Source organism: Phocoena sinus, chromosome 3 (genome assembly GCF_008692025.1).
Source record: "Phocoena sinus isolate mPhoSin1 chromosome 3, mPhoSin1.pri, whole genome shotgun sequence".
Classification (NCBI taxonomy): Eukaryota; Metazoa; Chordata; class Mammalia; order Artiodactyla; family Phocoenidae; genus Phocoena; species Phocoena sinus.
In genome coordinates, this window is record NC_045765.1 from 79,788,929 (window position 1) to 79,861,017 (window position 72,089).

Consider the following 72,089-nt stretch of genomic DNA (forward strand, 5'->3'; position numbering starts at 1 on the left):
TCTTCGTCTTCAAAATCAGCAGGGTCACATATTTAAATCTCTCTCTGCTTCTGCCATAACTCTGCTCCTCTCTGTCCCTCCTCTTATAAGAATTCTGTGATTTTATTGGGTCCACCTGAATCCTCCAAGAAACCTCATCTCAAGATCCTTAATCACATTTACAAAGTCGTTTTTACCATGTAAAGTAACATATTCACAGGTTCTGGAGATTCCCTAATGGAGAATCTATCTTTTTCATTTCTATAACCTCATAACATTGTGGTTTGAGTATCTGTAATTCAGAGTTCATCAGAGACTGTATCCTTATAGCAGGATAAATGTTTTTTTTTTTTAATTCCAATAAAAGTTTATTTTGGACACTGGTATTTGAATTTCATATTATTTTCACATGTCACAAAGATTATTTTTTCTTTTCTTTTTGTATTGAAGTACAGTTGATATATATTACATTAGTTTCACATAGTAAAAATCACATAGTGATTCAACATTTATGTACATTATGAGTTGAATCACCATGATAAGCCTAGTAGATATCTTCCACCATACAAAGTTATTCCAACATTACTGACTATAGTCCCTGTGCTGCACACTACATCCCATGACATATATTTTAATTGGAAGTTTGTACCTCTTAATCCCCTTCACCTGTCATGCCCATCCATACCCCCACTCCCATCTGGTAATCACTAGTTTGTTCTCTGTATCTGTGAGCCTGTTTCTGTTCTGTTATGTGTTGGTTTGCTTTGTTCTTTATATTCCACATATGAGTGAAATCATACAGTATTTTTCTTTCTCTGACTTATTTCACTTAGCATAATTCCCTCTAGGCCCATCCGTGTTGTCACAAATGGCAAGATTTCATTCTTTTTTATGGCTGAATAATATTCCATTATATATATTTCTCATGACAACTTCATTTCTTGGAACAGTCTAACCTCCCTTCCCTACTGCAATGTCCACCTATAGGCACAAAGATAATTTACATAAGTATGATCACTGCAGAAATATCTATAGTAATGAATAATTGGAAACAACTTAAAAGTCTATCAGTATGGTACTAGTTAATTAAATTGTGATGTAGTAAAAAAACAGAATATTAAGCAGACATTCAAAACAAGACGAAGATGCTAAACTGGCATGGAAAAATGTTCACAATATGTTGTTACGTGAAAAAAAAAGCAAGTTGTATGCAGTACATCTAAAACAATTTGGCTTTTGAAAGCAAATCATAACGTGTAATAAGTTATATATGCAAACAAAAGGATCTAGAAAATAAGAGGTTATCACTTGTCTATGTGATTTTGGAACATTTTCACCCTCTTTGAACATTTGAACTTGATTTTACAGTTATGTTTTGCTTTCATAATTGGAAGAAGGGAAAGAAACCTATTCTGAAAATACAGCAACAGATGTTATAATGAATTCTGGAAACAAGGGAGGTCAGTAATGGGCATTTGGTAAGAGACTAAAACAGAAGACATTCTTCTTTCACAGGAACTGAAAGCTAACAAGGAGGTCCTACCCTCTTGTTAACCTTTTTGAAATTAACTGCTTTGCATTCACTTTCTTTCCCACAAAGTGACAGCACTCACATAAAAATGTCTCTCAATGACATTAGGATGTCATGATTCCACGGCTCTCTACATCTGACTCTTCCAGTGCTTCTGCAGCTTGACAATAAGCTTAAGGAAATCTCCCAGAATTCCCAGGGTGAAGAGTGAGAAAAAAGCACCCCTTTGTTATTGAATTGGATACAGGATTCCAGGCAATATTAACAAAGGAATATTTTTAAAGTGGATTTAATTAGACTGTTCATGGTATAAATTTCTTTTTATATCACTCCATTTGTGAATTGAGGAAGACTTTTAAATGTCATCTCTTTTTCCTTACATTTCTGTGTCACTGTATGTATTTTTTTTCTCCTATACTCCAGAATCTAATCAATTTAGAATCCTTTACATGTGACAATTCTTTGAATTGAGTTTGGCCACCAAAATAGCAGGACGCTATCAAACTTATTTTTGTATATATGATTCCATATGTTTAAAATTCAACATGCAAATAAATGCAAAAATTCTAGAATTAAAAAAAAAAAAAAAAAAAAAAAAAACTCCCTGAACTTAAAACCAGGCCTTACGGGTGGTTCCAGGTGTTTTCGAAATCGGTGCCTTGCATGTGTGGGTGGGTGGTGGATGGTGAACACCAACCTTACTTTCTTCCTTGAAGTTGCTAATATGAAATTCTCCAGGAGACAAAGGAGATGCATTCAGTGAGTGTTCAACGATGATTTTCTAATTGACAGTTTTTTTGTAGATACTTTTAAATGAACATAATTCCATTTACGTTAGTCAACGACACTGCCACTGTTATCCTGGAATGAGAACCACAAGATTATGCCTTTATACTCTGTCTAGTACCATGATTCCTCTATTACAGAATAATAAATCCAGTTATCTGTTTATTCAAAATTTCAACTTAACTCAATAGTATTCAAAAACACAGCAATTATTTTTCTGAGTCTCATTTCCATTATTGGCAATCTTCTCTGCATAAAATGTCTTCTGCTATGATGAGGCTAGAATTTCAAAACCTTGAAAAATGCCTTGCTTAGTGTCAAAATAAGAATTACGAATTTACAAAAACTTGGCGCTGTTTATTTCTACTTAGAATCACCTCCTTCTCCTCTGGAATCATAGAACTCTTATGAGGAATCTGTGTAGCAAAGATTGCAAGCACATGGAAGAAAAGAAAGAAGAAAGGAATTCAAGTGGTTGGGTTATAAGATATAATGGACAAGAGAATTCTAAGAGGTTTGGAGTGCTGCAAATATCTTCCCAGCTCTAGGCAAGCCCAAGCTTGCAGAGTACCACCCACACTCCACCTCCTAGTCTCCAGCCTCCCACTTCCTATCCACGTACTCTCCTTCCCCCGACCCAGGACCTTCCCTCCTCCTGCCCACTCACCCTCTTACCACTATCTGGATACTCACCTATAAAGGTGAGCTGATGACATATAATTCAGGATATGATGAACATGTTTTGGGGATAAATCTCAACCCATTCTTAATTTCTTGGCGCATTCTAAGATACAAAGTGACCTTCCCCAGGATGGAACACAAGTGTGCCCTGTTCATCCCTGGCAGTGCATCAAGTAATTGTGTTTCTGAGGATTAAAATTGCCTTACATTGGGGAAGTAAAGCCAGTTTTTTTGATGTTGAAGATTGGGCTCATGTTTAAAGTAGAGTCAAGTTTCTTACTGATTGGGCCATTAAAGTCTTTTGTGAGAGGAAATAAAGAAATCTGAGCTTTTGGATAAAGCAGAAGTTGGCATGAAGTTAAGGAGGTTGGGAAGAAAGGGGAGGGAGGGGAGAATGGAGCCCTGAGCCAGGAGGATGTTCCACCATCGCCAAGGCCATACTAGGAAAGGGACCAAGAAAAAGCCCTCCATGAGGAGGTTATCATAGGCATGTTAGCAAATATTTTTCCCAGCTGGAATAAGAGATTTTCAAGGTAGATGTTGGCCAGGGAGATTTAGAGATGCACACTTCAGACTGGTCAGTCACAGTCACAGTGGGGATTGGAAAGGATATTCACACAAGAGGTCATGTTCTAGTGACATATATTTTTCCATAAGATAAAATGCATTTCTATTATGAATGTTAGAATAACTAGAAAAAAATGGATAGTGAGAGTAGATAGTGGCAGGATGGGGCAGAGGGGTGGGGTAGCAGTTGTGGGAAAGGGCCAGGCTTTTGGGAATACCAGAAAATAAGAACACAAAGAGAACAGTAAAATCAACAAAGTTATTTTCAACCATAAGTGCAGAAGATCATTTGCCAAAGTGCAATTCAGATAAAAACCAGACAAGTTAATTTTAAGTATCAAGGCAACTAGAGTCATTGTTCTAGAGCCTATTTTTTATGTCTTCATCCTGGAATTCTTTTTGGTATGTTTTATTTTTAAAATATATAGCTAGGCCTTCCCTGGTGGCACAGTGGTTGAGAATTTGCCTGCTAATGCAGGGGACATGGTTCGAGCCCTGGTGTGGGAAGATCCCACATGCCGTGGAGCAACTAGGCTCGGCCTGTGAGCCACAACTACTGAGCCTGCATGTCTGGAGCCTTGTGCTCCACACAAGAGGGGCCACGATAGTGAGAGGCCCGCGCACCGCGATGAAGAGTGGCCCCCGCTCAATGCAACTAGAGAAAGCCCTCGCACAGAAACGAAGACCCAACACAGCCAAAACTAAATAAATAAAGCTTATATATATATAGTTTCTTCAGACCTGGAAAACTTACACTCGTGGGTAAAAGAAAGATGACAATAATGTCAGTGATTCATCACAGATAAATATTGAGAAACTAACAATGTAGACCAAGGACAGGGCTGGAGGATTTGGTGGGCGGGGGGGTGGGGCGTGCGTGGTACAGAGAGGGGAAAATGACCTAACTTTTTAAAAGGGAGAATAAGGTAGATGCTGAAGACTATTAAATTTAACACCATTCTCGGGATTTTTCCTGAGCACACGATGATGTTGGAGTTAATCTTTTAGAGCCAATCTGTGTTACAAAGGAAAAGTCATGCCAGGCTATGGTTTCCTTGATGGCTACGATTACTCTACAGGTAAGATGGGGGTGCTTTAAATTGAGTGAGTCTAGACTTAAGCAAGTCACTTGACAAAGCCTAAGTTCTGTCCTTGTAATCAAGTCAGGGAAAAAAGAGGCAGCAGTGATGAAAGCTAACCCTTGGACTACTGCCAAAAACAGTTGCTTAAGAGTAGCCTGGGGAGCTTGTTAAATGGTCCAAGAGAGTCGACTGTGCCATAGCTCTTTAGGCTCTGGAGTGAATTCCAGAAGTCAGGTTTTGGTAATCTCCCCAGATGACTCTCATGAGCAGACAGGCATGACATCTCTGAAGGAAGCTGACTTACAGACCAAAGACAAGCTGAAGGGAGACACCCCAAAATGCCATGCGGTGTTCCGTTCCAGTCAACACTTCCTCAGCGTCTCAGATAAGGAGGAGAAGTTTATCACGTTCAAGGATGACATGAAACTGGACAAGATGGCAGAGTAGCATCTGAAATGATCTCAGCCTAAGTCTGACCAGATAAAAACCAAGATTAGGTAAAAAAAAAAAGCCTGTCAGTAAAATTTTCACATCACCTATGACTTCAAGTCACAGGGGAGACATCTAATATTCATTTTATAATTTGTATATTAGAAAGTCAATGAAAAAGAATGCAGGGATCTGGCCATGGTCAAAGGTCTTTCGGCCTGGGCAGGAAGATGATTATGTATAGACCTTGCAAGACAAAGAAATCAATCATGTGGTCACTTTGGCACACGAATGGGGAGTTACAGATTTCTGTGAGTAGACTTCAGGAAAAAATAGATAATGTGTATGTCTTGAATCCAAAAATGTAGATCACATGGCATACCTTTCTTAAAGTTATGGAATCAAGTATTAAAAAAGTGTACTGCATCTCATCAAGGTCCAGGCCAAAACGCTAGTCATCAGTTAACAACAATGGTACTTGCCCTCCTTGAAAGGTAAGCATTTTTCAATCTCAGAATTGAAAATTGAGTAGAGGAATATCTTAGAAAATTAAAACCCAATAATATCAACATTTTGCATCAAGGAAACTTAAAATTCATATTTTGCATACTTGTAATGTTTGAGAATTGCATTTGAATGACAGCTTTGTAACTTCAATGTAAAATATTTAAGTAACTGATTCAGACTTCTGGTTTGCAGTGGAATTCTTACTAACTATATGATACAACAGTACCACTTAAGCTAACTCAGGGTTCACAATATTTATAAACTTAATTTATTAGATTTATATGAATTACTTAGTACTTGGGAAAGTTTGCCAATCAGGCAAACAAATTACTCTAAATGGAAATAAAATATATTAAAATTATTAATGCAATGTAAAATATGTGAAAGTGTTTAATTAACTAGTTTTAAATGTGATCAAATGTTGTTCAAAGGCCATTAGAGTGATTGCTAAAATTGCTAAGCATAACTAGAATAACAGGATTTATACATTGAATTTACAGCCTAAGGAAGAATGAGGTTATTAAAAAGCAGTGACTTTAAGTAAGTGAGTATCGATTTTTGAGAACAAAATCAACACCTGAATAGTCTTTTCTACATAGACAAGCTATCCTTGAGTGAATCAAAACCTCACGTTAGCTTGTCCAAAGTTGGGATGGACAGCAGCAAGTGTGAAAAATGACGAAGGCTGGAGTTTGAGTCCTTAAAGCTCCTGTGGAGGTCTCGTGATGTTGAACCCTGCCAAGAGCCGCCACGATCTTGGACTGAGCAGAGAGGTCAGTGTCCAGAGAGAGGGAGCCCATCACCTCTCTCCACTCTACACTGATCAGATCCCTTGACATACCATGCTCACGTCCTGGAAAACCTGTCTTTAAGACCAATTGTTGCTAACTGTCCTGAGCCAGTTTGATCATTCACTGAGCTTCTTTTTAGTTTGTTTTTGTGAATAATGGCAGATGTTTTAGTAGATAATAGAAATGGGTGAGATTAGTTACCTCCCCACAAAGTCACTACCAAGTTATAATGAAAGCAGGCAGGTCTCCAAACAAATTCTGCCACACGTCTATCAGACGTTTATTAAGCAAACATCTATTAATAAATAGGCACAAGGGGCTTCCCTGGTGGCACAGTGGTTGAGAGTCCGCCTGCCGATGCAGGGGACATGGGTTCATGCCCTGGTCCGGGAAGATCCCACATGCCGCGGAGCGGCTGGGCCCGTGAGCCATGGCCACTGAGCCTGTGCGTCCTGAGCCTGTACTCCGCGAAGGGAGAGGCCACAACAGTGAGAGGCCCACGTACCGCAAAAAAAAAAAATAAATAAATAGGCACAAAACAGTTCATACAATCTGAAATGCCAGTTCTCTGTCCTTTTATGTCATCTGACCATACTTTTCATGGAGATGTTTCTAGAAGCAGATGCAACAATATTTTGATGGCAGAAATCTGTACCTCTTATGGAGGAGCTGGTTTCCAAAACTTAACAGGGCTCTCACGAGGGCACAGGCTTAGATCTGTAAGGCAGCTTAGCAGAACCTAAAAAAATACTTTAGAAAAAAAGCCTGAATTCAAATATTGGCTGTTCTCATACATCAACTTGGGAATTTTACATAATCTCTTTTGCCTTCCATTTCTTCATCTGTAAGGCAGGTATGATAAAAATTACCTATTTTTAAGGTTGTTGTGGGAACTAAAGGAAAGAATGCATGTAATGTACATAGTGTCAAATAGCCAGCGCTCAGTAAATATAAACTGTTATTGTCATTGTTTTGTGTGATTCCAGAGAGAGAACTACAGTTTATGGGTGAGAGAAATGGGAAAATAGTGAGTCAACTCAAAGAAGTAATCTTCTGGCAATTAGAGCATTACAAAAATAGATGAAGGTATCTTTTGATGAAATAAATTCCTAGCAAGGTCGGTATCCAAGATGAAACTGTCCTTGGTCTTACCAGGAGTTTATCTAAGGTTTCAGAGATTCCTGCTGAGGGTAGAAGATTAGATGTAGAGAGGTCTCTTTACTTCTCTCCAGCACAGATTCTACAATATTGGCCCCTTTTCTTTCCTGGCAGGTGTAATTTAGTGTGTGATTATCCATGTGTGGTCACAGGAGGGTCCACTAGTCTTGTACTTTTACAGATTGAGAAGGTTGGTCTAGAGAGATCACTGTTTTCTTCATTTCTAAGTCTGTGTCCTTTTCCTGGAAAACAGTCACAAGGTCTCTGCTACCTCTTTATTCCTGTTATAAGCAGTGTAGATGATTTTCTGCTTTCACGTTTTTTTCAGGTGAGTCCACGATCACCAATCTGACATTTCCCATTCCCCACTTTACATGCACAGTCACACACATCTTCAAGCAACCCTCACCCCATATTTGTTTTAAAGAATAGACTAGGACCTTGTTTCTGGGATTAAAATTGTACCCTGGGCTACCTCTCTAGCTTTCTGCCATTTGTATTTCTATGCCATTTGATTCTTGCACAATTTTTGTATATTTACCCACCTTTGTGCTCCTTTTCTCCACCAGGAAAGGCTACAAGCAACTCTTTATCTGTGAAGTTCTTGATGTAATACCTCTATCTATACAGAAATCACCTCCTGACTTCTCCTAGGCTTAAATGATGTCTAGACCCCAACTCTGACCTTGCCCTGGTTACGTCTGCTCATCTCCCCATTTCTTGGTTATATTTCACCTGAGGATTTCCTTAACACCCAAACCTGTTACTTTTACTGTATCTTTTAATAAATGGCAATCAATTTTTAACCAGCTCATAATGTTTTCCTGTGCCCATTGCTTCATGCATGAAGAGTCAGAGGAATCCCTTGGTCCTTGATGAACAGACTAATCATAAAATGATATAAATGATTTATAAACATTTAAAAATGTTCATCCTCACTAATATGAAAAAAGAAAAGAGACCCAAATAGGAGCAATGAGGTACTATTTTACTCTTACAAAATTAGCAGATTGGAAACCAGGTGAGTACTGCAAGTCTGGTGAGGATGTCGGAGGACAGGTATCTGTGCCTACCCTGTGGATAAGAGTGTAAGTTGGTACAAGCTCTTGGGAAAGCAGTTTGGCAAAATATAATAAGGAAACATGACAGATACATATATAGCCTTGGCGGCAAAGAGTTTCATCATAGATAAGGTAATAGGTAAGAAAGTTTGCCATAATTGAATATTTGGCAGCCATTCAATGTTTTTTTCTTCCTCTATTTTAAAAATTAAACTTTCTATTTTGAGATCATTGTAATCTCACATGCAGTTGTAAGAACTAATGCAGAGGGATCTCATGTACTCTTTACGCAGTTTTCCCGGTCATAACATCTTGCAAAACTGTACCACAGTATCACAATCAGAACGCTGACACTGAGACTGTTAAGATGCAGAACGTTTCCATCACTACAAGGATCCTTCATGTTGTGCTTTTTTTTTTCTTGTAATAAACTTATTTATTTATTTATGGCTATGGTGGGTCTCTGTTGCCGCGCGTGGGCTTTCTCTAGTTGCAGCGAGCGGGGCCTACTCTTCGTTGCGGTGTGTGTGCGGGCTTCTCATTGTGGTGGCTTCTCTTGTTGTGGAGCATGGGCTCTAGGCATCCGGGCTTCAGTAGTTGTGGCACACAGGCTTAGCTGCTCCGCAGCATATAGGATCTTCCTGCGTCAGGGCTTGAACCCGTGTCTCCTACATAGGCAGGCAGATTCTTAACCACTGTGCCACCAGGGAAGTGCCATGTTGTGCTTTTAATCACTTGATCCTGCCCACACCCTCTCTTTGGCCCCTAATCTGTTATTTGTACACTTTTGTCATTTAAAAAAAGTTATATAAATGGAATCATACAGTATGTAAGCATTTGGGGATTGGCTTTTTCTCACTCAGCCTAATTCTCTGGAGATTCATCCAGGTTGTTGCATGTATCGATAATTCATTTCTTTTTATTGCTGAGTAGTATTCCATGATATGGGTGTACAGAGTTTGTTTAACCAGCCCATTGAAAGACATCTGGGTTGTTTCCAGTTTGAGGGTATTATGAATAAAGCTGCCACATTCAGGCCTAGGCTTTTCCATGAACAGAACTTTTCATTTCTCAGGGATAAATGGCCAGATGTGCCATAGCTGGGTCATACGTTAGTTGCATGTTGAATTTTTAAAGAAACTACTGAACTGTTTTCCAAAGGGGCTGAACTTTTTACCTTCCAGCAATGTATGAGCAATGCAGTCTTTCCTCATCCACAGCAGCCCTTGGTGTTGGCGCTATTTTTATTCTAGTTACTCTGATAGGTGTGTAGTAGTATCTCTTTGTGGTTTTCATTTGCATTTCTCTAATGGCTAATGATGTTGAACAATCTTCAGATCTTACTTGCCACATCTGTATATTCTCTAGGTTGAAATGTCTTTTCATGTCTTTTGCCATTTTCTGATTGGATTGGCTTTTTACTGTTGAATTTTTAAAAATTGGGACATAATTAATATATCATAAAACTCATCCTTTTAAGATGTACAATTCAGTAGTTTTAAGTATATTCAAAAGATTGTGTAACCATGACATTTTATGTAGATCCAGAACATGGTAATCACCCATATTCGTTAGCAGTCACTCTCCATTCTCTCCTTCCTCAGCCCCCGGCAACTTCTAATCTACTCTCCACTTCTATGGATTTGCCTATTTTGGACATTTACTATAAATAAGATCAGGCGATATACAACTTTATGTGACTGGCTTCTTTCCCTAGGCATAAGGTTTTCAAGGTTCATCCACGCTGCGATGGCCAGCGAGCCATATAATGTGTCCCTGGTGTAAGCCTCCGCCCTTGATCCTTCCCAGACCTCGGCTATCATTTTTAAAAAAGAGCTGGGTCAGCCACAAACAAGGGTTCTTGTAAAAGGGCAATAGGGGGTTGAAAGCTCCAGAAAACAGATCACAGGGGAACTGGCTAAAGGAACTAAGGCAGTTCTGCCTGGAGGAGAAAAAGGTGAGGGAGCAGGACACGAAAGGCTGTTGTGTGGAAGAAAGAGCCCACTTAACCTCTGTAGCTCTGAGAACTCAGCTAGGACCAAAGGGTGGGTGGAAAGTAATACAAGCGTTAGGCTCATAAAGGTTCCAAGTAATAATTAAAGCTGCCTAACTTGAAGGATCAGCAAATTAATGCATTCTTAAGATTCTCTGTTCCATGAGGCTTTCACGTTAGCTGCATGGGTCTCCCAGGGAAATAGCTAAGCTATGTGTTAATGGCACTGTGTACTGTGAGAGGGAATAGATCAATTTCACATTATTTCTATGTAGTTATGCTCAGAGGTAAGCCTAATGGACACACACACAATAAAAGAAGATGACCCCCTTTTTCTGCCCTGATGCCCATGCTGCCTGCCGCTCTATGGGCTTTTCTTCAGCAGTGCTGGGGTCCCAAGGACTCAAGGATTGGGAGCCTGCTGTATAACCCCACCTCTCACTGACCTGGGCCCCCTTCTCCTGTGACCACTGACCACCACCCCCGCCTTTTGGATATGCTAGATAGAGCTATAACAAAGTGTTTAAAAGAATTTGGAAGAAAAGGATTAGCAGTAAAGAGATTTGACCTTGTAAGGAAATGAAGTAAAGGCTCTGAGAAGAATTACCGACTTACTGAATTCGAAGCCCAGGAACACTGATCTCTGAGATCTTCCTCCTGCCATTTCCCTGTGCAGTAGGGCCTCGGTGGACCATGCACTGACAGGTAGTCTGGATGTTTCTTTCCCTTTGCCATCAAAATTCATTCCTGCTGTGTTCCCTGGGAGTCTTGTTCCCTGCAGTGCACTAAGTTCACGGCCAGCAAACTTCAAGGCTTCTTCATTCGGAAGACTAATGGGGGAATTCAGGCACTGGGGCTGGGTGAGAAGTATTTCTGGCCAAGAGTGAGTTCCTCAAAGCCCAGTGGATAGGTGGTTATCTAGCTCAGAGATCTTAAAACATTTTTATTCTAAAAATAGAGAATCTTAATAGAGTATTTCCATCATGCAATTTTTAAGTTAATAGTAAAGTTTTTCATCGTAAATTTAAATACTTTCAAAGGTTATAATTTGGAGTATATTGTAAATGTTTCTGTTTTAACATAAAAGTTGAATTTCTTTCATAAATGTATACAATAAAATCCAAGCACCGTGCAATTGATAATCCATAATTTTATTTTTAAAAACAAACAATTCTTTAACTTGCAGAAATTTGACGTTTTCTTTCATGAACTTAAATTTCTATTCCAGTTCCCTCTAAGAATCTTATATTAATAAATATTGATCACCCTATCACATTTATCTGCAATAAAAAATGTATCTAAATTTTAAAACTTTTATCTTCTGTGACCATAAAACTGTAAGCATTAAAGAAATCTGTGTGGATGAATTAGCATTATTAGCAATTCACTACTAATTAAAACTACATGCATATATTATATTAATTATTAAACACAAAAATTGAAATTATAATGAAAATGCACCTCAATGAGACGATGAATTTTTTCGGTTAGTTCTAGTATCCGTGGATGAATATTACTTATTGCTAAAATGAGACAGGGGTTGTCATCAATTCTATTTCTTTTGTTTGTTTGTTTTTAAGCTATGAACTGTAGGAATTGAAAGTGTTTTATTATAGCAATGTAATTCAACTCTTTGATCTCCTTCCATGTTATATGCCAAAATACATATAATGATCTATTATAAAAAAGTATTTCTAATCTCCTGTCACCTGACAACTTGATTAGGTCCTTCTGCATTTTTCTTACAAGCAACGAATTGGAAAGCACCCTGACTTGCAAAGAGATTTCTTCTCGTCATTAGAATCTAATTCACTTTCTCAATTTCTGGGAAGAAAGATCTTTGCTACGATTTACCAAATGATTGTTAATTATGCTGTAACGCTTTCACCTAGACCCACCTTTTTAAATCCCATGTCTTCAGAAATGAAAGGAAAACCAGATATATTACTAATTTCATTATACTTTTGGAAAATAATGCTTTTGGATAAACTATTTTGATCTTATTTCTTCCCTTAACCATATTACTGTTACCTTAGAGTTGCAGATTCAGCCCATTTACGGAACATGTCCATCACAAACCTCATTGGCAGAGCCAGTCTTCACTGTTAAACCAATTAGTCAAATCAGATTCACTTTCTGTCAGAAAAAACACCTGTGACTTCATTTTTCAATTCAAATAGCTATTTTGGGGATTATTATAAAAATCAATGAGAATTAAAAGCATATCTTGTGAAACTGATCACTAAAACCAATCAGAATGAAAATGATATAGAGCTAATATAATTTATTGCATGCTTAAATAAGTTATAAAAACAAAATGATCCATACACTTTCTCAGTCAAGAAGAATGATGAAAGGCATGATGTCTCTCTAGTAAAGCTGTGTGAGGTTACTGAATGCTGCTGACTGACTTTGGAGAATAAGTAAGAACTAGTGTAAAAATCAGAAACACCACAAATAATAGAAAGGTTCTAGGCTGCTAAGCAGTCTAGCAGCACGTAATATTTTTTGTTGTTATGAAAAAGATAGTAAACATTTTATAAGACAGGAAATGATGAGAATTGACTATAATTGAAACCAATATTTCATGCTATGCTTTGATACCACAGATTTTTGATAATTTTATTAACTAATGCACATCAAGTCTGAAAGAATCCATATGAAAAGTTTTTATTCTTGAGTTTTATCCATTTTATCGTGTAAAAATGGAGTATTTTCAAAAGGCATCCTAATTGCATTGAAAATAATCAGCATTGCAAACCTATACTGCTTTAGCCGTTCTAAGTTACTTTCCTCCCAGGTAAGAAATATCCTAGGGATAAGTATGGAGAATAGTGGAAAAAAATTGCTTACAATTACATGAACAAGCCATTTTGGGTAGTTGATGTCTCCTACTGATTTTCTCTTTGCTTCACTCTCTCAGGACTCTCCCTCAAGTGCAAGGCATTCTTTGACAAGAGTCAGGAGGAGAAAGAGGAAAAAGCATTAAATAAAAATTGTCATTATTTCCATTACGCCACTTTACCAGTATTATCTGAGTTCTGAAAATCCAAATGAGTCCAAACACCTCACTTCCATATTTTCTAATCTATCAGTTTGTGTGTATAAGAAGGGAAAGCCCAGAGCACTATGGATTTATGATTAATCATTAAAGGAACCTTTCTCTTTGTTTGCCACATCTGGGGTTTTTGTGTCATATTAAGGCAATCTGTTATATTAAGAGTTGGGATGTATGAGAGCTGTATCTTTTTTTATATAATGTGGGGAGAGGACTATTGTGAATACAGACTCATTCTCAGCAGAACAATCTTAGGAACACGTCTAGTTTGCCTAGAGGATCTAGAAATGAGTTCCTTAAAACTATCCATAAGCATGTATGTACTCCCTGGAAAGACTTCACATACTCTGAGTTACACATACCCCGGCTTGAAAACCATGCATTTATCAGACCCGTATGTAGCCTAACCTAACCCAGTCCAAGATGTTATAGCCTGGGGATCTCAGTGACTGGAGGAGAGTAACTGAAAAGTTGAAAAGAGGGCCCAGAGGTGCAGAGGGAACTGCAGCAGCCCCTGTTTGGGGACCAGTAATGAGGAGCCTCTGTTTCCAGTCTGGTGTTCACAGACATGCATGTGCTCCAGCTATCAAACAAAAATTAGAAGATCCCCTGGCTCTTTGTTGGTGCAAATAAGCACATCACCATCTTCTGAAACTAGAAGTTTCATGTTGCAAACTCACAGGCCAACAGAGGGAGGCAGGTGATGTAAATGAACAAAGCAGATGGGGTCTGAGATTAGCGGTGTGAGACTGGATAATGGAGGAGCCAGGCCTCACCAGAGATGGAGGCTGCTACTCAGCTTCCATTTTTCAAGGGAAGCCAAAAACCTGAATTTTCATGTGAAATCTTCCAATTTGTAAATGTTGGCAATTAAATCAACATTTTTATAAAACACATTGCAGGCCAAACAGAACAAGTCTACAGGTCATATCTAGTCCGTGGTTGTTAGTTACCAATCTCTGTCCGCCCAAAGGCAACTGGGTGATATTTTTACCTCTAGAGAGAGAACAAAGCAGTCTTTAACTAAAGTTTGGGTCTCCCGCTCTGACTCCAGCTACTGCTCCAGTTTCTTAGCTCCAGATCCGCTTCAGCAGTTTATTAACCCTGAACAAGTCGTAGCTGATTCACACGTGGGTCCTGCAAGTTCAGAGTGAAGTGCATGGTCAATTATCTAGTATTTCAAGCTTCATGGGGACAGAGGGGGTTGTCATCATCAAACCCAAGCCATTTAGTTGGATGGACTTTTAAACATCATTTATTTCAGCTTCCCTGTTTTTACAGCTTCCATTAACATTTTCTATATATTCCTTTCAGGTCTGATAGCACTTGTATTAGTAAATAGTATTATAGTTCCTGGATGCTCTCCTCATTTGCCTTCAGTCTCTGGAGCTTCAAGGACTGTAAAACCTTCTTCAATCAAAGAAATAGCTATAGGTCTGCTCTCATCCGTTCTCACTTCCAGCCCCTGGCCTACAATTACCCTGAGGCTTTAACTTCAGATAGTGTGCTGGTTTTCCAATGTGTCCACAAATTCTTTGATACTCCTCCCTTCAGGAGGTAGAGCTTAATTCCCTCCCTGTGAATGTGAGCTATACTTAGTGACTTGTTTCTAATGAATAGAATATGATGGATGATAGTGATTCTGAGAATAGGTCACAGGCATTATGGCTTGCTCCCAGCTCTCTCTTGAATTACTCACTGCGGGGGAAGCCAGAGGTCATAAGGACACTTAAGTGGCCCTGTGGAGAAGCCCATGCATGGGGGAACTGAGTTCTCCTGCCAAGAGCCATGTGAGCAAGCCATACTGGGAGCAGATTCTCCAGCCCTGTTTAAGCCTTCAGATGACTGCAGCCTGCTCACCTCTTGACTGCAAACCCAGGACAGATCCTGTGCCATAAACACCAGCTCAACTGCTCCTGAATTCCTGACCAATGGAATCTGTGAGACAAGCAAATTTTGTTGTTCCAAGATGTCAAGTATGGCTGTAATTCGCTATGTGGCATAAAGCAACCCAGCCTACCGTCCTCCTGGCCTGGCCTCATCACCTTTCCTGTTCCAGTTTAACCAGGGCAAGAAGACAAGATGTAACTCCTCCCAGCTGTGATGTTAGCTTATCATTTGCTAGATTCCAGGTAGCTGGCTATATATGAATTCATAATTTAAAATCCTATCTCAAATTTTTATCCACTTACAAGTGGATAAAGCCTTTTGTCTTATACATTTGTACACTTTTGTGTGTGTGTATAAATATTCCATGAAGCAGCAAGGTCAGGTATCTTTTGAGATGGGTAAAGAATACCACAGAGTAGGTCTTTATGGCAAGGGGTAAAAAAGAATGTTTTGAGGTGTGTGGGAGTGCCCTGAAAGAGAAAAAATATAGAAATAAAAGGGTCTCGGTTTAATTCTCCTTTGTACCCAGAGGCAGCTCTGCAAATACCATCCTAATGAGCCACTGCCTAGCCCCTAATCTCATAAAACCCTCAGAAGGGAAAATGCATGAAAGGCAGAGCTGATTCTATCTCTTTTGATATTTGTCCTTGGGTCTACTTTTGGGGCTCTGAGAGCACATGAATTAACATGAACAAGTGAAAGCATTCAAAAGTAGGCCTTTCCAATGACGAGCCAAGCCAGTTACCATACAGCTTGCATATTTATTGAATACTACTAAAATAGCTAAAATACATTGGGTACTTGTTGTGAGTGCATCAGTAAAGATCACATTGCTACAAAAGCCTGCATATTCAGCAGTACACAACTGCAACTCTACGGAAATGCCACAGATGCAAAATACTGTTTTCTTGCTCTATTTACACAGCGGATATACCTATTCTAACAAAGGAGGGTGGGGGGTAAATGCACAGGAAACTCAGGCCAATGGGGGAGCGAGAAGAGAACGAAGAAGTGCAGTGCATGCGTCGGTTGATGTGTAACAGTCAGAAGCGGGACAGTTCAGAACAAAGCCTGCCCTGTCAAAGGAAGAGCTAAAAGACAGTTATATAAAAATTAAGGTGGGCTTTCAGACTGGCTAACACAACAACATTCCATGAGTGGATGGTATTGTCTGATTGTATTTTTGTTTATCCATTTCATTGGGAGCAAGGACAAAAATGTAAAATCTACACCTTGCTTATCAGAACTGCCGAAAGAGAATGCTCTGCCTTTAAAAAAAAAAAAAAATTTTGTAAAAACATTTTTTTCCAACCTAATTTTTGGGAAAGGTCTAATTTTCATGTTCCTACTGAGATGTCAGTTTTTTAGATTTTTTTCAGAGGGCATTTGTTAAAAAAAAAAGTTTGCCCTTTCTTCCCCAAATATTCTTTCAAATGAAAAGAACCAAAAGAGACACCTAAAAATGCCTGTCAAATTATTGCTTTTCGTTCTCTAAGTGAGGCAGGCGAGGCTATGGAAAGGAAGAGATTTGGTAAGGAAATTACAGTTTTGTGATTGCTCCCGCTACAGTGACTGCGTGTCCAGGAGTGCCAGCCCATGAGACATGGGTCTCTACCGCTCTGTGGTGGCACTCACTCAACCTACAACGCTGAAGAAGAAAGCCACACTGAAGACACAAGGAGAACAAGTCAATCCAGTCTAGAGAACAACATTCGGGGAAACAGAGTACCAACACCTTCTTAGAACATGAAAATAAAAAATAACTCCATCAGAGCTACCTTGCCAAGGAGCATGTTGAAAGTCCAAAATAGCACCATTCATCAGTGTCTCAGGTCCTGTGGCAGCATCTCGGTCACTTACCACAAGGAAACAATGAGTTTCAAACTACTTCTATACATCGAAAGAGTACATGGATAAAATATAGAGATATACAGACAATTGATGAACATAAACTACTAGGCTTGTTACATCTAAATGAAAAAAAAAAAAATGGGGACTCTCAGCCTCTGCAAGAAGCAGTCGGGAGCTGTGTGAGTGAAAAGGCAGAAGTGGACCGGTTGTGTGAGAGCAGAGGGGGTTTGAGTTGTGGAAGACATCGTCGTAGCAAACCAGGCCTGAAGGCCCACCTGTAAGGGCTGTAAACGTGGATTCACAGTGTGAAATTCTGAGCGTTTTCACTTGAGTCAGAATGATTAAAAACTGGTTTGATGATACCTATTTGTCCACTGTAAATTCTCTAAAGCAAGGCTCAGAGTCCCATAGTTTCTTCTTATACTTGATGATTTACACAGAAAAAAATCCCATATATGATACCATGACCTCATCAATACCCATACACCATGTGTAATACAAATGGAGGTGATTAAAAAGAGAGGAGGTAACTGATTCCCGGGGAGTGGAGCTCACTGCTGCCAAGTGGATGCAGGGAGGCAGCCTCGGTCTGGCCATCCTTCTTGCGGCTCACTTCCTTTGGGACAGGAAGTCTTCCCTGAAGAGCACACAGACAGACACACACAGAAAAGAGACACACTGAGTCACGCTCCTAAAACCATTTGAAAACTTTTGCTTCTCTCTCCTGCCTTTTACCCCTGAACTCCTGGTGTTTTGCAGAGTTTACATATTAAGCACAGTTCACCTGAATGTAAATATTAGGTCTGTCGGGGCATGAAGTAATTAAACACTAGCTGCCGTGGCTGCAGTGCCATCAAGTGCGTCCCTAATGGCTGGGCCCAGCCATGTAGGAGACAGCATTCCCCAGAGTCAGGTTCCTGAAGACAGTTTCCAGGATCCGATAGGACCCCCGACAAAAGACTGGGTGAGAGGTGTTCCTAGGAGTGCTAACACTTTTTTTAAAAAGAGTTCAGCGGCTGTGGTGGGGATATTTGTTTTCTAATACATAATAAAAATATTTAAATCATGCCACAACTGCAATTTATGTACAGTTTATTCTAGAAGCAACTGGGACAGTCCCTATGGGCCTTACAGTAAGAACCAGAAGTGGGTACCAAAGGCAGGGGAATGTTTGGGAGGGAAATCATGTGGGCTGGGGGTGGGAAGGTGGCGGCTGCAGAAAAGAGGAGACTAGTGGGAAACCAAGGCCAGAAGAGAGTGAGATTCAGCTAGATTGGACTGCCTGGGTCTTTTCTAGTCTCTCCTCACGATCCTGATGAGTGAGGGTTTCGTGTTTCTGACTAGGAGAATCCAAACGCACTGTGACTGATGATCCTTTGAGTACCCACAGGGAGAAGCTCCCTATCACAACCAAACAGCAAGAGGACAGGACAATGAAGCCCATTTGCCCAAACGATGATGCAAAATAAAGGTCTTATCACAACTAGACTTTATGCCTCATTCAGAAATGAATACAGTGAACATTTGACAAGAGTCTCTTTTAGCCTAACACTTAATTACTGGAGTTGTCTTAAAAAAAATTATCCACTATGGTTTTAAAAGATCTGTTTTTTGTTTTCTTTTCCTTTTTGTTCAGGTCGCATGTTCTAACAGGATCGTTATAATAAGCCAATTTGACTGGATATAAGTACTTGGGTTAAAGTGATAAACTTGCTTTGTGATCTGCAAATTACTTTATTCGAATTTTTTAAATTCGGAAGTCAGGGCCTTCCAAGCCAACTTGAAACCAAATAAATGTTTTCAGCAGCCGCCAGAGTGAACTAAATGTAACAGATAATTCAACTTTAAGAAGTCTTATTTACTGTATAGGGTTCCCATATTAAACATCTGTTATACCTAAATATGCTTTAAAAATCTCAGACTTTGAGAGCATGTGACATTTTTAGAATGTATATGAAATCCAGTCAGTACGTACTTTAATGCTCCAGTCTCAGTTTGTGATTTAGAGGTTGTTTTGGTATTATTAAATACCAACAGGACCAAACCAGAAAATTAAATTAAAATATAATTCATCATTTGCACACACTTAAGGATCTAGATAAATATCCAAAAGCATTGTATTGGGCAGTTCCCTTCACTTGTGAAAATAATTTCAATCCTGAAATGTTGGCATGCAATCCCACTACTTAAAAAAAGAAATCCACTGTAATCCTGATGTCTTTAATGTCTGTTTCTCCTCCCCTATCAACCAGTTAGCATCATGGTTCAGGATATGACAAGCTTAAGTTTTGGACAAATGAAGAATTCAATGGCTGTTAACTGTCATAGGCCTAGAAAGGGAAATCAAAAGTTCATAACACATTTCACTCAACAGCTATACTCTTTGCATGGCTGGCCTTAACACTGCCTCCTTCAGACTTACTGTGAAGTGAATATATAGAACATCAGTTGGTCCTTATATAAGTCTCAGTTTTACTAATCTCTTATCTCCACAAAAAATATACAACAAAATGAAATAAAGAGCTGGGTGGGATCTGGGTAATGGGTAATTGGGAAAGAAGTCCTTTCAGGAAAAAAAATGTGAAGGAGATTATTTCAGATTTGAATTTATCATGTTTACTATTTTTTTCTCTTTCAAGGACCCAAAATGTTCACGCATGTCTTCCCTTCATTATTCATGTTTTGTGTGCCTACTATATGGATTGAGCACTCTATTGGATTTTAAGTCAACGGAGACAAAAGCAGTCCCTCCAGCCTGCCCTTAATTAACTTGCTGTATGGGAGACACCTAAATAACTGGAGGATAACAAGGCAGTGGTGGTAAACCATGCAGGGAGTTCTGCTATGAGGCACCCTGGGGAGCTCCTGGGGAGATAAAGTTCTGTGTATACTCTCTTTGGAGGCTGGAATTTACTAGATTTCAGTCCCTACCTCCTGTCCTTCATTAACAACAAAAAAAGATATTTCTGCCCCCATTAAAGGAATTTCAAGCTTCTGCAGCAAGGGGAGGAGGTATTTTGAAGAGGAGACACAAAGATGTCTTACTCCCCACAAGTAAGGCCCTGTAAGAATTCATACACACAGTGTCATATCTTCTTCCTCTATCATCCACCATATAATGGTCCCTACAGGACTGAGGAACTTGAGTAATCCAGAAGGCTGGAGGAGGGGGTGTGCTCCTAGACGTCCCTTCGCTGATATACTTCAGGTAGGATGGCCCTCTCTGCTGATGACTGTTAGTACATGAATCCCCCAGTTACTCAATAATATGCTTTGGGCCAAGTAAGCCAAGATTGTTTTCCATATGATTATGCAAAGACGTGCTTTTCCAGAAGGCAACAGCTAGGAAAAGGACAAATATATTATGCTTGAAATACTATTCATATATTTAGAGAGGAAAGAACTCAAAATAACAGAAGACCTGAATTCCAGGATCCACTATGCCAGCCCCCTGGAGCATACCTCAATGCAGGGAAGGCCTAGGACACAGACTGGCCTTCCAAGAGGAAAGGGAGGCACTGTTGACCTCACTGAGGAACTTGCCCAGTCTTGCCCCTCTGGTTGATGCCACCAGTATCAAAGAGAGGACCTCTGGATGCCTCAATGGGGCAGGAACTAATGAAAAGACTATACTCTCCCCCTGCTCTTCCATAATCACATCTTCCCCTCAGCTACTCAGGGGAATTATGCCTTGAGGTGGCCCAGTAAAGAATGTCTAGACTATACAGCACCCCCGGTGGTGTGGTCCTGCTGAGGAGGTGGGGTGTGGGTGTGTTTTAAGTAAAGCTCCAGTATTTTAGCACAGCTCCACCCCAACTCTACAAGATCAGAACAACTCTAGGTCAGGCAGGGCCCAAATCATTTGGTTCACCTACTTTGCTGCCAATGATTTCGACCTTGACCTTCAGAAATTCTCTGGAAGATTAAAAGTGATTTAGAATTGTTTTCTTCCAGTGCAAACTGCCAGTAGACATAATCTCTTTAACTAATGTCTGCCTGTTAATAAAAGATAAGAAATTGCTGAAACCATTAAGGGTAAGTAAGATAGTTTCCCAAAGTTGAAATGACAGTAGTAGCTGGGGAGTCCTCTCCATTGGTCAATTACACTTAAGAAATTTTTAAATGGAAATTTTATTTTCAATGGACTCTATTTTTTTTTTTTTAATTGCAAAATCAATAGGTCAGTGGTAAAAAGTACAGTCCTCCTTGCTTAAGGTCAAATTGATATTTACCCTAACAGGAAAGTCCAAAGGTATCTACAGTAAAAACTGGTAAATGTTTTTTGTTGTTGTTGTTGCTGTTCTGAAATGTTGCTAAAATCTAAAATGTAAATTTTACAAATTTTCTTAAGGCAGAGAATTGTCATGCCTTAAGATGTCTGAACGATGAAAGCATGTTTATAGAAAATATTTTTAGGCTAAAAATTAGAAGAAAAAATATAACATCTTTTTTATATTCTTTCTGTTTTGTTTCATGGGTAATCTTATCAGATAGTCAGGTATTATTACCAGACAAAACTATCACCATCTTATACTCTTAAGATATCTTTTAGTTAGATATCTTCATATTTGAGTTTATCCACCCAGGAATGGAACGAACAAATTAAAAACCTGTAAAAGGTACATTTGACAAATTGGTTCCATGATTCTTAAATGAAAATTTGCTTTGGACTTTGGACTTGTCAAGAAAGAAAGATACTATGAACTGTAAGAGTCACAGGACTTTAGGATATTCTTTTTCTTTTTGTAGTATATGTTATTTCCAAGGTCATAATAGTATCAGGTTAATGGATTATTATAGTAGACAATAATGAGTATTAAAATTAGAAATAATTGGGTTTTGAAATTGTTTCTAAATGGAAAAAAACCAAAAACCAAAAACCAAAAAAATCTTAACAAAATGTCAGCTAGAAATCTTACCTTAGGAAGCCTTCCCTCCATTTCCTTGTTTGGAAATGGTTCTTGACTGACCCAGACAGAAAGCTCTGGGTAATAAACCTAGAGAGACATAAAAGTACACACATTCAGATTAAAAACTGGATCCACTCTGAAACCACTTGGGAACAGCTTAATGAGCTCAATTTTCCTCAATGGTCACTTATTTGCCAATTGCAACTTAGAGTGCTGGGGAAGCCTGTCAGTTCTTCAGACTGTCAGTGTGCTTCTGAATGTACACTGCACTCAGGAGAGTTTTAGCTCAATGTCTTCCAAGACCAAGTCCAGCAGAGCAGAGATATCAATCAGTGCTATCTTTTAGCATGCAAAGTGGTAGCTTCATGGCTTACTGCCTGAGCAAACTAAGGCACTGGGGAGGCCTAATTTTCAAAGCAACCTGTGATAAGCATCCTTGCAAAACTCCATGTTTATGAGATAAATGTGTCGTGTACCCACCAAACACTGTTAAATTCTGATTCATTTATTAGAAGGCTCAATTATGCACAAAACATATGGAGGAAAGGAAGAAGCAGCCTGTATCTTCCCCAGATCCACACATCCGCTGACAACATACTCTGCCCAGCTGCCTGAAAGTAGCCAAGTGTCTCAGAGGGGCAGGGCAGGGGACTGGTGGCATCGCCATGAATGATTCAGAGAACGCTAGCTGTTGCATATGGGGGTGGGGCAGGGGTGGGACGAGGTGGAGAGAGTGAGTCCCACTGAGCAACTCTTCTTTTAATATTAAAAAGGGTTATGACCATCCTAAGAAGGTTGCTGACTAGCTGTTCTCCATCTCTGGTAAAGGCAGGAGAGGGGATAAGGACTTAAATTACAACTACAGATTTAGGTCAGCTGTAAGGAAGAACTTGGCATAAGAATTGTTAAATTACTAAAAGAATTTAGAGAGGAAAACTGTGAAATCTTCTTTAAGAAATTTAGAAACCGAATCCAACAACCATCTGTCAGGGCTAATTTACATTTGATACAGCCCTGCTTGAAGGGAGGGGAGAAAATTAGGTAAGATTCCCTCCAGATCTGATTCTCTAGATGCTGTAAATGAGCTTCACATTTAATAAATAATATTAAGAATTACACCTCATTAATTGGTTAACAGACTTGTATGTCTTTTTTTGTTTATTTTTGAAAGCACTAGATGTGGTAGCCTAATCATCAGGCTGACTGCAATGTTTTCAATGTCCCCATCAGTCACTTTGGTCAGGGGGTCTGAGGCACAAAATGTGATGGCTGTGCCTATTTTGTGGGAGAGTCTAACAGAAACTATCTTTGCTCAATCCCAGGGACGTTTATGGCACATCCCACTGTACGAAGCAATCTTACATGCATTACCTAATTTATCCTGAAGATAGGTTGCAAATAGGTCTTATCATTACACAGAAGAGGAAACTGAAACTCAGAAAGGTCACATGACTTGCCCAAAGTCACACAGTGTAGGATAGGACTCAAACTCAAGCCAGGCTCCCAGGTTCTGAAGCTGGGTTCTTTCCGCCATCCTGATGCCCTCGAATTATCCCAGAATGCAAATTGCCTACCACCTCTCTTTCAAAATTACACCAGTCCACAGCCACCACACACATTTAGGTCTTAAATATTTGAGAGCTCATGCTGCAAGAACTGGGCCTGTTTTCTGACTTTGGACTGGGTCTGCTTTCTGGGCCATGCGGTTCCCCCAACCCCAAACTCCTGCCTCTTGCTCAGCTTTCCCTGCTCTGCTCAGCTCCTTCTAGGAGAACACCACCATCTGCCTTGTCTGGGACAAACAGCCACCACTGACATTCCCCTGAACCAGGAATGGGTGAAAAGAACAAAATTGCAATCTTAGATACACAAGCTTTGTTTAAGGCTTGAAAGAAAGTCACAGCACACAGAATCCCACTTTGGGAAATTATAGGAGATCTCAAATTGGGACCTACTGTAAATTCACTCAAATAAATAGATAAAAGACGATGACATCTCTACATTACTGCTTTTCAAGGCATGCTTTAAGTATAATTAAAAACATGACACGTATCAGCAAGAAATAATATTCTACTGTAAACCAAAAACATTGATAGAAATACACGTAGAAACATAGTAGGCACATGGATGCAATGAAAAGCAAAATCAAGTAAATGTTGTATCTGTTTTCTTATGCTTTTTTATGATATTCTACTTTAACAAAATGACACTACATTAGCATTTAACTTCTAGGTCTAAAACATGAATACTGAAGCCACCCAAGTCTGATCTGTAGGGAAAAATAGCTTACCCCTCAGAAATTATTATACTTACTGTTACAATACTTATTACAAGTTTTTTTCCAAGAACTTTCCTTTTTTTAAAGAAAAACAGCCAGCGACTGTATGCCAATGAGTATCTGCCGGCAAATCCATGACTAAGGAAACTTCCTTCCCTACTTCAAATTTGTTCTTTTGAAACATATTAATTCAGCTACAGATTGACCAAGGGCATTTCTAATTAGGCATTTTCTTAGTGTGTGAATCATAAAGTAATCAGTGTATATGTTAGGAAAAATAAATGTCACTTTGGCCTTGTGGTAAATTCATCTTGTCTCCTTCTGAGTCAGAATTTTAAGCCAAAAATGGCAGGGACATATAAGAATCTCAATTACATTCTTAACACCTGTCTGGCTGGTCTCTAAGAACTCAGTATACCCCTGGACACAGAATCTAAAGGGGAGTAGTTAAACTTTTATTTTTTGGTTTGGGGAAAAGGTGGTAGATTATTAGAAATATATGCTACCTACATTACAGCTTTGTTCATTCCTATACCTGTGGTGTTTTGAAGACTCTTAACATGAAGGACTTAAGAGGAAAAAAATCAATGACAATCATTATTCTTACTCTCAAATAACTTAGAATACCTTTGTCCATGTGGGTATTCACCATGAGTTTGTGAAATACCCACAGCGTGCTGCACACAGATAGACTCTGGATATCACAAGAAGAGAAATACAGTTCCTGACTCCTAGGAACTCAAATCAAGGGGCAGGGGAGGCAAACAGCAGGGGCGATAGATCCTCTAAAAGATCATTTTAAAGCATGTGCTATGGGCTGAACTGTGTTTCCCCCCAAATCCATACGTTGAAGTCTTAACCCCCAATACTTCAGAATGTAACTGTATTTGGAGATAGGGTAATAAGGAGGTAATTAAGTTAAAATGTGGTCATATGGGTGGGCCCTAATCCATTATGACTGGTGTACCTATAAAAGGAGGAAATCAGGACACATCTACACAGAGGGAAGACCATGTGAAGACACAGGGAGAAGACAGCCATCTACAAGTCAAGGTGAGAGGCCTCAGAAGAAACCAACCCTGCTGACACCTTGACCTCAGATCTTGAGACTCCAGAATTGTGAGAAAACAAATTTCTGTTGTTTAAGCCACCTAGTCTGGGGTACTCTGTTTTGACAGCCCTAGGAAACTAACACAGTGTGTTTTAAGTGCAATTTTTAAAAATGCATAGGTTATGTCAACTGTAATAGTGGTTGGAATATCCATCAACAGATTTAAAAAAACAAACAAAACCAACATTTAGCAAGACATCCACTAGTGCTGTCAAGAGAGGAAGTATGGGTGGCAGTGAGGGATCTCGGAGGGTATGTGATGGCTGCCAGATGCAAGCCAAGGAAGACAGAAGGCTGAGGGGTAAGGATGTAATGAACTCTGTGGGGGGAGGCGCCTCCACGGCCAGATCTCGCTACAGCTCTCAGTGGCCACAATAGTAACGACACAGATGCAACCCCACAGGCTGCTTCTTACCTAGTTCAGAATATCAGAAGCTGACAATGATCCTGTGATAGAGGCTTCTGAGTGCTGATAATATGTGGGTCAGAAAAGAGGGTAAGTTGATCTATCTTTCCGGAGAGCATCTGTTCTTGCTGGACCCCAAAGCTGTTCATTCTTCTTGGTATTAGTCAACTGATGCTCCGAAAGTGGACACATGGTTTAAATTGTATCCCTTGCATTCAGGTTTCTGGATTCAAGTTTGTGTTTTTCATGAAGACCGGTTAAACTAACTTCTCCTCTCTTAAACTTCACCAAGTTCTCTCTTGGTGGTGGTGGTGTGAGCACCTCAGAAATGTAAGCACATGGGAATCCCTCACAACTGTTGTTTTATTAAACAAGTAAACCAAAGTTTGTCTCAGTCTTCACAAGAGAAGTGTGTTCTCTTAAAACTGTCTTCCATATATAAAATAAACAACGGTTTGTTTTTGCTCAAGTAAAATCCTCAAACCCTCTCGAATACTGCTCTTCCAGATGTCAGGAATCAGAGAAGCAAGCTATAGCCTCAGCAATTAAGAAAACATCAGTATTTGTGAAAATACAGAGGGGATGAAATATTTTAATGTTTTAAATTGGAGAACATGCAAAGGTTTTGCTTGAATTCGGGGGAAGGTTGAGTGTTTATGCTCATTGAATATGTTAGTCAATGCATTTTTTTTTATAATGCCACATTTATCTCATTGATGACTATGTTTAAAAACAACAGAACACGAAGAATCATGTTGGTTTAAATACACTAATCATGATAGATATGTATTTAGATATCCATGAGCAATTCTTAGTTAAAACCAATATTTTTTGCTTTCAAGTATACTTAATATATTTTAACCCACTAATATAGTTTTATGGAGAAAAGGTACTATGTCTTCCTGATTCCCTTAAATGTATTTGATGGTTGGGCATTTAAGTTTCAATTGTCTATCACTGCATACAAGTTTAGAAGAAAATGCTCATGGTTTTTGCCTTTTGTAATCTTTATTTCCTTCTTTCTTTCCAGGCTTGTTCTATTCTCAGGGCAATGCATAGTGAAAAATAACTTCATTTTTTAAAGTCTATAAGACAATTAGCTTGTGATGATTATTGCCAAATTAGAATTTGTCCAAATTAGAAAAATAAAATGTGGAGGAATCAGAGACCACTCAGGCAAGGTACCCCAGCCCCTCAAAATGCCAACTAGATTATCAATCAAATTATTTTTTCTAACCTCTCAAGCTTTTCATGGCAAAACTTGCTATTTATTTTCCAACAGTATAGTCCACATACAGAATCAATCTAATTGACATGCTTCCTATCACTTCTACCAAACTGCATGTAAATTTTGAAATATATCTATTTAGTACCTGTTTCTAAATTTGTATTTTCCTCTGCTCATTTACTGTCTTTATCAATATTTCTTTGGGGAGACTGTTATATGAGAACAATCTTCAAAGCAGGGTCATAGCTTTATTCGGAGCCTAAATATACCACAGACATACATGCTGCTTATTTCGCTGGTTAACGTAACTTCTCAGAAACCTGCTATGAAGATGTTGCATGGCTTGCTTGTTAATGACCATAATTATAATATTATTTTCTACCCTTAGTGGGATTCTATGTGCTTAAACAATGGCCTTTTTATGACTTACCAAGGATAGGTGCCCACCCCCAGCAATTAGGAGAGGGAACTAGAGCGGCAGATGTCCAACCTGCATAATTAATTCTTTGAGCAGCAAAGGAGTATATTTTATCATCTCTCTGCCAATGTGTGTGTGTGTGTGTGTGTGTGCGTGCGCGCGCGCACGCACGTGGAGCCATGTTCTATTCTGCCTAATTGGCTGGGAGGTTGTGAAACCCAGTACTGTAATACAAGGAGAATTTATGTGCACATACATGCTCTTCATTTCTGCAAATACCCTTTGAAGTGGTGCTATTAAGAATCTCCCTCAAAAGTCAGTCTTCTCCCAGGTGTTACTGGTCATGGGAGAGGGCAGAATGTAAACTGAAACCATAAATGAGTTACAAGGTCATTTTCTCTGAACAGCATTACATCAAAGATTAGATGGTGCCAAAAGATGATGCACTGAGCTGTCTCTCTAGAGACCTACTCTTAGAGATCTGCCTAACCCTGTGAATGCTGCTTGGAGATGGAGTACACAGTGGGGGAAATGACCTGCAATTAGAAGACCAAAAGATAAATATGCAGAACACTGGGTCATTCAGATAGTGTACGTCACCTCTGCAGATTCTGGAAAGTAAAATAAAAGTGTTAGTTGGTCCCTAAGTTGGCCAACATTCTGGTTCGAGAATTAAGTGAAACATCCAGCGACCTAACTTAAATACACACACACACACACACACACACACACACACACACACACAGGAGCTGGCTGTGGTAACAATGGGTAATCACAGAGAAAGACTTACAAACACCTGACTGTTGCACTCAACCACAAATGCCCTCCTGCTAGAAAGGAAGGCATGGCCTTTTAGGGCACTGCTGTATTACAACACTTGCTGACACTCCCGGTTTTTCCATGGCTTGGTAAGTTCTTAATCTGTAGAAATGAGGGTGGGAGAGACAACCGGGTTCATCGCTCACAAACTGGTTAAGCCCACTGGTATTAACTTTGCTTTGGGTGCATATGTTTACTATGGGCACAGAAAATGTCCACATTTTATTACTATCATGCAGCAGATTATGTTACTGCCCGTGATTACAGGCCAGGCAGGCAAAGGATTCATATCTCTTTACTTTGTGAGTTGCGGTGTTTGAAACAAGCTGTGTAGAGTTTAATAGTGGAATCCTCTCGATTCCCTCTGCTGGTTGTGAAGCCATCTTGAGAGGCCGCTGATGAATATGTGGGAGCCTGACAGCTGTGGAATTTCATTTCTAGATTTCAACTAGGCAGAGAAAGGAAAAGGAAGTCTCCTCACTGGCAACAAAATGAAAGTGTTTACATGTGAAATTAATCGTCAGCACAAAGAGCTTTCACAGTCACTCTGTTCCACAATATAATATTCTGCTTGTTTGGCTGCTGAGTCTTTTAAAATTTGATTTCTATGAATAAGAACAAAGACTTAGTTAGAGGAGCCAGGAATCAAGTCAGGAGCAAGTCACAAAAGGTTAACAACATTACCCAACTCTGCTCTGTCACCCTTCTCTGAAACCATGCGCTATGTGAGTTTGGGGGGTTTGGATGGTGTGTGGTTCAAGGCAGGGGTGAAGCAGTAGCTGGCGAACTCAGTGTGCTGAACCCGAGGTCAGTTGCAAACGTTTGTATTGTGCAAACTCCTCTCATCCCAGCCTCATTCCTTTCCAACAGGAACGTGCCTAACACAAAGCAATCCACCTAAAGGCTCCATAAATCCAAAAAAGGGAGTTACTGATCGAGGAATTCTCAGATTTCTGCCAAGGCACCCTCCCCTGGGCTGGAGGTCAGCCTGGTACAGGAATCAGAGCCAAAATGTGGACTGGACTCCGGGAATTAAGTTCAACACTTCAAATCTAGACTTTTAATGGGCGACTTTTCTTTTCAGTGATGAAGACAAAACAAAGTACAAAAAGCTGATAACAGCCCAAAGTAAACCAGGAGAAAAAGTACAAGAAGAAAGCTTGGAAACAAATCTCATAAGGGATATCTAAGAAGAGATTTTTTGAACAAAGGGAAAAAATAAAGCAGCTTTTAAAAACTCTAGTTTGAGATTAAGCAGTTTGTGAGTGAACAATAAGAAAGTGCAGGCCACAAAACAAGACATTTGCTCTTTTCAGCAGAAAAAAAATACTGGCCTTTGTTAACTAGCAAGAAAAAAAAAAGGCCCCTCAGGCATTTAAGCACAGCATAAGCTTCTCCTCGCCCCATGACCTCAACAAATATGTTAATAAAATCTTTACCTCCCTGGAGTGGAACCAGAATAAATATTTACTTAACACGTCTGAGTTCTAAGTCTGGACCACCTTATTCCCTTATATAAATTGGTTTTCATTTGTAACCAAGAAATCAGAAAAACACCACATCTTGCAATGTTTCTCCTACTTTTAAGGTGAAAGAAAAGAAGGAAGGATGAAAGGGAATGAAGGGAGGGAAGAGAGGAAGAAAGAAAGAGAGAGAGCAAAAGACTGAAAAACAGGAAAACAAAGGAAGGAAGGACGGAAGGAAGGAAAGAAAGAAAACCATATTGGGCCCCAGTGCACCAAACTGCACTTAGGAATTTTTGAACTGTATTCTCTACCACAAATGAGAGTTACGCTGTTGATATGCTTTCCAATACTAGACATCTGGAACTAGCAGGACTTTTTCCAAGCACATTCCAAAGTTAATAGGAAACATCTAGACTTGCTTTTATTAGCTGGTTTGAATAATTTTAGGTATGCTGGGTTTCAAACAACTATAAGAAGTCTGATTTCTACTCACCAAGAATACTGATTTTTCTTTCCTCTTGTCCTGAAGTTACTGCACCATCCACTAAAATCTTATAAAACTTTTCACCAACAACATGGAAGAATAAGTCCTCAAAACTCAGATTTCTTTCGCTAAAGCCCTCAATCAAAGGCTAGTGCAATAGGTATTTATTTATCTGGACATAAGGATTTGGGGTTCTTCTTGATCTGGATGAATGATGAGATAGCCAGTTGCTTTTGATGAGCTTGTGGACATTTCAAAGCATTCCTATTGATGACATGAGCAAGACTGACTTTTCCAGAAAGTGTGTATTTTCTCCCAAAGTGCTCATTCCGAAAGAAGTTATTCTTGCTTTCCATCAATGCACCCTCTTCTGCTGGCAGCTGCAAACCGCTCAGCATTTAGCAAAACACATTTCACACTTCAGTGCTTGTCTTGCACCGTCTTGGTCATTCAAAGACTGATAACTCTTTAACAGCAAACAGCATCATAACAGATCACCAAATTTGGAGGGAAAATGGTTTCTGTTGTGGAGAGGGTGTAATTAAAACTGGTTTAAATCAGAAGCTAGTTGATTATCTTATAAGAAGTTTGGCTTTAAAAAGGGGGAAAATATAGCCAGATCCGTATCTGCATGCTGTAAGTGTTTAGGTCACAAACAGGGCACTAAGAGGCTTCCAGTAACCTGTCCTCTATGAAAACTGGCAAAAAACTAAAAGTACAAGAGGAATAGAATAAGGTTAGGATGGATGTGCCCCTGTACACCACCTGGATTTTCAGCCCCACTGAGTACAGCTTGGTCTGATTCAGTAGAAGTCTTCTCCCTGACAAAGGCTCAGTCAGGCAGTACCATGGGAAGCAGAGAAGACCTATGGGGGCGGCCACCAACCCAAATAGACAAGGTGTTTCGGTACTGGGAGTCACCCCAAAAATACTTCAAGAGTTGTGAAGATAACTGCAAAAGGAATGCCAAATTAGGAGGCTAAATTCCCTGGGAAAGGGATCACATATTCCAACTGACGCAAAAAAGCCAGCTTTGGAAACTCAGAACTTCATTCCAAGTCCTGACTGCATTCTGCGACAACAGAATACATTGACATTGACATCTTCTGGGCTTTTCCCCCTGAGTCCTTCTTCCATTGCAAACCAATCAGCAAAACTATACTACTCCAAAGGAAGAGAACTGTGAGCAATGCATGAGGGTCGTTGGAACCCACACGGGCAGAGTATGTAAATTTGGAGACCCACAGTTTTCCATGGCAATGCATACTAGAGTTCATTGTAATTTTTTTTTTTTTTTAATTTTAGGCATGTTTTCCAGGCACACTCATTTAATCCTCAGGGTGCTGTTGCAAGGACGAAGTGCATCAATACCTGTAAAGCCCTGGCAACAGGGTCCAGCACACAAGGACTAAGTGGATCTGGGGTAGCTGTCATTATCATCACCCTCACAGTCTGACAGATGAGAATGCTGAGGGGGAGCAGTCAGGGAGCCTGCCCAAGATCACACACCCAAGAAATGGAAAAGACAGGATGCAAACCCAGTCTCTCTTCTCGGAGAACACAGTCTCTCAATATTGATCTTCTCTGCTATTTCCCCAGAGCTACCTGCAGTGGCGTCATGAGGCTCCTGAGAGCTGGGGCCTGTTTTCAACCCCCAAGTAGGTGCTGAGCACCTACACTTAGTGCCCTTGTGATGAAATTTAGATAGATTTCTGACACCTACTATCAAGAGTAGTTTTCTCAGAAATATCTGTTACTCTGCCAGCTGTGTTTCTGATAAATAGCTGCCCTCAAAAATAACTTACCTAAAAAAATCAGCACTGTCTGAGGGCACAGAGGGTGTGCTCGTCCACATGTCACTACAGTAGTTGGGGAAAGACTACTCTTAGAGCAGCAACTCTCGCTTGGCTACATGAGGGCTGCGGATCTAATTAAACCCCAGCAACACCTATCACCACAGTTTTGTCTTTTTCAGTTTTCCCTGGAAGGAAATGTTCAGCACAATATAAATATCTAGCAAACACTGCAGCTAATTACAAAGGGCATTTGCTGAGAAACCAAATGGTTTTCATATGACCCCTAAATGAACTCTCAAATGACTTCTCTGATGGCCTAGTAACGGACAGTCTAATCCAGAATATTTTTCTTTCATCAGATGCCTTTGAAATCATGTTCACTGTAACTTTGCTTTTCAAAATTTCAATTTCAGAACAAACTGTTTAGTCAAAGGAGAATTAAACTCTTATCTTTACCAATGATATACAGATATACAAGCCATACACTACATATAAAGTAATCCTAGTTGAAGAGGAAGAAAATAAACACTTATTAGACCAGAGAGGCAGTGTGGAAACTACTAAGAATAGTAATTCAGAAAGAAAAAAAAATTTAACCCGATTCCATTTGGAAACTTTTAATTAATGTAGTAGAAATGCAGTCAGTACTAAAGACAGAAAAATGGAAAAATAGAGATCAGGGAACAAGCCAATTATTAGTTATTTCTATCATGAAGGTAACAAATAGAAAATAACAAGGAAAGTAGTATCTGATCCTCAGACTACAGGCAGAGTACTGTATTCAATCAGTCAAAGACATAGTGCCCCTCTGGGTTTGTCTGAACAACGTAAGAATACTGATCAATTTGGTAAAAATTCACATTAACTATCAGATGAGTTGTTTATATGATGCCAAAGAAACAAATTTAATTGAATTTCTGATTGAATTGATTGTGACAGTGTAGACAATTAATCCTGTAAAAGAAAATTAAAGTTTCAAAAGGAGTCCTCATGAAAAAAAAGCATAGGCTTAATGAAGATGAAATGAAAAGATATGGAGACTTGACTCCCAGACCTTGATAACAAGATCAGAACAATTTGAGATTCTATTATCAAGAAATGAACAAAATATCCAAAGGCCAGAGGCATTCTGTGATGTATAATTAGACCTAAGTCTCCACAGGGCACATGAAATGGAGCCTTAGTTGCAGTCCAGAGCACCTAGGCTTTGGAAACAGTCAAATCCAGGTGACTAAGGATCAAAATTACAAAGATGAGAAGGGCTCCAAGAAGATGTAGGCAGAATTTTTGATGCTCTATTAACTGAATTGGTTGAGTAGATATATTAATTGATTATCCAATCAATAAATCAAGAACTAGTTACCAAGTACTTACTTTCTGTGAAGCATTTAATATTTAGTAGGTAGCTTTCAGCTCTAGAGAATGAACATATTATCAAAGAAAATGTCCCATGACCTTGGGCTGGAAGTGCCAAAGTAGCAAAGAAAACCCTTTTTTTTTTTTTTCTCAAAAAAGTTTTTCAGAGCTAAGCCACCAAATCCTGGATATCTATTCAGGAAAGGAGAGGGCTAGTTAATGAATTCATCTTTTCAAATTCTAATTCTCTTAGCCATGCAACCACAGAAAGTACATGAGATCGCATCTTTCAAACAGTGGGTCCGTTCCCTGCCCAGTATTCATTCTCTCAGCCAGTGTTAACTGAGTCCCTACAACGCAGCAGGCACTAGGCTAAATGTTCAACCATGTGCTGCCAACAGTGCACGCAGGTTCAGCAACCACCTGGCAAAGGTGCACAAGAACAGACTCTCCCCTCATGGTCTCAGTAAGCCTTTTGGTAACTTTCACTATGACGACAATGAAGGACAAGAAACAGTCCTTCTTAGTAAAGTGCTTGAAAACAATCCCTTACTTGGGTCATGTTTATAAGTATCTTAGTCAATAAGTTTTATTCATCTAACTACAGACGCTAGTTTTTCCTTGACAGTTCTTAACGCTGGCTGCCAAACACGCAGTATCTTCTAATTTCTACTTTCCTGTCCAAGAATGGGTTCTATATCTGACACTGACTTTATCCAATAAAAGTGACCTCAAAATGCCTGGACCCATTTTAAACACAACTTTTGTAGATTTCTCCCTGTTCAGCCACTGGACTGCAGTATTTTTCCCTGCTGGAATTGTATCAAATACAATTCAGACAGGAAGGCTGTTACCTGCCCCAGTAATCAAAGGACACTGGTGTGTGATGGTGATCTGAGTAAGGGCTGGAGTGGAGAAGGGAGAAGAGCTAGAACCGGGCAACGACACCAAAACTTCTGTGCACGTTATGAATCTCCCTCTTGTTTTAATTGCCTATTGGTATGAGTCTCTGGCTCATATTTTCACTGGCAACAACTATTCAGCCATTCTCCCTTTCTTTCCAGTCAATGGCTCTGGTTCCCAATTTCAGCTTAAAAGGGGCAAAGAGACCTTCCTTTCATCAAGCACATTCTCTTAAATATCTTCTCCTTCTCCTTTTCAAACACGAATTATGTTTGTATTTTAGTCTATGAAAGTGAGGATAAACAAGGATAGTGTAAAATCAAGGGTTTAAAAATACTTCCAGTGAGATAATCCTAACACTTTTCAGGCACAAAGCTTAGACTGGAAACCATTCTAAGGTAATAAGAGGCAATCATTTCACTTATGAAGATTTCATTACCTTGTGAAACCAGAGCAGATGATGCTCTACCGTCATGAATGCCTTAGTCAGACTGCTGAGAGGCAAACTGGGACCACTGGCAAAACACCACTGATAACCTGGAGCACAACGGCACCCCACAGCCAGTGTTCTGGATGGATGTGTGACTCCACCCTAAAGATGAGAGTCCTCTTCCAGCAGACCACACTGAACTAACCTTCTGGACACTCTCGGGGCCTCTTCTGTCTAAAGAAGTGTAGAGGAAGGGAGCACAGAACTACAGAACTGGTTTTGTATTGTGCTTAGACTTCACTTAACTCTCCCCTTTTACCTCCCTAACAAACACTGAGCCTTCTTTATTCAGCGAGAGGGGTTTTCAGCAGCAAATTCATCACCCGTCCATGGTGATCTCATTTCCTGGGTCATACATTCTACAATCTGCACTGTCGCGACCCTGCGAAGTGTTGGGCTATTACTAGTTGTAAATCTCAAGGTGAACCACCCGGTTCTGCCCAGAAATAACAGATCTCCACGTATCCCTGAGCTCTGACTCATTCATTTATTCCACAGACATGTATCGATCACTAAGAGTGTGCCAGTTCCTACACAGGTACTGGAGCAGTGGTCAGAGTGGTTCATGGAGGTGCAATCTATTCTAAGGTCCATGAAGGTTAGGGGTTCCTTCTACTTTGTAGGAAAAGAATGCCAATCAACTTCACTAGCTGTTCTAGAGTTCCCTCTAAATGATGAAACTTTCCCACATCTGAACTCACCATCCTGGTAGAGGAAAAGGAAAAAAATGAGGCATCACAGCCTCAACTGCTATCATAAAAAGAGGCCTGATGTTCACTTACTAGTGGTCAGTGTTCGTGTTTCAAGTTTACAATCTTGGAGGGTAGAAAAGCATGCAGAAAGAAGCCAGCTACAAGTAGACTGTTGTGTGATGAGTGTACAGAGGAGCATGAGATCATTCCTGCTGGATGTCCTGGGGTGAGTTTCATGGAGGAGTTGTCATTTAAATTCAGTCTGGAAGAAGAGCTTTATTTTGTCAGGAGGAGCATTCTTTCTAGGACTGAGTAAGCAAAGGCACAGAGGGAGGGCCTCCTGGGGCATGTTCAGAATAACAAGTGGCCTGGTCCCTCTAAGAAAATATATGCTATAGTAGCTAGAAATAAAAGATGAGTTCACATAGTTCCTGGCATGGCTGCCCAGCCACAGGAATTAAACTTATGAAGGTTTAAACACCGAAGTTGAAAAAAAATACTTGAAAGTATGAGGTGGGAGTAGGCTTAAGGAATTCAAGGAACAGTGCTTACCTATGTCACTTACTGAGAGACTTAAGGGATGAGTCCAAACTCATCTGAAGGGGCCAAAGGAGCCGGTAAAATCGTTTCATATTGAAAACCTTGCAGCTGATGCCTTCTGAGTCTGTGCTGTTTCCAGAAGAGGTTGCAGAAAAATCCTTCTTGGTCTTGGCTTTCCCCAACTTTTGTGTATCATGTGACAAGATTCCCTTATGATGGTCACTAGACTACTGACTAAATTAGTAACAGCCTGTAGGCCTCAAATTGTAAACAATTTTATTATGGTGATGTAAGTGTTGGCTTGAACTCTGAATACGTACATCTGGCTAATCAGGAAGAAGGAGAGAGAGAGAACCAGCTGGGTGTGTGTGGTTACAACTGATTAGCACATGGCTACACCCAGTTAGCCTCACAGAAGGGACGCATGGGGCCTCATTTCATGCAGCTGGCACGGCAGCAACACCCTCTCTGGCCAAGTGGACACTGACGAACCCTCTGGCATTTACCAGTGGAAGTGTTGCCACCTTCTCCCAAGAAAGAGGTTAAGCGTATGCTCCCTTCCCAATTCCTTCCAGCTAGGGACCTTCTTTCTTTTCCACCACTCCATCCTGACCCAAAGAGAGTGAGAGGCAGCAGTAAATTAAGCTTACAATCAATCAGAAGGTGTATGTGAGTGTGTGTGCCCTTTTCTGTTGGGCACAATCAAAACGCAAAGAACCTGAGACAGGCTGGAACCTGAGTGAGAGCCTCGGGCCATCTCCAAGATGCCCGCTCAGTGGCTTCCTCTGGCTCAGCACATCAAGTCCTCAACCTCTAGGTCGAGTGTGTGAGGTCTGTCTTTGAGAGCATAGAGGCCCTAAACAGGGAGGAGGACATTCCCTACCGTAGTAAAAATGCATTATGCTCACTCCTGTAAGCATACTTTTCTTTAATGAGAAATATGCTTTTCTCTCAACTAAATCTACCGGAATATTCTTAATTCTTCATTCACTCAATACTTATTAAGGATTGATGCTAAGCCCTAAAAATCTTAAGAATGCATAGTACCTGCTCTCAAGGAGCTTCTGAGTTTCAAATTTTGTGCCCACTCCAATCAGTTGTTAACAGAACAAGATTGTGAGGATTGGGAAATCATATTCAGGGTGAATAATAATAATGAGCGTCAAGACACTGATTAGCAATGTCTGCCACAGGTATATAGCAGGAGTCAGTGGTGGCACACATGCCATACATTTGTCATCTCTGGGTCTAGCTGAATTTCTACCTCCTTAAAAAAAAGTTTTTGCCTATAATCCCCAGTCCCCAATAATACCACTCTTCTGCATTTTACAATTTAGCACTAGATTATACCGCAAGACAATGTTTAAGTTTGTCATGCATATTAGTCTTCTTGCCACAACTAAAATATAAATCCACTGAGGCCACTGGCCAACTGTGCACTTTCCATAATGCAAAGAACTAAGCGTAAAGAAAATGCTCAACAACAACAACAAAAACTTGTTCAGCTGACATGGGAATATATGCATAACCCTACTGCTAACTCTTCTCATTTTCTTTTTTTTTTTTCACTCTTCTCATTTTCTTCAGTACTTTCAGACATGGCATCTTTGTTTTCTTGGGACCACTTTCATAATATCACAGAATGAGATTATCCTGGAAATAAGTACCAGTGGAAGTGTACTGGGAGCAAAGTACAAAACTGGGAGCATAGGTCCTCCTGGATCCCAGAGGGGATTTTTAGGACTGCAGGAGAAGCTGCTGTGAGTTTTGAGTACCACAGCTAGATCAAACCTGGAGAGCTAGCATCGTACCAGGTTGTTCAGAGTGTGGTTCTAAATGCTGGTAAAGGTGAGCAATTGCAAGCCATTCTTTTTGGGTAAGTGGCTTTATGGCTTAAGCACATTTTTTTTCTCCTGTTAATAAATAATGGATGATTTCCCTGGTGGTGCAGTGGTTAAGAATCCGCCTGCTAATGCAGGGGACACGGGTTCAAGCCCCAGTCTGGGAAGATCCCACATGCCGCGAAGCAACTAAGCCCATGCGCCACAACTACTGAGCCTGCGTTCTAGAGCCCACAAGCCACAACTACTGAGCCTGTGTGCCACAACTACTGAAGCTCGCGTGCCTAGAGCCCATGCTCCCAACAAGAGAAGCCACTGCAGTGAGAAGCCTGCGCACCACAACAAATAGTAGCCCCCGCTCCCTGCAACTAGAGAAAGCCCACCTGCAGCAACGAAGACCCAACGTGGCCAAAAAAAATAAAATAAATTTATTAAAAACAATCAATAAGCCATTGAGGTACATTAAAAAAGAAAATGGGGGAAGGAAAATAATTTCCTGTGGAAACTAAAATTACACTCACTTCAACTTCCTAGCTCTTTAGAGGAATGGAAGGATACAAATTACTTCTAGTCCACGAAAACTAAACAAGATTAAGTCATTAACGATTAATTTTTTGAAAGTCCAACTTAATAGGTATTAGCATGTATAGACCAAATATTTACTGAGCTTCTAACATATATTTAATACTTTATTAAGCACTATATATGAAGTTTATAAACCCTCTGGGAGCCTATAATTTAGCTGGTCAGTGAAAGAAATGTATGGATCCAACTAACAAATAATGCAAGAGAGTATAATCTAGTGTTACACTAGGTTAATACCATGTCACTGCTACAAATAACTGAATTGATATTTAGAATTTAGTTGAGAGCCATGCTAATGCTTAAGTCCCAAACCATTAGAGCTGCTAATACTGTCATGTGCTAATAGATCAGTTTCAGGATCACTGCTGTTTTTTAAACCACTGAGATGAGAGATTCTTGAAGCTGTCCTTAGGTGCAAAACATGTCCAGAAATACCCATTTCAGATAAATTTAGAACCAATAAGTAATATTTTTAGTAACTATAATTTCTACAGCTGTGGGCTGAGATTTATGGTTAACCTGTTTTCCAGTACAAAGCAAAGGAGTGGTTTAAAATTAGAATTTTAAAAATATATCTTGATCAACTAAGATGACACAGTCCATGTACATGCAATATATTTTCTGGTATACTCAAATTGGATTTGCTGGTAAGATTTCCTTATTGCTAGTTTTTTCCTGTATAAGAAAGGAATTATTCAGATAATTCAGGCAAATCCCTCCCACTCCTACCTCACTCCAGCAACATTTTGAATAGCCAAGATGAATCAGACAAAAATCAACTTTTTTTTTTTGTTTTAAGCATAATTATTCAGATAATTATCTCAACCCTCCATTTCACTTTGGTTGTGAGAATAAGACCTTAAAAGACTTTCCAGCCAGAAACAGCATTTAAAAAAATATGTGCAAGAGCAAGGAGGCCACAGTACTTCACTCCAAGGCTCCCAGTCGGTCCAATGTAAGTGAACAGGATGTATAAGACTCATAATCTGGAGGTTACTCATTTGGCTTACTAAAGTATTCATATTTTAGAAGTGTATTTTCTGATTTCAAAGTATTCATCTTAGGGTTTAAAATAAAGTGAATTCCTTCAGTGTATTTATGAAGATCTGATTTACATGCCAGTTTTTAAGGATTGCATCAGGTTAAAATAGAAGAAACAAACAAACAAAAAAATAGAATGGTGCTTTAAATAACTGTTTATTCCAAGATTTCTGCTTAAATATCTTCTCCTGCCTGAAATATCTATTTAGTTCAAGAGGAAGCAGGACTGGGGCTAAACCCAGATAGACCATCCCTACTGTCCTCATTCCCTAAACAATTCCCAATTCTCCCCTCACAGTGTGCTAGAAGACCTGGTGAAAGAGAAAATACCATCTAAAATTACCCTCCTAGGTACTTTTCAGCATCTCCACAATCAAGAATCACTAAGCAACTTGTAAATTTACATTCCAAAACCCAATGGCACAGCTACCAACAGGACCTCATCCCTCCGCAATCTTTGTATTTTTCTTCAAACAAGGAAACCTTATGTTAATGGAGAGATTATTGAAAGAGTCTCGTTGTAAGCCCATGAATGCCACTTCACAGACTGTACAGAAAGCAGAGCTCTATGAATGGTACAATGGAGTCAACTCATCTTTTTGAAAAGCTCAGCATCGGTCTTAGAGAGAATCTAAAATTGTTCCAATTCCTAGGTCTCTGTTAAAACATAATGAGCCCATGCTTATGCCACTGTGAATCCATGGCACATCCATACTTGGAGGCAAGTTTACAGCACAGAGGGTAGTCATGTTGAAAATAAGGACTTACTCTTGACATTGAATTAAATAATTTAGTTTTTCTAACTATTCAATAAGACCCATCTGCTCATTCTGAAGTATTTTCTTCTCAGTGATGTACCTGAAGCAAGTACCTTTAAAATAAAACAGCTAAGTAAAAACCAAGGACCCATATAAAATATAATCTTAGAAATTAAATTTAACAAAAAGCCAAATATAAATTAAAGAAATGCTGAAGATTTCTGCAGACTCACAATATCTTGTTAATTGCAAAGAAGGGGGTGGGGTGGGGACTAGAAAAACGTATGTTTACTAGAAAACTGAAAAGGCTGAGGGATGAGTTATTAAAAAAAAAATTCTAGAAAACTAAGATAAGGCAAACCACACTCAAAATTAAAACTTTTAACAGTCCTCCTAAAATGCACAACCCCAGATGAACTGTAGTCTATGTAAATGGTGCCCCCTGGAGTTGTGCCCAAAGGGTCCCCTACACAGAATACAATGTGATTAAAGCCTTGTAGTGTTAACAAAGCAGTTGTATTTTTTTGGTAATGCAAAAGGCACATTAGTATTCTTTAGTGCCTTCAAATTATCGTTGTGAAACATCACTTTAGGGTATGTCAAATGTCTAAATATTGAATCACTCTGTTTTGAATTCTGGAGTCTACTAGTTAATTTCTTACTCTGGAATGAGCTGACTATAAATTTGTATTTGGAATAGGCCCTTTACTAAGCAGCTCAAATACACTGAAACTAGATCCTCTTTAATGTTTTAAATTACGTAAATGGAAATACACATTTAACAGAAAAGGCATGTTTGTATATTTTCTAGAGGTGGCCAGGTGTTAACTCTATTGCTTCCCTAGTACTAGTTTCTACTGTATACAGGCTAAGTCTTTAAAAAGACAGTTACAGAGATCAGCAAAGTAATCTGTTTTAATCAAGGAAAGAAAATAACTTCATTTTTCCAAAAAGGAGAAAAGGAGGTATAAGACCCCTCTAATATCAGTTTTAAAAAAAACACAATCGAAACTTTTTTTTTTACATTAGAATGTGAAAAGACTTTGAAGACCTCAGACCTCCTGGAATAAGAGAATTGCTAGAAAGTTACTTGGAATCACCCACGGACAATAACTGTCGGTGGTTTCATTTCAGGCAATGGGCTTGTGCCAAAAGGGACTGACATCTTGATGAAAGGATCACCAAAAAGTTGTGAGAATTTTTCCATGACTCAAAATCCTTCCAAGAGCAACAAATTGTGATTTCTCATTCTGCCACCATACATAAACGACAACTGTGAGAAATTGACAACATGTAGTAATAACTCGAATTTGCTCTTCGGCATGCAAATCGTTCCAACTTTCATTCTCGGCTTTGGCACACATGCTTGCCTTCCACAAAGCTCACTCTGCTCACTACTATGGAAACATGATATTTACTCTTTGAGTCTGATCTATAGGGCTAGTTTTGGCAGAGTCAGTGGTCAAATTGATGTTCAACCAAACTGGTCACCTGACGTATCACAACACACATGAATCTTCATGGTCTATCTATGGTGACACAAAGGGTAAGGTTCTGGGATAAAGAGCTATAAGACATGATGATGTGGCCAGTCACAGTAAAAGATAATTAAATAAACAAAAATACTTTGCAGCAGTTTATTTTATTACCATCCTAGAACTCTATGACAATGGCTAGTTAGGAATTTAACATGGAGTTAGGAACCATTTGCACAAAACCTACTGATTAGTTTAATTTTCTGTTCATCCCTTTTGCCTCCAACCTTAAGTTCCTTAATTTGGTCATTATCAATCTATGTCCAAACAAGATCTATTTGATTAGGTGCTTTGACACCCACCTGTTGAAATTACAGGTGAGGCACATACAAAAAATAAGAGCTTACTTATTAACAGAATTCAAACAGAATTCATTTAACTGCTTCTGATTCATTTTTCTCGTTGGAAGCTTATACTTGGATTGTTCTCAAAGAAAACATCAAGTACATCGGATTCAATTTTGATTCATTAAATTCCTCCCTCGTTTAAAAGAAAAAATGAAAACTAAATTTGGAAATCACACACTCTAAGTGGCAAAGAGGTGTTTTAAAGAGCATAAACATCTGCAGGAGGACATGCTGTACTTAAGTGAAAAGTTTCATGACATTTCTGTTCTATTTTTCAGTTCAACTTTATTTCCATAGAGGAAATTTTTCAAAGAAAATTAATACACTTATTCAACTGTTTATAACGTGTATTTCATCTATTTCTTTAATCAGTCATCAAACACTTAACTTCCTCCTCTGTGGATCATAATGCTTGTCAGAAATAGTTACACTTTCATTTAGAGGATAACATGCTTATCTTCTAAAACTGAGCAGATATCTCTCATAAATGAAGTTATAAATCAACAACAACAAAAAAACACTAATTATGTTTGAGATACAATAGACAGTGTATTAATATAAAAGTCCATGCTCTATGTATATATTGCTTTTAAAGACAGAAGATTCTATAGCTGTTGGATTAGCTGGACACAGACTCCTATTTTGGGGGATAAGTTCTGGCTATCTCTAATAGAAGACTCATTGCTTTGTTTGAGCCCTACTGCTGCCACCTCTTCCACGCATGTCACAACATATCACTCTTCTTAAAGAACAGAATGGTTTCTGTTGTTGGAGTTAAATAAATCGCCACTTCTGAAAGAGGAATTTCAGTTTTCTATTCAAAATGATTGGAAATCAAAAGACCTAATCCCTAATTCACCACATCCAGTTCATATAAATTGTTGTACTGCAAAGCTGCCCAGGCTAGAGACAGAACCTTTGAAAGGTCAGATGGGGTAGGAACAATGGAGGGTTCAAGCAGGATGAAGGTGGGTGGTTGATATTTATATGGAATAAAGACTGATAAGAAGCAACTGAGAATCTCCTCTGATGACCAATGCTTACCATTTTGAGAATCCTTAACAGTCTTGGCCTTGCACCCTCCCTCTCTTCAGTCCAAGGAGACCAACCAACCTGCAAAATACGTTTAAATACAGTAGACAAATTGCCACACCACAGGTCAGCAAATGAGAAAGCCTGTTTAGAGGCTACAGACAAATAACCATTTTCTGTGGTTAAGCTAAGTTACATGCAAATTATTGTAACCACTGGGGCTTCTGAAAGAGCTTTTCAATCGGCTGTAGGCTTAAATAGGGGACAAAGGAATCCCTGGTACCTAGCTTCCCAGAGTCCTGGGCTATTCTTATTGTTGGGTTCATCTTTAAATTGCAGGAGTTCAAACTTAAAAGTAGAACCAAGTGATAAAAATAGATTGTTTTCTGGCTGCTCTTTGTTCCCAGACATACTACTGGCAGTATATTTGCAATCAAGACAGCAGAATAGGAATCAGCCTTCCACCGCGTAGTGTAATGCCTCAGAGTGGATATTTTTGGAAATGGCACTGCATTACATAACCTTCCGTGCTTAAAAAAAAAAAAAAAAAAAACTACACTGAGGGGGGAAAAGTCAGGAATATACACCATTATGCCCTTCTCCCTAAACCAAATAAACATTAATGTACATGCTGCAGTGATTTTCCTCTCAACCTTTGTGTCATCAGAACACAGTTCTTTTGTTAACATAAGTTAAGACAAAAATTAAGATGAATGGAGAAAAACTAAAAGTTCTCTAACAGGGTATCTTAAGCTCTTCGAGTTTTCCTATAATGGTATTACAGATACATATAAATGCAAATGAGATTATTATCATCATCAAGCAAAAAGCAGTCAGTTATTTTTAAGCCCTCCCTCCCCTGAAGTTCAACTGCTTTATAAGAAAATGCAGGAAAAAAAAGTGTTGCAAGATCGAATGCCTGGAAAGACCCCAGGAGGCGACAGCAGCTTTGAAAGAGTAATAAAGTCTAAGGATGGAGGGACACAAATTCATTTTATAAAAGGCGCGGGGGTGGGGGAGGCTTGCATGCACCAAAGTGCATCTCATGAAAAGAAACAAAACAGTTCCTAACAATGCTTTATGAGCAAGAAGAACAAAAATTAACCACACCAACAAGCAAAAAACCCCACCCCTTCGCAAAAGAATTCTCCCTCTTAACTTGTGCATTTTTTTAAAAAAAGCCCAAGTTAAATTCCAGCCTTAATGCAGTAGGACCCAAAATGCCATAATTTCTCCAAGTACACGCTTCAGCTCTTTAAAATTAAGAGGGAAGAAGCATGAACTCTGCAGGGTTGAAGGGTCCAGCTAAGAGCAACGGCAAGAAATCGACACAAAAGAGAAAGCAGCGCTCCCGGCCGGGGATGGGAATGGCATATACTTACAGACAAAAGCCCCGCTCCCTGTTCACTCTCTCCTCTCTACACCTGAAACACAAAAGTGGATGAAAAAGGGTATCATGCTAGAAAGACAGCTGGGGGATGGGGAGAGGGGGCAGGGGGAGGGAAAAGGGGTGGAGGAAGAGGAGGGAGGAGGGGGAAGGGAAACAAAACCCAAACCAGCTTCACTTCCAAGAAGTGCAGCCTTGGAAAAAGGAGGGGAAGGTCTCCCTGCCTCGCGCTCTCTCTCCAAGAGTGTGTCTCTTTCTCTAAGAGTCAGTTTCTTTCTCTCTCTCTCTCTCTCCCTCTCTCTGCTGCTAGTGTGCTAGTGAACAATGAGCTAATTCTGATGGGCTGGTGCGGCGCCAGCGCCCCAGCCTTGCTGCCACTGTGCTGCCGCGGCGGAGCCAGACTGCTTACTCGGCAGGAATCGGCGACTCGGGGCCCGGTCGGCGAGCGGCCAACGAGCGCGCGCCCCGGCCCTCGGCACCCCGGGCACCCCGCTGCCCCCACTGCGCTGGCCCGGGCCTGGGGGACAAAGGGGCCCGCAGACAGGCGCGCCGCCCCGGCCCCGCCCCCCGCAGCGCGGCGCGCACTCACGCCGGCCCGGCCTCTGTTGCCCCGGCGGGCTTCTTCGCCTCGACGTGCGGTTGCTTTTCAGACAAATAAGGAGGCGGAGGAGGCGGTTTGGGGGCGAGCCAAGCGTGAAGGCGGCCAGGGCGCTGCATAGCCCGGCGGCTGGCCAAGGCCGCGGGGAGAGGCGGCGCGGCCCGTACTGTAATAATAAACCTGCAGCAGAGGGCATCTGAGGGAAAGAGGACGGCGACGGGCGGCAGCCGCCTTCCCTTTTATGTGCCTGTCCCGAGCCGAGCAGAAAATGGTGCCCGCGGCGGCGCGGAGCCACACAGACACACAAAGAGCCGGCGTTGCATGCGTTTGCGCACGACCCGGGTCTGCCCAGCCGGGGACGCGCGCCCCGCTCCCGGCCGCGAGGAAGCCCGCGGCCCGAGCACCCCAGCGGCCCTGTGGCTGCGTGCGCGCACACACGCAGGCACACACATACACACACACGCGTGCGTGCACACAGTCACACGCGTGCACAGGCAGCAAGAGCTGAGCTCTGATGTGATCAGCACCCTCCCCAGGTGCTCCCTTCTCCTTCCCCGAAGGATTTAGTAGGTTCCCCACTCTCAGCCCCACTGAAATCATACTTCTGAAAATTGGAGATTGCGTTTTAAAAGCGGTTCTTTGCATTTCTGATTTTTTTTTAAACCTCATCTTTCTAATTTAAAATCTGACTGTCTTTTCACAGTAATGTAAAAGCTCAAAATTTTGCTACAAATTCGAACAAACTGGTTTCGTTGCCAACCAAGTGGGATATAATTTTAAGGTAATTGTCAGATGTTAGAGGACAAGATTATTTCCTAATTAAATTGCTTTGCCAAGAGAAAAAAGATATAAAGGATCGTAATGTCTTTTAAATTTGCCATCAACATTTTACTTCTAATCACTGAAAGCAATGTTTTCCATTATAACAATCAAAAGGAAAGGGGGGGTGGACTTACAAAACTAAGTTATTAAACATATATTTATAGAATGTCTTGTTTTCTAGTCTTAAGTTTTTTTGACTAAGAAAAGCACACCTTAAAAAGCAATGTCTTACACTCAATTATAAAGAATAAATTCTCTGTAAGCTTATTGCCAGGACTATAGATGTCCTTGCACACTACCAAAGCAGCCAGTACTGATTAGGCTGCCAGTGGGTGCCATGTTTAAGGGGTCCACTAGGAGCTTCCCTGAATTAATCTAAAACATCACAGTCGTTTTCCTGCCAAAAAAACTTACCTTGGAACCATTACTAGGAACAAAGGGAAAAAACAAGTCTCAGTGAACTTCCCTAATGCCTTCAGGGCCAGTGTTCACCAGCCAGGAAAGTGATGGAAGGCAGGTCTGCCGAGTAAACGGGGCAGTGGGATAGGGCAGAAGCCTGGGGGGCTGCCTCTGCAGGTCTGAAGCCCCAGGAAGCTGGTAAAGGGTACCCCAACATTGAGATCTTGGGCATTCACCTCAGAGTCAGACTCGAAACCCAACAGGGCACTGCTACATGTACCAAAAATCTATCCCAAGAAAGTATGTTCAAAAGGTACTTCTACAAGAAAACATTTCTACACACATACACACACACACACACACACACACACACACACACAAACTGCCTTTAGTGTTTATGCAAAATTTACCTAAGATGATGTCCTTTCAAAACACAGGGAAATTTGGAATTTATTAAACGTTATTTTTTCTCCACGTGTAATCACAGACATCTAGGTGACACAGATTTTTTAAGTAATAAGAACACTGGGTCAGAATCATAATCTATTTATTGTGTTCCAGAAAACAGTTGCAAACCAACTATTCAAGAAACATTCTTGAGTCCCTCTGGGTGTAGGAGACTACACTAACCACTAGGGACCTAAATAGGACCACCCACCATGTCACCTCACTCAGGAAATGTAACAATAGCTGGCTCAGGGGCTCCTGGCTGTCATGCTCCGTCCCACTCCCATCTATCCTGCGGGTGACATGGTAGACCTACTCTCCTGAAATACTTTTCAATCATGGTACTTACTCCCTGCTCCATTACAGTACAAAGACTATACTTAGTCTTCCACTTAAAATTCACCACAATGTAACCACAATCCAGCTTTCCAGCTTTATCATCCCATCTTTTTTTCATTCATGGTATATCAGTCCCTTGCATCCGTATGGTTCATATTCATCCCTAGACCATTAACTATCAGGAAACAAAGTCACACAAACACTGACTTAAACCAGAGTGCCTCAACCTCAGTAGTATTTTGTTGTTTGGGGCCAGATGACTCTTTGATGGGGACAAGGGGCCCAGTGGGGAGGGGATGGGGGCCGCCCAGTTCATTGTAGGATGTTTAGCAGCATCTCTGGCCTCTACCAAGTGGATGCCTGTAGCAAGCCTTGGCTGTGCCAACCAAATATGTGTCCACACATTGTCAAATGTTCCTTGGAGGGGAAAACTTACCTCTGGTTGAGAATCACTGGCTTAAACAACCAGATCCATTCGTGAGAGGAAAGAGGTAGCCTTTCTTGAGCTATGTGGACCACATGCAGGAGGGACAGAGACCTGAACAAAACTGAGGTTTTCTTAGGAAAGAGGAAAAAGAAGAACGCAATGTCCTTATCTTAGACTTTACAGACTGCAGTGAGGGGGTAGGGAAACAATCAAAGCCAAAGTTACAGTGCATTGTGATAAGGACAGTTGTAGAGTTCTACACAGGGTACACTGTGAACACAAAGCCTCCTTTCTTAACTAGACCAGGGGTTCAGAGAAAGTTTCCTAAAGGAAGTAATGCTTAAACTGAATCTGTGAAGAATGAACAAAAGGCAGCAAATTGAAGAAGGGGGAAAGAGACATTCCAGCAGAGACGGGGGCAGATCATGAGCTAAGAAATGTGATTGCTGACTGGTGACAGCCAGGTGACAGAAGAACCCTGCGTCAGAAACTGACCGTTGTGTTCTATCCCTGACATGTATGCCAAAGAATAGTCCATCAGAGGACTTGGTCAAAAAGAGAAGTTGTACTTTAGAAACAGGGTTTTCCTTCAATCTCTCTTAGATATCTGGTTCTCAAATATATCCAAATGTATATTCCTACAATTCTATTTGTTTTCAGCCTATGTCATTGCTTGAGGTAACAAGTTTCATGAGGTTGAATTCTAAGTGAAAAGTTGTGTATAAAAGTGGTTAGAGCCAGGTCTATATGACCCTGTATAAGTTCTTTAGCCTTTTAGTCTGAGTTTCTTCATCTTTCGGTTGGGGTTTACATTCTAACCCCAGAGTGCTGTATTTAGTGGAATTGCATACCGTGTTTGGCCTTTAGTTAGCAGTACATACACAGTAGCTTTATAGAATACAACAGAAGTATTATCGGAAACTTTATAGAATAAAACTTATATGACATATATAGTTCCTCTCTGGTCAACCCAAATGATGTGTGGCTCCCCAGTGACTCTTGCATGACTCCTGGGCCTTTTCACTTGCTGTTCCTGCTGCCACAATGCCTCTTTCCTCTTCTTCAATGTGTTAACTCTTGCTCATTTTTCACAAATTTGGGTTGTGTATCACCTCCTTTAGGAAACTTTCTTCGAAGCCCTGGTCTAATTTTCAAAGGAGCCTTCATGCTTACTGTGCACCCTGCGCAAAACTCTACAATTGTCCTTATCACACTGCACTGTGACTTTGCCTTTATTTTTCTGTCTTCACCACTAGGCTGCGAATTCCATGAAGGAACAGACTGAAGACATTACTGGTTACCTGCCTGACACCCACTGTCTCTTTCCTCCTCCACATTCTTAGTGAAACCCTGATTTTGTCCTGGGCCCCATCTTTCCCCCATCCAGCCCATGATTCCAGGGAAGATGACCCTAAGGAGTAGATCCTAATTATTTTAGCCAATCAGCGTATTGGATTGCCTGGGTCTAATAATGCTCACCCAGAAATAAGCATGTGACCATCAGACTGAAGGGAAAGAATTATATTGCATGTTAGAGCTAAGAAATTTGAATTCTATGCTTAAAGCAATGTGGAACCATTAAAGAAATTCAATCTGAAAGTGACATGACCAGATTTTTTTTTCCTAGAAAGACTACTCTTAGAGTAGTTTGGAGGATGAATTTTAGTAGGGAGAAAGGGCAGAATTGAGGAAATAAGATGAATTAGGGGATTATTACAGTAATCCAGGTGAGTAATTAAAAATAGCCCAAATTAAGGTAGAGACCATGGGAAAGGAGATGAGGGAAGGAGTCAAGATACGTTCCAAGGTAGAATTGCAGAACTCATTAGGGGTTTAATAGAGTAACAGGGATTAGCTGGAGAAAAGAGCCCAAGAGGATTCCAGGTTTCTGGCTCTGTGACTGCTTAGATGACGATGGTCCCTCCTGAAATAGAAAACACAAGAAGAGTGGATTTGGGAGGAGAAGGAGGCGATGATAAGTTCAGTTCTGTACCTGTTGAGTGTAGAACTCATACACTCAATACTCCAACAGCAAGCTTTGAGTAATTTTCTTATCACTACCTCCCTTTTCCTCCTGCTTCCTTCCTATGATAGGCTGAATTGTGTCCCCTCCAAAATTCATATATTCAAGTCCTGACCCCCAGTATTTCAGAATGTGACTATATTTGGAGATAGGGTCTTTAAAGAGATGATTAAGGTAAGATGACTCATGAGGGTAGGCCCTAATCCAGTGTGACTGGTGTCCTTATAAGAAGGAGATTAAGGGGCTTCCCTGGTGGCGCAGTGGTTGAGAATCTGCCTGCCGATGCAGGGGACATGGGTTCGAGCCCTGGTCTGGGAAGATCCCACATGCCACGGAGCAACTGAGCCCGTGAGCCACAACTACTGAGCCTGCGTGTCTGGAGCCTGTGCTATGCAACAAGAGTGTCCACAATAGTGAGAGGCCCGCGCACCGCGATGAAGAGTGGCCCCCACTTGCCGCAACTGGAGAAAGCCCTCACACAGAAACGAAGACACAACACAGCCAAATATAAATAAATAAATAAATAAATAAATAAATAAAATTAAAAAAAAAAAAAAAAAAAAAAAAAAGAAGGAGATTAAGACACAGGCACACACAAAGGAAAGACCCCGTGAAGATGATGGGAGAAGATGGATATCTACCAGCCAAGGAGATAAGCTTGAAAGAAACCAACTCTGCTGACACCCCAATCTCCAGATTTGTGAGAAAATAAATTTCTGTTGTTTAAGCCACCCAGTCTGTGGTATTTTGTTATGGGAACCCTAGTAGGCTAATACACCTGCCTTACCCCAAACATCCAGAAGACTAAAGGATCTGTAATGTTTCTGTTTGTCATGAGTTTTAGGATATTGTAAAATAAAAAGTCCAAGAAGGAGCCTAAGCCTAAAGAAGTAACATGTCCACTAAGGGCAAGGCTTTGCCCAAACCCAGAAAGTAATATTAAATATGTATATGAAAGTTGTAGCGATGGAAACTCATCTGAAATTCAGGGTTCATGGTTCTCAGAACAGCATTCCAAAACACATAAGGAAACCAATTTACAATCAACGCTGTCCACTTGCAAGTTTCCAGCTGTATTTACACAGCTGCTGAAGGCAGCACAGATAAGGATTCTCTACTCCACCACTGAGAAACCCACACTGAGAATATGTTCAGAAAAGTGTCTTCATATCTGAGAATTCAGTTAGTCTCAGGAAGTAACACAAAACATCAAGAACTGAGCCATTGATGTTGGGGACATTGGCAACGAAAGGAGGAAAAATAGGTTTATATTTAGCAAACTGTGAAATCTGAACATAAAAGTGAATATAGGATAACTTCCAACTTACGTCACTCTATCAAACATAATGATGAACATAGCATTTGAAAGATAAAGGACAAATGTAAGAGATGAGGAACTTTTGAAAATCATGGTGATCTCAGTCTTGTATTTTGCCCAACATCTAGAAATAATTGAAAGTCCCTGGAAAAGTCAAGTTAGCCCTCCTGTAGGTGAAGAACAAGCTGGCTGTTGTAGAAACAAAGAGATAAATGGAAGGAATGTCTCAAAGGAAGATTTATTCAGATGATCCTACTATGCAAAACAGACCCATATGAAACATATTTTAAAATTAGCCTTCTGCTTGCCTTAAGACTTATCTGAATGGTGGTGCAAAACTTTAAAAATAATACGAGTGGTAAATGCTGTTCCAAAACAAGTATAAGGAATTTAAAAATCCCATTGTGTGTGTGCCCGTGTATGTGTGTGTGTGTGTGTGTGTTACCTAATTGGTCTTAACAAAGAAGAAGGGGAAATTGTGAATTTTTAAAAACTGATTAAAGTAATCAATGAATATTCTCCATAACACTGGGAAAATGCAGAAACATGCTCTAAGAAGCTGACAGAACGTACACCATTCTATTATATGAAGGTAGTGCTCACCTTATTGAGGACATGGAGTAACAAAAAAAGTCTCCAGATTTAAACATCCCTTGATACTGTGCCATGGTTAAAACAAAATTTTATACATACTAAATCTATTTTTGAAATTAACTCAAGCACCTTGACAGCTGAGCTAAGTTCTGTCCCCTTACAGTGGGATTTGTCACCCTCAGACTTCAGGATTTAATAGGTAGATACCTGAGATACCCAGGGTTATAGTTTGGGGAACCCTCGTTAGGCACTTTCTTCACCTCATCACCCTTCTCATCTGACCACTTAGTCGAGGATGGAGATGGAAGGAGGAGGCTGACCAAAGAGAGAAACAGCTGATTGGAAGCCAGAAGGCTTTTTGCCTTTAGTATGAAGTGCTCCTTTTAAAAAATTGAAGTGATTTACTTCCTCTCCTTGTGGAGATACTCAAGAAAGTAAACCCTTGCCAGAAACTTCAGACATCAGATGTTGTAGTTCCCTGGAACTCATGGGAATACACATGCAAAGAATGATGAAAGTGTTTGAATTTAAAAATAATAATACTTTCACATATTTTTGTTGTACTTTCTTTTTATCTTGTAAAAATCTTCCAGTATATATCTCATAAGCTTCAAGAAACAGATTTCCTTATTTTATTTAACAAATGAGGAAAAAGGCAAAAAAATTAAAAGAAGTCACTTAGGATCACAACTCTAGCTAGTAACACTGATTGGACTATCTAAACCATGACTAGACTGCATTAATTTTCACCAAAAGCCCTCAATTCCCCAGAAAATAGCATTTGAAACAAGCATTCCAGGACTTCCCTGGTGGCGCAGTGGTTAAGAGTCCGCCTGCAGGGCTTCCCTGGTGGCACAGTGGTTGAGAATCCGCCTGCCAATGCAGGGGACACGGGTTCGAGCCCTGGTCTGGGAAGATCCCACGTGCCATGGAGCAGCTAAGCCCGTGTGTCACAACTACTGAGCCTGTGCTCTAGCGCCTGCGACCCACAACTACAGAGCCCGTGACCCACAACTCCTGAGCCCGTGACCCACACTACTGAGCCCACGTGCCGCAACTACTGAAGCCCATGTGCCTAGAGCCCGTGTTCCACAATGAGAGAAGCCACCACAATGAGAAGCCCGCTCACCGCAACGAAGAGTAAGCCCTGCTCTCCCCAAGTAGAGAAAGCCTGTGCACAGCAACGAAGACCCAATGCAGCCAAGAATAAATAAATTAAATAAATTAAAAAAAAAAAAAAAGAGTCCGCCTGCCAATGCAGGGGACACGGGTTCGTGCCCTGGTCCTGGAAGGCCCCACATGCCGCGGAGCGGCTAGGCCCGTGAGCCATGGCTGCTGAGCCTGCGCGTCCGGAGCCTGTGCTCTGCAACCAGAGAGGCCACAACAGTGAGAGGCCCGCATACTGCAAAAAAAAAAAGAATCCGCCTGCCAATGCAGTGGACACGAGTTCAATCCCTGGTCCAGGAAGATCCCACATGCCGCAGAGCAACTAAGCCCGTGCGCCACAACTACTGAGACTGCACTCTAGAGCCCGCAAGCTACAACTACTGAGCCCATGTGCCACAACTACTGAAGCCCGTGCGCCTAGAGCCCATGCTCCGCAACAAGAGAAGCCACCCCAATGAGAAGCCCGTGCACCACAATGAAGAGTAGCCCCCCACTTGCCACAACTAGAGAAAGCCTGCGTGCAGCAACAGAGACCGAACCCAACCAAAATTAATAAATAAATTTTATTTATTAAATAAATAAAATAAATAAATTTATTTAAAAGAAAGAAAAGAATTCCTCCTGGGCTGAAAGTTAGCTTATAGAGTCCTTGTATCAGTTCTGTTACATCTGTATCCTCATTTCACAGATGGAAAACTGAGGTGAAGAGAAAGCCACTCAATTACTTCATACAGCGTAAAGAGTGGAGCTGAGACTTGAACTCAGGAAGTCTGACTCCAGAATCCTGTCTCTTAATCATCATGCTGTTGTACCCACCCTGCTGTGCCCTGAGGCCTAGAAATTCCCAGATCTAATGGACACTGGTTAGTCCTTCACTCCTTGGCTCCCCTTAATTTCTTAGCCTTTACTCTCTGGCTTCTTTGACCTTTTCACCGACTCATCTTCCGTCTTCTACCCCATAAATTCTGGCAATTTACAGAAAAGAGATGGTTCTGCAGGCGGAACAGTTTGTAAACTTGAGATTCTTTGAAGAGATTAACTTATTTCACAAATGGTTTTGAATGACACCATGTGCCAGTTACTCCACCAAATACTGGTAATGACGTATTGTCAGAAAACAGAACTGAAAAACTAAGGTTCTCTTCCCCGCCCCGCGCACCACACATATATATTCATCTACATACCTATCCTTACGGTTCCTTTTAAAAGGGCAAAGATTTCATAACCTCAGGTTCATCTTAGTTTTGGAGTTGCGTGTTTTTGGCGTTGGCCCTAAATTAGACATCTTTCTAGAGTTGAAAAATGTGTCCTAAGCATTTTTTAAGAGAGGGTAAAGTTTTATTTTTGTTGATTCTCAAAGGCATCATAATAAAACAGTGAGAATTTGACTCTGTGATTGGAAAGTCCCATGAGACTTTCCTGAGAATGCTGAGAATGTGCACATTAAGAAGCTGAAATCAGAAGAGTCCAAGAAAAACTGCCAGGTCTTCATTTGCATGGATTTGCCTCATTTTGCACTGAAAGATCAGAGCCTTAAAGCATCCAGCTGTAATCCCTTAACTATGCCCTGAAAAGGTTAAACACTGCTCCTTAGTAGAGAGAAAATTCTTAGGTTTAGACAGTCAAGATCACAAGTGCAGAGGGTGCTGCAAGGTGGTTCTCCATTATGCATCTTCAGTCGCCTCCTACACACTGAGTCCACCCGGATGGACATCTGAAAGCTTCTCTCCTTGAGTCTCCCTCCCTTCCATAGTCTACTAGGCATTCTTAGCCCTTTGCCTCCCCCACTCCTCTTTTCATCCTCCCTGGAGTTCTGTTGCTTCCTCCTCACAATCTCAAATTCAAATTAGCAGCCCATTGATTTCTCCTCCAGGGAGTCGGGTGTCCTTCCGGTTCTGGTGGGAGAAGGGCTGAAGGCCCAGGAGAGGGGTTGGTGAGAGCTTTTTCCCCGGAAGAGCTGGACAAGAGGAGAAAATTTCTGTCGTAAATCATACGAATGGTAATTTTTCATTGGTTGCTAAGTTCAGAACCTTCTTTGTTCCTTCTGTCAACAAATTTATTTTTTATAGTTTTGCAGTTTAAAATGTCCTGAGTTCTTTTTCATAAGTTGCAATTTACTTTAACTTCTCCCTCATCCCAGGGATTTAAGGACACACATGAACAAAGCCTAAATTGGTGATATATAAATAGAATCCATGCAGTCAATGCTTCAACTTGAGTTAGGCTAAACTGAGATTAGACAAAGGTGTATTTTGGGGACATATATGAAGGAAGATTTTATGAGATAAACAAAATTTAAGCTTTTAAAGTCTAGCTTTATGTTTCAAAGTCTGGCTTCAGCACATTTTCAGTAATTTTCACAAAATGTGCTGCAAATTAAAAAAAAAAAATTATTAAAGCAGTCCCTGAAGGATCTATGCTTAGGAGTAGTTCACTGGCAACTCTCCTGAGTGGCTTTACAAGGTAAAAAAGTAGTGGAAATCTCTGTCTCCAAGACAGACCTTTTTCCCTTTGTCTAAGTGTCCATGACACATCCCTACCTGAATGACTCACAGGCATCATAAACTCACCTTATCCAAAACTGAAGTTATCATCTCCCTTGGAAGTATGGGGCCATCTTCTGTTCTCTGTTTATGCAAATCGTCACACTTCCACATACTCATTCACATATGGTGGAAACCTTCCTTAAATCCTTCTAAACAGTCTGCAGTTTGGGTGTTAATCCCATATCTCAAATATGGTCCTTCAAGCCTCAAGTTCAGCATTACCCTCTGTGTGAAGTTTTCCTGATGGCCCCAGTTACTCCTCATGGCACCATTCATTCAATTCAACAAATATTTATTGAGCATCTGCTTACTGTGTGCAAGGCAAAGGGCTAGGCACTGGAGATAGAGCCATGAACACGACAGATCCAGGCACTATCTTAATGGAACGTAATTCTACAATTACAATCACATATTCAAGATACAAGTAAAAAATTAGTAAGCAAGGGCTTCCCTGGTGGCGCAGTGGTTGAGAGTCCGCCTGCCAATGCAGGGGACACGGGTTCGTGCCCCGGTCTGGGAAGATCCCACATGCCGCGGAGCGGCTGGCCTGTGAGCCATGACCGCTGAGCCTGCGCGTCCGGAGCCTGTGCTCCGCAACGGGAGAGGCCACAAGAGTGAGAGGGCCCACGTAATGCAAAATAAAAAAAAAGAAAAAAAAAATTAGTAAGCAAGGCATTTTTAGATAAAGAAATTTTCTAAATGATGTGGCAAAGATTGACCCGGGGCAAGATGAGGGAAGGGGTATTCAGGGATGGCCTCTTTGAGTTGACACTTGAGCTAAGATCTGAATAATGAGATGGAGCCAGCTATTGAAAGATATGGGGGATAAGCATCCCTATCAGAGGGAAGGGGGAAAGCAAGTACAAAGGTACTGAGGCACGAATCAGTGGGGGTGTTCAAGGATAGGAAAAGTGTGATTGAGATAATGTGACTAGAGTGTAATGAGGAAGAGAAAAGAGTACCAAGGATGAGATCAGAAAGGTAGCATTCTTCTAATTTAGGATGTGTTATGTTGTATTGTAAGACTTCACTGTGTCTGCTTGTCTTATCACCAGACTTTGGGATTACTTTTGATTTTTGGATCCCTGATGTCTGACATAAAACCTGGCACTAAGTAGATAAAATATCTGCTTAATGTATAAGTATAAAAGAACAAGTTTTTCTTCAAAAATAGAGTTTTAAGTGGTCAAATGGTTCAAGATAATGAAGTTTTATGAAATGTTTAATAAATTATCAATATTCAACTTCAAATATGCACAGAACTTGTGGAGGATTATAAAAGCAAACTATAGTTTCTCTCTTTAGGCTGTAAAGGCAGCTCTTAGCTTTAGAATTCATTTGAGGTGTTAAAATTATTTTTCTTAATCCTTAACCACATCAAGCTCAAGTTTGATTTAGTGCCAAAGTTGAAATGAAGTTGATGCTAACTGGACTAGACTTCAGGAAGGAAAAATAACAAGTTATTCCCAATTATTCCCTCTCCCTGGGTAAGCAAGAGAAAAAAGCGCTACACCGTGATTTGAATGAGTAGTTTCAAAGTATTTTCCAAAGCTCATGCATGGAACCTTTTTTTCTCCCAGGAAAGAAACGTTCAATATAGAAAATTCTGCTTTCACCTAAAGAACAAAAGTGTTTACATTTATTTTTCTCATCCATGTTAATGTTAAAAAAAATTTTCCTACAGCTATTAGGAGAATAGTAGTAATACTTCATTTACAAATAATGAAATGATGCAGAATGTGTTTAAGTAGTAGGTAAAGACAGATGAGTACTGGTGGAAGGAAGGAATGAAAAGCTATTGAGCTGATATGGGTTTTTGTAAAATTTTTTAAAATTTATTTATTTATTTTATTTTTGGCTGCGTTGGGTCTTGGTTGCTACACACGGGCTTTCTCTAGTTGTGGCGAGCGGGGGCTACTCTTCGTTGCGGTGCACGGGCTTCTCATTGCGGTGGCTTCTCTTGTTGCAGAGCACAGGCTCTAGGAGCGTGGGCTTCAGTAGTTGCAGCACGTGGGCTCAGTAGCTGTGGCTCACGGGCTCTAGAGCGCAGGCTCAGTACTAGTGGCGTGCGGGCTTAGTTGCTCCGCTGCATGTGGGATCTTCCTGGACCAGGGTTCAAAGCCGTGTCCCCTGCCTTGGCAGGTAGATTTTTTTTTTTTTTTTTTGCAGTAAGCGGGCCTCTCACTGTTGTGGCCTCTCCCGTTGCGGAGCACAGGCTCCGGACGCGCAGGCTCCGCGGCCATGGCTCACGGGCCCAGCCGCTCCGCGGCATGTGGGATCTTCCCGGACCGGGGCACGAACCCGTGTCCCCTGCGTCGGCAGGCGGACTCTCAGTCACTGCGCCACCAGGGAAGCCCCCGGCAGCCCTGAGCTGATATGTTTTGAGATGTATTGTGTTAGGCACATTCATCTGCATAATCCCCCTTAAACTTCACAAAATTCTTTGAGTTAGGCATTTTTAAACTCATTTTAACAGATCTGGGATTACTGAGTAAATAATTGCCTGAGATCACACACAGTTACTAAATGACAGAGATAGCATTTGAAAGCAGGACTGTCTGACTAGATGCTTCATATTCTTTTATGTGTATATGTAATACATACATATTTATATATATAAAACAATTGAACATGCATTCCATATATATTACACATCCAATAGAAAACTTAGAGGCAGGATTTTATTGCACCATCAAAATTTAGTATTTCCCTAACCTTCTACTATAAACCAAAAATTATATCAAAATCCCTAAGAACATTCTTCATGACCATAGTTTTAGCTAAAAAACTGAAGCAAAAGAATCGTGATTACAGAATGATTTAAAAATATATATCAGCTGTTAAAATAGCTTAGTTTATAGGTTGTTATAAATGCCACTATAAAAAAACTGTAATTAGAAAAAGTTTTAGAGGAAATTGACTTACTGGAATTCCATGATCTATAAGACAAGGGAACAGGACTGGAAATTTCTCCAAATCCCTTCCAGTTCTAACACTCTAAAATCCTTTGACTTTAAAGCTTAGAATGGAATTATTATATGAAAATCTCTAAGTGCGGTCTTCTGTTTAAATGAAATTCTTTAGTTGCCCTCAAACTGTGATGATTTGTAAAATTATTTCAATCACACTCTATTTGCTCACTTCCTCACTTTTGCATTCCTGATAAGCAATCAGAAATGACAGGATGGAGGGTTTTTTTTTTTAATTTTTCAGTCGTTTTGAAATACTCTTCCTTTGTCAGTGCTTGTTTCACTATATTTTAGAAATGATTCAGAGATGTCCATCATTAATATGCAAAGCTTTATTTTAAAGGGCAATCTCATTTCTACCTAAGAACTATTCTAGTTTCTGAAAGTCTGGAAGTTCAGCTGCCATAAGCAAATCATCATTTGGTTTGGGAAAACTTCTTTATGCACTTGGTGAGCATACTTAGTCTGGTCCCACATAGAGGAACAGGCGTAAGGCGTGAGAGCTGCAAAACCAAGTCGTCTCATCCAGCTTCTCACTAAACACTAACACAGATGCCTCTGGTTCTTTATGGGAACTATAATCATACCCTCTGAGTAGGGGGTTGCTTTGTTTCCCATGAAGAACGTAACTGGAATAACTTTTGACTCAACTTGAAAGATGTTATTTTCCTGAAATGTTCCTTTTCATGAATCTTTCTTATTACATATTATTAATCATGGAGGTATAATACAAATGATGTTGAGTTTCATAGCACGGCAGTTTTGGATTAGGTAATGTTATCTTGTTACTAATGGTTACTGCTGCTTAGTTTCTCTTCGGTAGCGGAGTAATGATATTCAGATGATCTATTTTAGGTTCCATGTTTATCTGTATTCAACTAAAGTCAACATAGTATTGATAATTCCAGAATTTTACGGCACATAAACACATTTTCTTTCAACTATTAATTATGTTTATACATCATCCATATGTCTCTGGTTGAGGGATCCAACAGATCCAACTGTGCAAGTTACAGTGCAAATAACTTTCATTTGATTCTCTGAGCCTTTATTTTTTAAAAATTAAGGAACTATTATATGCTCAACACTGTACTATGTCCTTGGATTAAAGATCAATCCTTTGCTCAAGGAAGGTGCAGCCTAAGGGGAGACTGAGTTGTAAACATACATAAAAACTCTAGTAAATATCTAACTCTCTAAAACAAATATAATAAGTAGTATTTGAAGGTAACTAATTAGTCCTTGACCATTGCAAAAAAACAATAATGATATAGTGCTTTTATTTCACTCAAACCAAGCCATCGGAGCTAAAGTATTAGTCAAAATCTCTTTGCTCAAGAAATTTGGAGATGTTTATTCCACTGAGAATATTTAACCATAAGGATTTATCTTTAGTGAAATTTGCTGGGGAACGGTGAGAATTTGTCTTTCTCAGTTGTCTCTGGGTAGATTGTGATCAAAATTCTCATGCAAAGATGTCTCTGCTTTCTGCCAAGAAGAGCCCAGAACCAAAGATAAGGTTACAGTGATCTAAAGTTCTTCCTCTACCACAGTATTTCTTTGTTCCAAAACAGATTGCCTTCTCTCGAGTGCCTAATATTCTTCTCTGTTTTTCTAAAAATCCCAGAGAGTCCAAATTTGGCTTGTGTTATCACAGAGTTTTACCTGTTCTGTCCCCAGAGCCCTGCATGCATGGCACAGCAGCCCTGAGGTGCTTAGGACAACCCCAAGTGTTTGCTCAGACTAAGAAACACAAAGCCACACTCTTGGACCAGACAGGCCCTTCATCCGAGGTTGCAGGAGAAAGGTGATGAGAAGCCCCTTGTGTTTTTTCTACTCTGATCTTCTGGCGGTTCATAAACCACCTGACAAAGTCTGGATTAAATATACATTCTGAGAATTTAGACTAAAGCCTCAAGATGAAGAACTCTAAAAAGATCATTCAACTCATCAATGTTCATTCTCCTTACATTACAAACTCAGCATTGTGCCAGATGCTGTGAATAAAGAAGAAAGAGGAGGAAAGAGAGAAATAAAGAGGGAAGGAGGGAGAGAGGAAGAAAAAAAAAATAGGTACAGTAGGCATCTTAATGGCCTCCCAAAGATGCCTGTGTCCTACCTCCAAAATCTCTGAATATGTGAACTTATGGGGCAAAAGGGACTTTGCAGACATAATTAAAGTTACAGACCTTAAAAGGGAAGATGATTTTAGATTATCCAGTTGTGTCCAGCTAGTCACATAGGCCTTTAAAAGCAGAGAACCTCTTTTAGCTGCAGCAAGATGTCACAGAAGGGGAAATTCAGAGAGATTCCAAATGTGAGAATGAGCTGATGCTGTGCTGAGGGTTTGAAAATGGGGTGGTGTGCGGTGGCAATAAAACAGGAAGGCAGGTGGCCTTAAGGAGCTGAGAGGAGCTCCTGGCTGACAGCCAGCAAGGAAACAGGAACCTCAGCTCTACAGTCTCAAGGAACTGAATTCTGCCAGCCACCTGAATGAGCTTGGAAACTGATTCACGTCCAGAGCCTCCGGAAAAAAACACAGCCCTGCTGACCCCCTGATTTCTGTCTTACAACACTAAGCAGAGGATTCAGCCAAGCTATGGTGACCTGGGCTTTTAACCTGCAGAACTATGAGATTTTTAAAAATGGGTGTTGTTTTAATTGCTAAATGTGTGGCAGTTTGTTATGGAGGCAATAGGAAGCAGATACAAATAATACGTGGTACTTGGCCGCAAAGAATCTAATGGAGAAGAAAGTGACTGAATGTTAGGTTATAACACTATGATTTTAATGGAGGAGGTCAGTGCGTGAGGAGAAATCATCTTGAAGAATGAGACCAACTGTTTTAAGCAACTCAGTGATATCGCCATTTAGAATACGCCTCATTTTGAGGGCATTTTGTGAGATACTCCAAGTTGACCAAGGATTTGGGAACAGTGTGCCGTGCCTGCCAATCTCTCTCTGACTTGTGGACTGCCCTAGGGAAGCATGAGGCATCTGATTACCCATATAAACACTTTTCAAAGCTGAACAAATAACCCTAACACAGAATCTTACAAAGATTGCAACTTGTCTTTTGCTTTCTTGAGAAAATTGTTAAGTTAGCAGCCATACTCACGTTCTGTGTGTCTGCCAATTGCTTTTTTATAAGCAGGCTTACTTTCAATTCTCTGGAGTGTGCATTAGGGCAAGATTATTTCTAATAATCCAGAGAATGCATTTAGAGCATACATGAGAATAAACTTTTTACTCACTAATAATATCAAGACCCATCTTGTGGGTGGCGGAAGAAAGGGCAGACTAAGGCTTTGTAAAATATGCTTTAGAAACCTGATGTAAAGGATATTTCAAATTACTCTTTCAATTATTAACAGAGGTAGTAGACGAGCAACAAGCTGGGGAAGAATATTTGGAACTCATAACACAGAGAAAGGACTAATTTCTTTAATGTAAAGAGAGCGCCCCTAAATCAATAAAAGACCAACAACCCCAAAGAATAATTGGTAAAGTATGTTTTAAAAGAAGTCGCAGATGAGGAAATACTAATGCTTTTTAAACTTATAAAAGATACTCAATATCACTTATCATAAGAGACATTCAAATTAAAACCACAAATAAATATAATTTATACCTGTTGGACAGAGAAGTTCAAAACATTTTATGATATACTGTGTCTGGAGTATGAGGTGAGACAGTGTCCAACAGCTGAAACACTTTGGAGAAAATTTGTTCATATTTACTAAAATTAAAAATGCACAAATCCTTGAATCCAGCAAATTCACCTCTTACACTTTTTCCTATAGATAAACTTGTATTTGTAAAAATGATTTATATAAAAGGACAATATTTGAAACACATTTTGTAATAGCAAATGTTTGGAAACAACTTATATTTCTATTAAGAGTGAGCTAGTTTAAAGACATCATGGAAAAATCATATAATATTATTCATCTGTTAAAAAGAATGAATGAAGTTGGAACAACCACTTTGTTAAACTGTTTGGTAATGTTTACTAAAGCTAAACATAGGGCTACCTTATGACCCAGTCTTCTCTCAGGTATATCCCCAAGAGAAATGAGTGCATGTAGCCACCAAAAGACATGTGTAAGTCTGTCCCTAGCAGGTGTATTCAAAATGTCCCCAAACTGGAAACAACCCAGATGTCCATCAACAGGCAAATCTATTCATAAAATGGAATAATACTGGGCAATAAAAATAATAGCTGCTATACACAACAACATGGAAAATGTCTCTGATGTGTTGAAGGAAAGAAGGAAAATACAAATACGGTTTCATTTATATGAAGTTTCAAAACAGGCAGAACTAAATGTAGTGACTGACATGAGACTAGAGGTTGACTCTGGGGGCATGAGGAACATTTTAAAGTGATGAAAATGCTCTATATCATGATCTGAATGGTGTTTACATGGGTGTACACATATACAAAAACTCTTCATGCTATATACTGAAGATTGACACACTTTACACACTTTCCAATTTATGTTATACCTCAGTAAAAAAAGTAAAAGAGGAAGAACATGGAAATGGATGAAGATGAGTAGGAGGATGTGTAGGAGGAAGACAGCAGCTCTACATGTATCCATGTGTATAATCTGCAAGCTAGATTGTTAAGTGAAAGCATTTCTCATCTAGAGTTCCTCATCTGAACCACAGCACACAGAAAATTATTTGTAATTATTCCTTCAATTCTCCCAAGAATGGTACATAATACCCATCCTGATGCCAAAGAGAAAAGTTAATTTATCACATACAACTGATGTCTTAGGGTTTGAGAGATTAATTCTCTCCAGGAAATTTAGCCGAGAATATTTATGTATGCTACATTTTGTGTGCTTAAGTATATATTTATCACAAGAAACTAACAGTGATTGTCTCTGACAGGGAACTGTGTAGCTCACTTTTAATTGTATGACCTATTAAACAATTCGAATTGTGTACTATGTGATGGAAACACACACACATTTTTCTTTAAATGGGAAAGTGGGAGTGTAAGAGAGGTGGGACGCTCAGGAATAAATGAAATGATGCTTCACTATAGTTGCACATTAACCAAAACATGTATGCTAGTGGTATTTAGCAACAAAAAATGTTTTAACCTCGGTTTTTAAGTCCAAAAATGCTGACTGTATTACTTTGAGTAATCTAAAAAAGAAAAAGTAAACATATTGAGGGCAAGGTGCATGATTTAAGACTGTCAAAGTTCCAAAACTCTCAGGGACATAGTTAAAGTATGGCAAGGCTCCAAAAATATTCTGCTAGCTGGTTGGGTCACTTTTTCCCATCTAGTCCAATTGTCATCTGATTGCCTGTGTGAGGGCTCACGTGAGAGGCTGATAACTGAGACAAATAGGCTAAGGGAGGTCCAGGAATATGATTGTTTTGTGGGTAATTTTAAAGGTTAGACAGAAAAATATCAAAACAGTTTTCCTGTTTTGCCCATGAATAAAGCAAGCTAAAGAAAGCCAAAGAAACTGAAGCCTGATGGCAGAAACTACAGGATTTAGCACGGATCAATTTAGCGTGTGTGCAAGCACATACACACACAAATACAAACACACGTCAGAAACTGAGTGGTCCGGGTGAGGAGAGGCAAGTTGCTTGCCAGTCTCCAGCCAGCACATCAGGCTCTCCATATACCGGGAAAATTGCACCAGAATTTCCAGATAGAGTTGTAATGATGAAGATAACAACTACTATACAAGTATTATGAGATTTATTGAGCACATCAACGCATGTGCCAAGTGCTCTACGTGCACTGTATTGTTAAACCCTCACAATATCCCACTGAAGTAAATAATGCTGTTATCCTCATGTTACAAATGGGGAAACAGGCTCAATGAGCTTAAATAGCTTGCTTAACAGTTAGTGACTGTACAGCCTACTTCCTTTCCTCCGAACCATGTCCTGTTTGTGCATTACATGGCCCATTGTCAGTCAGTGGTAGGAATTCCTTACATAAAGAATTATACATGCAGCTTCATACAGAGTCCAGCTCCAATTGTGACTTAGGCTTTCCCCAAATCCATTCCATTTCTTAATTTACTAATGCATTTGACCCCATTTCTTGAAATAGGCACACATTTCTCAGAAATGCTTTACAAGTTTGTTTTTATTTGTTTGCTTGCTTGTTTATTTTTGCTGTGATGCTTACCCCAAGGAGCTGATAGAGATTTCTTGAGAAAACTGTCGAGTAGCATATTCTTTAGCATCTTGCAAAGCCCTGCTATGGAGGCTCCTTAAAGTTCACTGTCTAAGTGTTAATTCATGCAAAATATCTTTAGAGATACTTCAGTAGCATACCATTTCTTGAGAAATTTCTTTGATTACCTAGGATAAGTTCATAATGACATTTCATTCAGTATTAAAGTATGTTCTATCCTTTTAACACTCCTAGAATACCAGAGAGGAACATCAACCATACTTTACTGAAACTCCTTGATTTATAATTCTTCACTACTTACAATATATATGCCCAGAAGACAGTAGGTAAGTAAATTAATGAAAATAAAAATATCTCTCCATTTTCTTTCTAATATTCCATGTAGAATAATCTGTTTGCTTGGTTACAAAGTGATTGAAGCAATAAGGGTCAGCTTATTGTTTCATTTTGGGGATATCTCAGCCAACCCAGGGGCGAGAGGAAGAGTCAGACCCCTCAAGGGGCTGGAAGCAGGAACTAGGTGCCTTTGGGGAACTAGATTTCTTTCTCCAGTTCTGGAAGCCAAATGGTTTGCATCCATGTCAAATTTCTCAGCATCTGCTTTGTGCTCCGCTGTTGCTGAGAGGTTTGCTCTGCTTTGCTCAGACTATGTTAGCTACTAACCTTTAGTCCTATCCCATTGTCCTAGGAAAACCATCTGATTGGATGAGTTTGAGCCAGTCGTCCACCATAAACTATTTCTCTGTAGGCAAGTGTGTGGAATCATGTGGTGCACTCCCTCTCAGCATGGCTGTGGGAATGGAGAGGAGAGAGTTTGGGTAGATTTGCTAAGAAGAGGGTTATGGGAGTAGTGAGGACATGACTATGGAGAAAATAGTTGGAATTTGTGTTATAGTTGCCATATGGGAAGCAATATTCTTCCAGAATCTGGCTATTTAGGAACTAGTCAGAAAGCATCTCCATCGTATTTAGATATTTCCTCTCCTGAGTCAATCTAATTCTAAAAGTTCCTAAGATCAAAGGATAGACTTTGGAAAGGGAACCCAAACAGAACCAGAATTGTGCAACAGAACCAGAATTGTGCTATAGGAGAGAGGACAAAAGTGAAGTTTACCTATTTGGTTTCATTATAAATGGGGACTTGGAGGCTCTCTCTTGATTGAATGGTGATTTTTGCCTCAGAAGATCTGTTCTGAAGCATATTCATAAAGTCTGAGGCTGAAGCTTTCCCTGAATGTTATGGAAATTAGAGATGGAAAACTTAAGTGGATAGTGCTGGCTGCAATTCAATGCATGCTAGTGCAATGCAGAGGGGGAAAATGTTATTTAAAACCACAAATGAATGTAGCAACTTCTGCCTTTTCCATGGAGAAGCTAGGGGTGAAAACAGGGAACAATTCATACAAATGAAGGACTAAATCTCTTCGCTTTTCCTTTTGCAGAAAGAGGTGGAGGAGGGAGCAAGGGTGAGGCTTAGATTTAGATAGGCTGTGTGGTTTAGCAGAATACACTAGTGGGTCTTTGTACACAAGAGAGAGTCTACGTGCTGAGTATAGGGTATGGAGATTCAGCGGAGCTAATGTGAGTTAATTTTTATAAGAAAATGGAAGGCATTTAAAGTTATTACTCCTGAGAGAGAAGGGATAGATAAGAAAACAGAGGAAACCAGGGAGGAGAGCCCTGGAACATAGGAAAGGATCCAGAGGGCTTTTCATGTTAGGGTTTTCCAATATTCTATTTTAAGTTGTTTGGCTGCAATGTAAATACCATCCATTGCTGCAAGCCTCAGTCAAGTCTGCTACACAGAAAAGACTTTAATGAGTGTTTTTGCTTGTGAGTGTTTATTTGGTAGGGAGTGTATTTCTTTGTGTGTGTAAATTATGGAAGCAGGCTTGATTTCAAGTCTTATTGTATGTGGTAGAGAATAGAGAGAGGACATAAAAAACAGACAATTTATTAGTGGGACTAACTCAGTAAAAGCAGGAGCTAAGGGTCATCAGTGACTTGGAAAATTTTAAAATTTCTCATTCTTGCTTCCTGTTGCAAGTTACTTTGCAAACAAGTCCACACCAACATATACCTAATCCCTCATGCTCTTTTTACAATGTGATGTTGATACATATCCATCAAGAACTGGAGTGTGTTCCTTCTCCTCGAACCTGGTAGATCCTTATAAATGCCTCACCCACTAGAACACGGGGGAAGGAATGCCACATGACTTCTGAGGCTAGGTCCAAAAAGGCAATATGGCTTCCACTTGGCTCTTGCTTTCTCACAGGGGGTCTCCCTTAGAACCACACCACCATTTTGGAAGGAAGCTCATGCACCATAGAAAGGCCATGTGTGGGTATATTCTGACCAACAGCCTCAGCTAAGCAACGAGCAAGCATCAACTCTTAAAACTGTGGGCATACAGCCTGATGATTCCTGTTCTCAATCTTCCCATTTTCCAGCATAGAGTCCAGACATTGTGCAGCAGAGTCAGGCCATCTCCACCGTTTCCTAACTGACTCAAAGAAAGTTTGGGAAATAATCAATAATTATTATTGTTTTAAGCCACTAATTTTGAGAAAATTTGGTATGCTGCAATAGATAAATAAAACAGCCTCACTCCCAGGATCCTCAGAAAAAAATTAAAGAACTTTGTAATGAAATTTGGACTAATTCTCTCTGAAGCTTAAAGAATTGGGTCATATCTGTTTTCACGGCACTTGTTAGAACTCAAGTACTATTCTTTGAACTTCAAGAGTTCTGTAGACTGAAAGACTAAGGCTACCAGTGCAAGGAAGGATGAGATGCGATATGGTCTGAATGTCTGAGTGCCCACAAAATTCATATGTTGAAATCCCAGCCCCTAAAGGTGATGATATTAGGAGTTGGGACATTTGGGAGGCGCTGAAATCATGAAGGTGGAGCCCTCATGAATGGGATTAGTGCCTTATGAATGAGGATCCAGAGAGATCCCTGGCCACTTCCACTATATGACAGTAAGAAGTCTGCTTCCCAGAAGAGGGCCCTCACCCAATCATGCTGGCTTCCTGACCTCACACTTCCAGACTCCAGGACTGTGAGAAATAAATTCCTGTTGTTTATAAGTCCACGGTATTTTGTTATAGCAGCCAAAACAGACTGAGACAGGAGAGGCATTGGTTCACGTTTCAGGAATAAAAAGGAAGATCCCAAGGATAGCCAAGGAGAAAACAAGTAGCTTGGAATTAATCCCTCTGGACTCAGCTATTAATCCCTCTAGACTAACCATGTGACTGGAAAATTTCTGGTTTTTGTCTCAGTTTCTTCATTTTAAATGAGGCTTGTCCATGTTTATAATTGTAAGGATCAATAGAGAAAATGCTCGTAAAGTGTTCATCATAGTGCCCGGTACAGAATAAGCATGCTTTGAATATTAGCTATTGTTATTAATATTACGCTGAGCACAGCACCTAACACTAGGTAATTGCTTAATAAGTGGTATCTGCAACTACTGAGTACCCCAAATATTTACTCTAACATGCCAGTCCATATTACTAAATTCTGCATTCCTATTTCCAGGGCTATGTCCCTGGATTTCCATAAGGAGAGGACAGAAAGTTCTGTAGTCTATGGAACTGTCAGCTTATCAGTGTGACTAGTAAGCTCACCATAAAATTGAACTCATTCAAAATGTCCTCACCTAAAGCAATTTATTAGCTATCAGGCTAAAAAGGCATTAATTCACCTCTGCTTGTGTTGGAGTATAAATGGCAATCCTTAGAGATGTGATCATATATTCTGCCAACCTTGGAACATTTTCATAACTTGGAGAATCTGTGTTTCAAATTAGACTCTCTTACATTTTGAGTGCTTAATTTCATTTACACTTAACTATATGAAACTTTTGACTCTTCTGTAAAATAGAGCTGAAAATAGATTTTCTGGGCATCTGAGAGTTCTAAATTACCTCTAAAAATAACACTTTGATGAGTAAAGCAGAGAAAAACCAGAAATTTCCCACAATATACACAGTAAGTAGAAAATTCAAGTAAGTGGGTGTAGGAAAACAAAGAACCACATGGTATTTTTTTAAATGGATACTTTTTTTCACGCTTTGCATGAACTTGTGGTAGAAAGGTCTAATTGTTCTGCAATATCAGCAGGAGACAACCCCCAAACTATAGATGACACTTCCAATAGACTTACAAACTATATAATTGGTCACAATATCTCCACTTTAAATCTCTGTGCTAACTGCCCCCATGAGAGATGGAGCAAGGAAGAGGCAGTAATGTAGGTATCCTATGTAAATTCTTGTCTTACTGCTTTATAATCTGAAATTTTAATTTTCTTAAAAGGTAAAAAATCTTTCCAATATTACCTCATATATTCTATATGTTGGGGAAAGGAGATTATTTGGCTCAAATATTCAACTCAATTGGTCATTGTTATCCTTAACTTTGTCAGCCAGGTAGATGCAAACTAAAAGATTTAATTAAGATGTCTGTTGGGTGCTATTTAAGGTCGGGTACTGGGCTATATATATGCTGTACCAGCTTTGGTTTGTTATAATGTAGCATTTCTCATCTATATCCAGCAGAAGAATAGTGTCCTGTACCACTAATGGTCTTTGAAAAAATGGTTTTGCACGGCCAAATAAGTTGAGGAAATGTTAGTTTAAACATATTAAAACAATTTTCCCTCCTGTAGGACTTCTCAGGGTTTTAAATATATTAATGTGCATTTTGACTCTCCAAGAATAATAGAAGATGAAGCATTTCCAAACCTTATTTAGTTGCAAATCATCTGTGAAAACTACAGGGCTTGCTTTGAGAACTGTTAGGGCAATGGATACTCAGTGATGGCAATTAAACAAAAAGTTACACTTTTCAAGGCTCCTAATCATCACTCATTCCACTTATTTTTTTTAATAGATCTTTATTGGAGTATAATTGTTTAACAATACCATGTTAGTTTCTGTTGCACAACAAAGACAATCAGCCATATGCATACACAAGTCCCCATATCCCTGCCCTCTTGAGCCTCCCTCCCATCCTCCCTATCCCACCCCTCTCGGTGGTCACAAGGCAACGAGCCGATCTCCCTGTGCTATGCGGCTGCTTCCCACCAGCCAACTATTTTACATTCGGTAGTGTATATATGTCGAGGCTACTCTCACTTCACCCCAGCTTTGCCCTCCCACCCCATGTCATCAAGTCCATTCTCTATGTCTAACTCTTTATTCCTGCCCTGCAACTACGTTCATCAGTACCATTTTTTTTTGATTCCATATATATGTGCTAGCATATGGTATTTGTTTTTCTCTTTCTGATTTACTTCATTCTGTATGACAGACTGTAGGTCCACCCACCTCACCACAAATAACTCAATTTCATTTCCTTTTATGGCTGAGTAATATTCCATTGTATATGTGTGCCACATCTTCTTTATCCATTCATCTGTCGATGGGCATTTAGGTTGCTTCCATGTCATGGCTATTGTAAATAGTGCTGCAATGAACATTGTGGTGCATGTCTCTTTTTGAATTATGGTTTTCTCAGGGTATATGCCCAGTAGTGGGATTGCTGGGTCATATGGTAGTTCTATTTTTAGTTTTTAAAGGAATCTCCATACTGTTTTCCATAGTGGTTGCACCAATTTACATTCTCACCAACTGTGCAAGAGGGTGAGAATGTAAACTTAAAGTCACCTTTTCTCCACACCCTCTCCAGCATTTATTGTTTGTAGATTTGTCGATGATGGCCATTCTGACTGGTGTGAGGTGATACCTCATTGTAGTTTTTATTTGCATTTCTCTAATAATTAGTGATGTTGAGCATCTTTTCATGTGCCTCTTGGCCATCTGTATGTCTTCCTTGGTGAAATGACTATTTAGGTCTTCCACCCATTTTTTAACTGGATTGTTTCTTTTTTTTGATATTGAGCTCCATGAGCTGTTTGTATATTTTGGAGATTACTCCTTTGTCTGTTGTTTCATTGGCAAATATTTTCTCCCATTGTGACGGTTGTCCTTTTGTCTTGTTTATGGTTTCCTTTGCTGTGCAAAAGCTTTTAAGTTTAATTAGGTCCCATTTGTTTATTTTTGTTTTTATTTCTGTTACTTTACGAGGTGGGTCAAAAAAGATCTTGCTGTGGTTTATGTCAAAGAATATTTTTCCTATGATTTCCTCTAAAAGTTTAATACTGTCTGGTCTTACATTTAAGTCTTTAATCCATTTGGAGTTTATTTTTGTGTATGGTGTTAGGAAGTGTTCTAATTTCATTCTTTTACATGTAGCTGTCCAGTATTCCCAGCACCACTTATTGAAGAGGCTGTCTTTTCTCCATTGTATGTTCTTGCCTCCTTTGTCATAAATTAGGTGTCCATATGTGTGTGGGTTTATCTCTGGGCATTCTATCCTGTACCATTGATCTATATTTCTGTTTTTGTGCCAGTACCATACTGTCTTGATTACTGTAGCTTTGTGGTATAGTTTGAAGTCAGGGAGCCTGATTCCTCCAACTCTGTTTTTCATTCTCAAGATTGCTTTGGCTCTTCAGGGTCTTTTGTGTTTCTATACGAATTGTAAGGTTTTTTGTTCTAATTCTGTGAAGAATGCCATTGGCAGTTTGACAGGGATCACATTGACTCTGTAGATTGCTTTGGGTAGTATAGTCATTTTCACAATGTTGATTCTTCCAATCCAAGAACATGGTATATTTCTCCATCTGTTTATGTCATCTTTGATTTCTTTCATCAGTGTTTTATAGTTTTCTGAGTACAAGCCTTTCGCCTCCTTAGGCAGGTTTATTCCTAGGTATTTTATCCTTTTTGTTGCAATGGTAAATGGGAATGTTTCCTTAATTTCTCTTTCTGATTTTTCATTGTTGGTGTATAGGAATGCCAGAGATTTCTGTGCATTAATTTTGTGTCCTGCAACCTTACCAAATTCATTGATTAGTTCTAGTAGTTTTCTGGTGGCATCTTTAGGATTTTCTATGGATAGTATCATGTCATTGGCAAACAGTGACAGTTTTACTTCTTCATTTCTGATTTGTATTCCTTTTATTTCTTTTTTTTCTCTTAGTGCTGTGGCTAGGACTTCCAAAACTATGCTAAGTAAGAGTGGTGAGAGTGGACATCCTTTTCTTGTTCCTGACCTTCGGGGAAATGCTTTCAGTTTTTCACCATTGAGTATGATGCTTACTGTGGATTTGTCATATATGGCCTTTATTATGTTGAGGTAGTTTCCCTCTATGCCAATTTTCTGGAGAGTTTTTATCATAGATGCGTGTTGAATTTTGTCAAAAGCTTTTTCTGCATCTATTGAGATGATTGTATGGTTTTTATTCCTTAATTTGTTAATGTGGTGTATCACATTGATTGATTTGTGCATACTGAAGAATCCTTGCATCCCTGGGATAAACCCCAGTTGATCATGGTGTATGATCCTTTTAATGTGCTGTTGGATTCTGTTTGAAAGTATTTTGTTCAGGATTTT

The 72,089-nt window shown here is 39.9% G+C and overlaps 1 protein-coding gene across 2 annotated transcripts; it reads right to left on the reverse strand.

Moving 5' to 3' along the window:
* Positions 1-16,254: 16,254 nt before the first annotated feature.
* NREP (neuronal regeneration related protein) lies at positions 16,255-45,444 on the reverse strand. Of its 2 annotated transcripts, none has more exons than XR_004349363.1 (5): positions 45,197-45,328; positions 44,783-44,824; positions 43,413-43,481; positions 22,284-22,361; positions 16,255-18,001 (listed from the first exon to the last, which is right to left on the reverse strand). XR_004349363.1 is itself a non-coding variant. In XM_032628368.1 (5 exons), exons 3-5 carry the CDS (start codon positions 43,413-43,415, stop codon positions 17,876-17,878), a joined length of 207 nt encoding a protein of 68 aa, XP_032484259.1. In that variant the 5' UTR covers positions 43,416-43,481; positions 44,783-44,824; positions 45,377-45,444; the 3' UTR covers positions 16,255-17,875. The 2 variants fall into 2 exon arrangements, 1 of the variants encoding a protein (XP_032484259.1); XM_032628368.1 differs by lacking the exon at positions 45,197-45,328 and adding an exon at positions 45,377-45,444.
* Between the last annotated feature and the right edge of the window lie 26,645 nt (positions 45,445-72,089).

Bases quoted from the DNA above. Each gene is read 5' to 3' on its own strand.
- NREP (XM_032628368.1), bottom strand. The intron at 18,002-22,283 runs GTAAGATTTCTA...TGTGCTCTTCAG, and splicing joins TGGAGGGAAGGCTTCCTAAG to GGAAGACTTCCTGTCCCAAA.